The sequence below is a fragment of the Momordica charantia genome (assembly GCF_013281855.1).
Source record: "Momordica charantia cultivar OHB3-1 chromosome 11 unlocalized genomic scaffold, Mcharantia_2.0 BLBB01000011.1, whole genome shotgun sequence".
Taxonomy (NCBI): domain Eukaryota; kingdom Viridiplantae; phylum Streptophyta; class Magnoliopsida; order Cucurbitales; family Cucurbitaceae; genus Momordica; species Momordica charantia.
The window spans coordinates 534,892-604,293 of NW_028275159.1; the positions used below are offsets into that span (position 1 = coordinate 534,892).

A 69,402-nucleotide genomic window follows, 5' to 3' on the forward strand; every position below is an offset into this window, starting at 1 on the left:
TCAAGCGATTGAAACTCATGCTTTTTGAAATCTAATTCTACCAATTCAAACCTTCCGATCACATTGCTATATAAGACTTCATTTATTTTCATCGTAGTTAAATTTCAAGGCCATTGAAAATTTATGATTAATGAAACAATTTAAAAGAGACAATAATCTAAAAGGGTGTCAAAATAAGTTGCGCAAGTTTCTGACTATTGGGGAGAAGAACCAGCGTGACATAGGGCGCACTGCTTTATTGGCGATACCTCCAACCCAATATTCCATTCAAATTGAATCAATAACTTAGTAGAAGAACAAGTTCATGATGATATATCAAATCAAAATCAACATCCTTAGTCAAAATCTATAAGGCTTTTCAACATCAAAAGATTTTAAAAATATTAAACAATAATATGATTAAATTCTTCAAATATGTCTTATTTTATATAGTTTAAATACTATTTTGGCCTACATATTATTTATCTATTATAGTTAATTTTGATCATTTTTATCAATGTATTTTTAAAAAGTGATTATTTTGATTCTTCATCCTCATTTTATCTCATTTCTTTCTATTAAAATTTGAGTACGACACTTAATTCACAAATTTTTAAAAGACATAGTCATAAAATTGTATTATAGGATTTTCATGCATATATAAAATTTATGTTTAAATTTTACACATATGAACAAAAATTGTCACTTTTTAAAAGTGTAAGGACCAAAACATAGATTTTATAATAGTAGAGTAATTTTGATTGTTTTTATCCATGTATTTTTATTTATTTTTTGTTCTTTTCCTCTGAGAATTATGAAATTGTCAATGAGAAATCGATTGTTTAATAGATTAAGCAAAAGGACGAGATTAAAAGGGGAAAAAATAATAAAAATCAGAAAGAAAAGAAAGGGCAATGTGTTTGGTTTTGGTAGATGAAATGGAAATTAGGGAGCCAGCCAGGCAAAGTCGCTGTAGCGTGGGTCCCACTGCTACCTATGACCTACGTGGCATATTAGGTCCGTTTCACAGAGCATTTTCAAACTGCAATTCCCCTTCTGACTTGTTGTGTTTTCACATACAACAAAAGGGGGAATATGAAAGGTAAGTGAGTCAGTACTTGAATTTTTCTGCATTACTTTGGGCTTCGGGTGATCCCGATTCCATTTCACCCATCAACTTAAAAATAAAATTGTCAAATGAAAACTACATTTCTCATCATGTTTGAAACAGTAAAAAGTATTTTTTTTTAATACTTTTATTTTGCCTTTTAAAATACTATTTTTTACTGACTTCTTTGATTGGTTCCTTTTATATCCAAGCTTTAGTTTATTTTAGTAGAAATATTTATTTTAGTTTCTATATTTCTAAAAAGTGACTATTTTTATTTTTATTTGAATAATATTAGTATAATTGTACACTATGGAAGCCCTTTAATACTAATCTATGGCTACATTTCAATAAATTTTGATGCAAAATTATGATGGAAAGAAATGAGATAAAAATAAAAATTAAAGAACTAAAATAGTCACTTCTTTTGATACAAAGACCAAAATAAACATTTTCAAAATATAGCCGTTTTGAAAGTATTGAGATGAAAATAATACTTAAAAACTTTTTTATTTATTTACTATCTATTTTAAGTGACAAAACACCTAGCAACGTGAATGCAATAGAAAAATTGTCTCAATGTAGCAACAGTCAATCAAGGAAACAATTTTACAAGAAAATAAACTCCTAATAAATAATTTTAGTCGATGATGTACTTTTAAATAGTGATCATTTGATCTTTTAATTTTCTTTTTTTTATCCATTTTTTCAATCACAATTTCAACACGACATCACATTTAATAATTTTTTTTGAAATGTAGCTATAATTTTGTATTAAAAATTTTCAAATATAAAGAAAAAATGAACACTTTTTAAAAGTATCAAGACTAATACAGATTTTTGCCAAATATGTAGATTAAAATAGATCAAAGTCAAAAGTAGAGACCAAAATAAATTTATTTTGAGATTATTAGGACAAAAATAAACTAAAAGTAGAAAGAACAAAAATAGTATTTACATAAAAAAAAATGAAACGAAACTTTGAAGTCAAATATACAGAAAGAAAGAAAAAAGGAGGAAATTCACAACGAATTCAATAGGTTGAGTGTTTGTTTCCCGCTACATGAAATTCAAGGTCAACAATTCAAAGTTACAGGGAGAGAGAGAGAGAGAGAGAGAGAGAGAGAGAGAGAGAGAGAGAGAGAGAGAGAGAGAGAGAGAGAGAGAAGGGAGGTGGAAGAGGGAAAATGGTCCATTTTGTCGAGTGAAGGGTCACAGTCATCAGAAGCAATAGTTTAATGAAAAACCTTACAGTTACACCATTGAAAAGGAAGGGAGAAGGCAATTTTGAGAAAAAAAAAACAAAACTCCCACCAATATGTATAAGTGTGTGTCTGTACGCCAGCATTTATGAAAGCAACCAACATCCCCATCCCCATCCTCTTCTCTCTCAGAAATTAATGGCTTCAAATCTACCCCCAACGACTCGCATTGAATTCAGCAGTTTCAAAATCGTGGAAAGCAAAACAGGAATATGAATATGAATGGTTTTTCTTTTTAGACTTTGTTGTTGGAATTCGATTCGGTTTGTCTGATACACAGAACAGAACAGAGCAATTCAGAGAAGAGAGAAATAAGAGATGTGGTGCGTACCTGTGCTGCTGCTGGCTCACTGACAGAGGCCATGATTGAATCACGGGGAATGGGATGCCCCCCAACAAATCCAGTTTTCCATTTCATTTCGATTTGATTTGGGACACAAATTTGAGTCATTAAACTTGGATTCCCTTCGCTTCTTGCCTTCTCACTTCTCACTTTCCCACCGTCGAGGACACTGCCCTATCCCCTCTCCTTCCTACGCCCATCTTGTCTCAAGATTGCTGCCCAGACCAGATTTTATTCTCCCCCCCATCATCACCTTATCAGGATTAAATTAAATTTACACGACTAAAGAACAGTTCAACATAATAATTCAATTACACTTTAATCCACATACTCTACTACCATTATACCTAGTCCAAAAGATCAAAAGTACTTTCCACTCCAAATCACAAGTTCGGGAGTCACTTCAAAAAGTGCTTTCAAAAAAGCCATAATCAGTTTAGAATGTTTCGGGAAAAAAAAAATACTTGGCTAATGCGTTTAGCCCAAGTATTTGAATGCTAAAGTAATGTTACTAAAGTTTAGCCCAAGTATTTGACTGCTAAAGTAATGTTACTAAAGTGCTTGTGATGATGACTAAAGTAGTTTTGCTAAAAACACTCTCGAATGCCAACCTCGTCATAGTTGATATAAACTTCAATAATTGATATATGCTTTGAGTTTGAGGTCATATGTCCAGTCCACATATTCCTAAATTGTACTAAAAAACACCCTCAAACATATATTTTAGGTAAGTTCAAAATGTTTTGATCAATAACATCACATTATTATTTATACTATAAATGAAGTTAATGCAATGATATCTATTGACTAAATTATGACTAAGCTAACTCTTGATATGATAGACAACCTAAGAAATACTGTCACACCAAAATTTCACTAACCAAATAAATAAAATACAATTATAATCTACATTTCACAAATGTAATTGAAAATTTTTAAAGCTCAACAACAAAAGCTACTAACTTTGGAGTGGAGAGGCTAAGTTTACGGTTATAAATAATGGGCTTACAGGTATAGCAAAAAAGCACTTCATGATTTGTAAATACAGCAAAGACTGAAGGACCACTCGAACAAAATAATAGAAAACTCGGGTATACCTTTCACAGTGATATATATTATCAATAATATACTTTGAAGTATATCAATTATATTCGCTATATTAATGATATAGATAAATTAAATTATATCAATGATACACTTGGTATATAAGTAAGAAATCTATAACGTTGTTTAAACCAAAATCTTAACTGAAGAAGATTTATCAATGATATACATAATATGAAGTATAATATATCATTAACATAATCAATATACCTAGTAGCGTCATTAGTTACTTTATATTAGATAAATAAGTTATACCATTGAAATATCTAAGACAATATTAGAATAACCAAACAAACAACAAATGATTTTAAAAAGTTTGCTATATTTACGAAATAAAAAATTGTTGCTAAAATATGTTTTGCTACAAATTAAAAATAACCAAAGATAATTCTATATTATTTCTTCCTACACAAGATGGATGGGGGATATTATTATTAATGTCTATGTCACATGACTCCAATCATGCAGAGTTGTTTTTAATATTTGATTTATATTTATGACAAGTAAAGTTCAATTAGAATGTATATAATCAATTATTTTTTTAAAAAGTAGTCTCTACTTTCCATAATAATAATAATAATAATAATAATAACAACAATGAGTATTTAAATAATCGTTTCAAGTATGTAATAATTTTCAACTATATAAATATATAATCAACAAACTCCATGCTCTTTTCTTGGTCTATTGGTGGCTAGCTAAGGCGATAATATTCTATAAATTATGATCTATTTTCCAACTTTTTTAATACTCAAAGAATGAGTTTTTCCACGCAAGCACTATCCTCAGCTCATCTATACCACAAACCATTGTAGGACTTTGAACGCTTGAGCAAAGTTGCAAATTTTGGAGAAGCACATATAGGTCACTGAAAGAATTTGTGAAGCTAATCAAGCGTTTTTGAGAGTGTTTTTTATTTTTATTTTTTTTTTTGGCAAAAGTACTTTAATTATAAGTCTTTAATCTCTTTCAAAATATTATTTAATCAAACACTTAATTCAAAAGTCATGTATTTTCTCACAAAATACATGAAGACTTTTTTACTTTTTTCAAATACATATTTTTCACTCTAAAAAAATGACAATTCTGAGAGAAATGTTTTTTCGAGGGAAAAAATACACTCTTAGAGATAGTCTTAGCATGAGAGTATTTATTCTGAATTGTGAATTTACTAGCCCTATACAAATTTAGATTTTTATAACATATTTCTATTCCTAACTTAATGACCCTTCTACCCTTCATTTAGTCTAACGTTCAAAGCTCTAACCATCTAGGGAATGACTTTCATGTGATTTACTCATTGGCCTTTGAGCAACTCAAAAAACTTCCATTTTCCTTGGGAAAACGTGTATGCCCCATTGTAGGGACGACCACTAAAGAAAAAAAAAACACCAACGCATGCTTATAAGCAGCTAATTTCTTCTCTTTCTGAATCAAAATTCAGAATGGTTGACCAAAAGAAACAGGCAAACTAGAAACCAAGCAGCAAAACCAACAGCCTTTTGTTATTGTTAAAGTGGGCCTTAGACTTCTGCTTACCGCACAGCTCAGTGAATGGGATCTCACTGTTTTCAATGATTGCGAGCCGTTGTGGTTAAAAAGTGGATATCTGCCGTAATGAAAATGTCTCAAAGCTAATAAAAAACAAACCTTTTTTTTTTCTTTTTTCCTGAGAATCCCCAATTATGATCCCGCGGTGGACGTCAGAGAGACGTGTTCATCGCTGCATTTGGAGGAGTCTTCAGCAAATCTACTTTACAACCCTGTATGTGGAGAATCTGAAAAGGCAGTTAGAGAACAAAAGGATGAGTGCTTGGTATGTATAAAAAAAGGAAGAGACTTAATTTGCTGCAATCAGCCCTGTTACTGGTGGCTAATATTCAGTCACATGAAGAGCAAACTCATCCCTTTTTTTAACCTTTGGCTGACTCCTGCTCCGGACAGTAGTTTGAATAATAAAAAAAAAATCATAATTTTCAAATAGACATATAGAATGTGCTGGTGGTAGATGAATCATGATTATATATGAGTCAAATCTATAAAAGCAAACTAGCTAGCTTTGATTATGTAGTACATCTTGAGAATAAATTAATCAGTGTATCCAAAAAATCAAGTGGCAGGTAAAACAAACAAAGTTGCCCCCAGTTTGATGACTGGGACAAGGCAGTGTCCGCACAGGACAGTTAGCTAACTCTAGGAATTCAGAAAGACAAAAAATTATAAGAATATAGATATTCACTGTTGAGAAACATTGCAGTGCCAGTGGCCCAACTAATACATACACATACACGATGAAGGTTGGGAGGTTAGGGAAGCCGTGGAAGGGTGGTGTTCTGCGTACCTTTTGGAGTTTCAAACCAAAAATGATGAGAGAATTGACCGTGGCATTATGATGGAGATGCTTGGTAGTCTCTTTCCTGCTCTTCTGCCATGTGGCACACACTTTAAGAGTGAAAGCATGTCAATTCGACTCGATGTGTGGCAAAATTAATGTAAAACTAATCTGATATAAAAACTTGGAAAAATTAAATTAATCATACCCATCTACCAAACTGACTAAGATCGAATTGGATGGACCAACATAAAGTTTCGCACAAAGGTTCACAAAGGTTTACTGAAGTCATCCAATCAATCTACATTACTAACAAATTTAGATCCACAAAGGTTCGCACATTCAAATTTAGATCCACTAATTACACACACACAGATAAAATTTCGGGACCAACATAAAGTTCGTGAAATTCCAGAATTGTCGGTGTCTAATACCATTACATCTGAAGGGAGAATCCTACATATGATAGGAAATGCACACTAATAAGGATTAAGGACCAAGGGGGGGTGGATTAATTGGCTTTGATGTATCAATTAAAAGACAAGTGCCCCCATACCCCGGGTATAAAAGATTAAAAAGTTAAAAATAAAAATAAAAGACAAGAAGTTTCTAAATAAATTAGAAATGCAACAGAAAGACTAGGAGCTTTTGTTTAAAGATTCGATTAAACTGTGCACATTGAAGTCATTAATTAGAATTTTATGGTTTGTAATGAAATAATCTAATTTTTTTTAATTATTCAAATATGTCTCCACTAAATTTTGGTTCTAAAAAAATAAAGAACTATTTAGAGAACGCCTCCCAAACAAGGATATGATTAGAAAATTTCATCACCTTGCTTCTAGTGCTAAATAGTTGTGGTTATTTCCTCTGTAACTTCTGAAACTTCTTCATGGTTCCATTCCATGCATCATCAACTTTCATAGATCATCTTTTTCATTTTATTCCAACTATAAGTTTAGAAGTCATCATACCCCTCTTAGTAGGAAACATGTCCATGAACTTAATGTTATAAAACAAGTCCATGACGAGTACTATTTTACCCACGTCATCCCCTCTAGATAAATTTATTGCAGTAAGAAAGGGCTAAAACCATTATTTTAATTCTTCTGCAAAAAAAGAGAATAATTCAATTTTGGATCAACTCTAACTTAACCAATAAAGAAAAGTTAAGCAAGTATCTACATAAATCATATTATTATCAATAAACTATATCATTCAAGTACATTAAACTGTGTTCTATAGGTCGCTCCACAACTAAAACATCTAGAAAAGCTCTTGTGTCAATCACTTACATTCCTCTCCATAGATCATACACAACACTCATAGCTGCTGCTCATATTTCAGACCACTTAGAGCTGGGTAGTTCGCTAGAAGAGAATAATCTTTTCTGTGATCAAACTTGACAAATGGCGTTTGACAAGCTCTGCAAGAACGACATAATCTAAATTATACTTAATATATTTCACTCATTTAATAGGCATGAAAATGCATTTATTTCCTGTGCAATGACTATTCATGATTATATATTATGAGTAGTCAACTTAGTATCTAACTTTACAGTTTACACGTAGTTCCGGGTGGCACAAAAGAAAGTGGGGGAAAGAAGGCAAAACTTTCAAACCTTATTTCTGCCATACTGCATATCTGCGGCCAGAGGTTGCAAGCGTCCATTCCGTACCGGAAGGGCACCAAGAACCATCTCCGATCTTCATGCACAGTTTCCCCCCAATTATTGCAGAATAAAGATCTGATCGTGCCTCAAGGATCTTCACAGATGACCGACTGTGGATGTCTTGACATTTTCGAATGTCAATCTGCAAGAAAAATATAAATAATTAACGTGAATAATTTGGTTGAAGAAAGGATAGCAAACAAAATAAAATAAATAGCATGCAACATACCAAATTTACAATCTGCCTGTGCACCGAGTCACCCCAATCGTAGAAGTGGTCATAAAATACCGTTGGTATCCCTGGGTGCGTGAGAATATATGCATAGCCCTGCATGGAATCATGGATGACTACTAAACCAAAGCTCGAGAAAGCAAAATTAGATGCATGACGATGTTTTATTATTGGAAGATAGGACAAGGCTATAGATCGAGCATAAAAGTAGTTGCAGTAGCAACTGTAAGAAGAGAAGATAAATATAAAGCTTTTCTAACGCAGTTAACCCAGAAAACTTTTGTATACCATCAGAGCTTGATCACTCGGCACACTGAACTGTTTACTCCAAAAATTTGCAGTTAAAAGTTGGAAACCGACTTAAAATGAAGTCAAATATCTGAGAATAACTTACTTAAATTGTCTAATGCGGGAAGATGGGGCTGGATTCAGACATTGGATTAGTTGGACCAAACAATTCAGAGTTTCGAAAATGCACCATGAATGATGATGAACATGTGACTGGGTATTTAGACTGTACTATAAAACCAGGACAGGCATAGCATGAAAGAGAGCTACAGCTAAAAATTAGACTGCAAGCAAGAAAGGAGATTGCATATGCAATGAAGACGCAGTTTGCGTACATCCATGACATGGTTGGCAGGAAAAGGCCAATGGGCCTGCAAGAATAATAGCATGATGAGGTTAGAGGAATTACTGACATTCCAGGGGTAAAAGTCCAGCTTCTAAATATATTTCAAGAAAATACACATGAAGAATTATATAGATTTAGTCGTCAAGCAAGTAAACTTGCATTTATTAATTATTAATCATGATCTGCTTAGCCCATTGCTCTAAGTGAAAGCACTGTTTGATGCTGCTTTCAACCTTAACTCTTCTCATAGCAGGGGGGACGAGAAATAGTTGATGTTTCACTAGTAAGATTCAAAACGTCACAAAAAAATGTAACTAAATATAATACATTATAGAACCACCAAACTAGAACAGGGTCAATTATGAGTTTCCAAATAATAATCCAAAGCTATCTACTCATTAAGGTGCTGAGTTGGATTGCTGGGACTATTTATATATAATTAGTTCAAAACTCAAACAGGCATCTGGAACAAATATAGAAAAACTTAAAATATACTTCGAGTTTGACCTCATACATCTCAGCTATATATTGTTGCAAAAATGAATACACGTCTTATGAAAGATGACACCCTCTCGTAATAATATGAAAGCAACACTAGCAAATGGAACAGAACCCAGCAGCTGTTCTGTTGGACGCATAATAGGCCATATAAAAGCCGTAGGACAACCGGTCATTATAATTTCGGTCATATATGCATCAATAACGCTCTTCTCCATTGCTGTCTAAGACATTTTCATGTATGGTTGTGGTCGCACTCAGCCCGCACTACAGGCATGACTTCCAAACACGTGTCTTAAAATATTAATTTAAATAAAAGGATAATGGCTAGCAAGAAATATGGTCAAATTGAGACCAATTAGCACGCATAATGAGCAATAAAACACAAATGTAGAAGTGTCTATCAATTGCCTGACAGCTACAAGCAATAATTTTATAAATAATTATCAAAGACGGTACCTGTGTTGAACCAGTATCATGGTTATCTAAGAATGTTACGGCCCTTGAAGGCCACCATCCCATCACACCTGGTGGCTTTCCTTGACGGTAACGTAGACGCCATAATTGTCCTTTAACAGCCTCCTACATGCCAAATTAAGTTAGGTTTATTAAGTAGTAAACAAAGAAACAAATGCATGTAAATTATTAACTTGTACTAGCGAGAAGAAATATTAAAAAAACCAAACTTCACTTAATACGAAAGAAGAAGCAAAGAAGTTCGTGGAAGATGAACAAAAAGCCGCAAATTGCAGGGTTACAGGTCTAAAGGGAAATGAAACATCCATGACATTATTGTAGCCTGACCCTTCTATTTTAAATAATTAAGATCTGGTATTCTTGGTATTACTATTTGGAGAAGGGAGGGGGGTGGTTAGAAATGGCCTCACATACAACAGCAATAACTGAAGAATTCCCTTGGTAGTAAAATCAAAAGCAGATGAAAGTTGTCCTGTACTATCAATCCAATTTATTATCCGCTGTCTATGTCCATCTGCATTTGGAGTTTGTGATCATAATTATAGAATACAAAAATTGATTAAAAAAAAAGAAAGAAAGAAACAGAGGACATTATTCACAAACATCGACAATTCGAAATCAAAAAGAAAATCCTTTTCATAGTCCAAGTCAGCAATTGGGTATATTGCATATTACATGATTCCAATTGATCACATAATACATACAAAGAACAAAATGCATCGTTTTACCTTGATTATGGTCCAAGTCATTGCCATTATAATTACAAGAATCCCAATACTCTCCAATAGAAAATATCGGCTTTGCTGCTTCAATATATTCTTTCACAAATTTTGCAGAATAACTGAGCTTGAACATCAAAGATAAAAGCAAAAAACGAATGTATATTAGAACCAACTGAATAACTCCTTAAAAGAAAAGGCAAGATGAAATTAGTGAAGAAGATGATAGAGAGTGAAGATTTGAAACAAAGAAGAGCGATGTTATCATATTCAGAAACTTGAGTTACTCAAAAAAGAAAGCTTCCTTTTAGAGGATGGGGGAAAGAGAGGAAACCACAAACACGTTTCAATGTATCTCACGTTATCATTATTGTGGAAAACAAACAGAAGGTTTTTTTTTTTTTTTAAACCGACACCAAGCGCCAGTTCAGTCCTCAATCTCACAAATCCCGTGATGATGCAAACAATGAGTAAAACTAAAAAAAAAAAAAAATTCTTGCATAGAAGAAAAGTACTACCCTTCGCAAAAAAAGAAACAAACAGAGAAGGAAAAGATTACCCTCTTGCAAAATCAAAACGAAAATCCTGAAATCCAACATTACCGCGTAGCCACTTCAGCCATTCTATGATATCTCTACGGACAAAACGTTGGCTATGATCGATGTTTGGAACCCCATGGAAGTTGTCCCCAGTGCTACGATTGCCCTATAACGTGATACCACAGGCTAAGGATCGTACATTTTCTGATAATTATGGGCTCACTTGGAATTTATAACAAAGAAATACCAGATTACCAGGCCGCCAGTGCATGAGGTAACAGCAAATTCATTCCATGGTAATGGTATTCCATGGTGATTGATGACTATATCAGCAGTTGCTCTAACCTTGCACTGCTTCATTTTCTAAAGTAAAGCTTTAAGCATGTCCTCAGAACCATATGAAGAGTTTAGGGAGTATAAGTTCTGAGGGAGATAACCTGAAATAATAAAGAATACACCAAAAGTTATAATGGCACTCATACATGGAAAATTAAAACCAAGATTCAAGAAAATTAGTTCCTTTAACCTTCAGGAGAGATGGAATGAGTTGGAGGTGGCAACCAGGCAGAGGTAAATCCAGATTCTGCAATATCGCGAACTTTACACTCTAGATTCCTCCACCAATCACATTTTTGAGATTCCCAGTTGAATGCCTATAAATTACAATTGAAACCATGGGTGCTGAATTTCTCTGTAGAGTTTAAAATGACTCAAGGGAGATGTGATCTAAAACATTGACATTGGTGCAGTCCTCCCACATCGACTTTAAATTTATTTGATACACAAAAAGATACAATATCCAGGATGAATTTCAAAAGCCAGACATCTTTTCTTTTCTTTTCTTTTCTTCTTTCTTTTGGGAGGAGGAGGGAGGACTTCGCCCCAATTAAAAGCTACAAAATATCTTCCTGCAGTTCTGCTCTACAGAAAGATCAGAAAGCTAAAATGGTAACCTCTACCTGGAAAAGGATTTCTCTTCCATTGCGTATCGCTGCCCCTATAAGTGACCAAAAAGAAACACTAGAATAATTTAAATTGATAAGATGATATTAATCACAAAAAATAATTTTTCTACATATCAGAAAACCAACTCAAATTTCAAGCACTTGTGTATATATCTGCCACAAACCGCAAGTATTATTATAAAATTGAATATTGCTCAACGCACTCATACTTAAAAAGCATATAATGTCTTCTTTTTAAATAACTTATCGTCCATGAGTCAAATTTTAAGCATCATCAAACTGCTCTTGGTTAGCTAGGCCCATCTACGGGTATGCATATGCACCAGTTCATTCATTAGAATTTGAAGGCACTTGCAACGGAGCTATCATCTTTTGACAAACACTTAACAATAACGGGATCATATAATGATGGGGAATTTAATGTTAAAACAAACAATAGAAAACAACGTACCAATATCAGTCTGCTCATAGCTGTCATCAAAACCCTGAAGTCCAATATAAATTAGTAAATTGTATATTACAGTGTAAGTTCTACTAAATTTATGACTATAATCATATAATAATGATGCAGACAATTCATCATGGAACAAATTGGCCAAATTGAGCTTATTTTTGTTTGTCCACGTGCAAAAATAATCCATTAAAAATCCTATGGTAAATCTGGATTAAATACAAAGCATACATTATCAGAATCGCCCATAATAACTCGGTAGAAACTAGTGAAAACCTTGACGCCTTAGTTGAAGAAAATAGGGATGTCCTGCACCACAATCAAAGATAAAAAGAGCGTCAAACACTGTAATCTCATTCATAGTTTCCAGTCTCAACTTCAGTATGCTCACTCGAACAAGGAAAATGAAAATAAGAGAACAAGCTAGAATTCTATTACGGAAGTAATGCAGTGTGGACCATTCATGTCTCTGGCTTAGTTCTGCAAGCGGTACTAAACATTCAACAACCTCCTTCATCATTAGAAACTAATCCTCAACCTGAAATTGTATTAAACATTAACACTTCTTAAAGCTGTCCAAAATCAATTTCTTCATAAGTATAAACTAATAACAAGAAAAATGCGATCAACCTCGATAATACGAATCAATCAACTAAAAATCACGAGTTTCAAATTGGCGCGAATCCGAAGTCTGCACTTAGGAGGAAATATAATCCAGTGACAAAATCAAGAAAGAGACAATATAACAAGATAAACAAACAACCACCTTCAATACATTTGGCACGGAAGAAAAAAAGCTACGAAGAGAAACGCAAAGGCTACGACAGATGCTTTAAGAGTGATCGATCACGTATTCAATGGACAAACAGCTATATATATCCGCGATTATAAATCCGCATTTCGACGCCATTAGAAGATGAAAGAAATTACTTAATAAACAAGTGAGAAACGCTACCAAGAAGTATTAGATGTTCTCTGGTCCACCATTAGCGCGAGCAAATGATTGGTCTCAAAAGTTTCAAGGTTTTGATCTGCAGACGCGTGGGCTCGAGAACGTACGCAAAAACCGATCCAATGAGAGTGGGATGCGGACCTTGGCCAGTGTGTTCATGTTCCGTCGCTAACCATTTTTCGGCAGTGGCTTAAGCCTTAAGCAACTGTCGGTTTCAGGAAATGCAATGGTAACCATGGGACGTCCGATTGAACGAATGGTAAGGCCCGTTTAATTGGTAACGTTTCTCGCTTTTGTTTCCAAGTTTTTTTTTTTCTCTTTTTTCTTCTTTTAATAGATAAAAATAGAAGTAGAACTCTCTTCCATTTGGTAATTCCTTTTTTTTTTTTAGAATTTAAGAAAAAGGAACAAGTATTCTTATGTTTTCCCGTTCTCAAAAAATTTAAATTGAAATTAATGAAAACTATTTTTTTTCACATTAAATATTCAAAATTTTTATCTTAGATTTATTTTGTATTTTATAAATCAACAATAATAATAAAATAATACTCATGTAAAATAAATAAATAAAATAATACTTTTATTTACGTTTTGGAAAACATTAGGACCGTGAATAATATGTAATAAATTTGATTGTGTTAGTTTCCAAAATTTATACATAATTTTATAAAAGTTAGAAATAATAAACAAAAATAATTACAAGATGTTTATCGGAAGGGACAATTATAAGATTTTTATATTTCACAAAAATTGAAAATGATAAAAATAAGTTACATATTGGCTGCAACCGATAATTCATCTTTTTTTTTTTATATATATGGTCCTGCATGGTTAGAAACAATAAATAAAAACAATTATTAGAATTGAAAACTAAGTCTTAAGTTACATATTGGCCACAACCGATAATTTATCTTTGTTCATTTATATGGTCTTGCATGGATAGAATTTTCAAAATTAATAAGATTAATTGATTTTTTTTTGTCAAAAAAAATGATATTTTTTAGGCATTTATATCCAAATCAAAATTAATGTTATAAGTAAAGTAAAACATTCAGGCTTCATTGAAATTTTCATTCTGTTTACTAAACGGGCCTTACAAAGGGTAAAGTTAAAAGGGATATTATCTGTAATATAGCCTTAACCGGCACATTTTATTTTTTCAATTTTGTGGAATAAAAAAAAATCCAAATCAAGTGCAACTACTAAAATCTGTGGAATGGACTCTAAAACCCTAATGGAGACACCACAGGGTCAGTTCACTCCCTTTGCCTGAGTAAAATGGAAGAAGAAAAACCGCCAACGGAAACCAAAAGATCACCGCCACAACCGTCGATTGAAGAACCAGATCCGAAGAAGCTCAAAATGTCGTCCACAACCACCACCTCTGACGACGAAGATGTCAATCCCAATTCCGCGGCACCGAAGAAACAGAGGTACAAGCGCCGCAAGATCGCTATTTTCTTCGCCTACTGTGGCGTCGGTTACCAAGGGATGCAGAAGAATCCGGGCGCCAAAACCATCGAAGCCGACCTCGAAGAAGCCTTATATCTTGCCGGAGCAGTCCCGGAGCACGACCGCGGGCTCTCAAAGCGCTACGACTGGGCCCGCTCGGCTCGCACTGATAAGGGCGTAAGTGCCGTGGGTCAGGTTGTTTCCGGCCGCTTCTACATCGATCCGCCTGGTTTTGTTGATCGTCTCAATTCGAATCTCTCGCCTCAAATACGGATTTTTGGGTACAAGCGCGTCACAGCGTCATTCAATGCAAAAAAGTTCTGCGATCGGAGAAGGTATGTATACCTAATTCCCGTCTTTGCTCTCAACCCTAATTCCCATCGTGATAGAGAAAGTGTGAAGGCTAGTTTAGGGTCTGATAACGAGCTTGTAAAGTGCTTAGAATGCTCTGAACGAGGGCGCAAGGTCGAAGGCTTGATGGGCAAGCGCAATTTTGAAGCAAAAACTGTGATAACCGAGTCAGAAGTTTCGTCGAACACTGGAATCGCCGTTGAAGTTTCTGAAGGGGCCTTGGGGGACAATACCCCAGCCTCTGATTCTAACAAACAAACTAGCGTTTTAGTTGAAAATGGCGACACTGAACTTAATCTAGGAAGCGAAGGTACTGTAAAATGTGAATGCAATGAAACGTCTGGATTAGGGAATGACTCAAAGACTGTGGTAAGCAAAGAGAGCGTCGATGGGAATGAGAAACCTTCAGGGAGCTTCAAGTATGGCGAGGAGGAGAAGGCTAGGTTCAATAGGATTCTGAAGCATTATGTAGGAACTCATAACTTCCATAACTTCACTACCAGAACGAAAGCAGAGGACCCTGCTGCTCGACGCTTTATTGTTTCATTTGATGCGGCTACCACCGTTGTGGTTGAAGGTATTGAATTTGTAAAATGTGAAGTTGTGGGGCAGAGCTTCATGCTTCATCAGATCCGGAAGATGATGGGTCTTGCTGTGGCAATTATGAGGAACTGTGCTCCAGAGTCATTGATCGAAAAAGCTTTGCAAAAGTAAGTAAATCACCACTAAATTTTGACTTGATTCTGCCTTTGTTAATAGAATTGGATTTAATCAACTCTTAGTAATCAAACTTCAAACACAGGGATGTTAACATAAATGTACCCACTGCACCTGAGGTTGGGCTGTACTTGGAGGAGTGCCTATTCACATCATATAACCAGAAGTGGAAGGAGAGTCATGAAGAGGTATCTATGAAAGCCTATGAAGAGGTAGCAGAAGACTTCAAAATGAAGCAAATATATTCTCATATTGCTTCCACAGAGCACAAAGAGGGAGCTGTTGCTTTATGGCTGCATTCTCTAAACCATCGCAATTATCCAGATTTACGTGTTGCTGATGAGGTTGCAGATAAAGCTAATGACACTTGCGTTGGCATGGAGACACCAGCTGAAATTTAAAGGTCTTTCCCCCTCCTTTGCTTTAACATGCCATTTCAGGGATAAACGTTTACTTTTGACTGATTTAGAGCTTGTTCTATTTATGCTGTGTAACCAGATCATGCATAAATTATGGTTAAGAAAATGAGGCAAATCCATTGATTATGTTAAGTTTTGATTATTATCTTCTTTCTCTTCTCTGTTGACTGCGAGTCTGTGCTAGTAGCGTAGTATATCCACATCATGTACTGCTATCCGTACTGCTGCTTTGTTTCCTTTAAAACGGCTGACGTAATGTAGTGACTTTTACAATATTAGTTGTATGAGAGGGATTTTAAAATGTTTTCTGACCATGCATCTAATGGTTTATCACGGTTCACATTGAATATTGCATTTAGCTTCAATTCACCGAAGAATAGCTCTCGTATTTTCTGTGCTATTGAGATTATTGTTGTCGAATAACTGAAGAAATAGTCGACCCTGTGAATGCTGGGAGGGAGAAATCAAGTACTACTGTGATCCAAAGAGATGATCACTAGAATTTGCATAGTTAATCAATTTTTACCAAATTTATGGATTAAACATTACAATTTTTATCCTATAATTTTAGCGAAAAACAACAATCTCTACAGCTCACAAAATTCAACAAAAATTTAGTTATGGGAAAAGACAGTTCTAGTATTGTGTTTCTTTGAAAAATCTACCAAGGGTGAAAGTTGCAACATTTATTCAACCTGTAAAACTTGTAATGGTAGTTATGAGTCATAAGATCTAATGAAGAAGGTTTAATGTAAAACTCGTCTCATGTTTTATATACATAAATGCAAAGTCATTCTGTTTTCTCGTTCACCAAGTAATGCACCCTTATTCACCAAGCTCATGCTACCTATACAAAGTCCAAGTACTCTTGTAAATTGGTGGAAATATATAAGCATAAGAAGTGTGAAGAAAAGGAAAAATAATTGAATTGTTACAATTCTTTTTGTTTTTGATATTTTATTGTTTGCTTTAATCGACTTTATTTCGTTCCTTCATAACGCCTTTTCTCCATTTCTTCGAGAAGATAAAAGATTCCTCATCTACAGTTCTCGGGCGTAGAAAATGGCCGACTCCGACTGGACCAAGCTCCCGTCGGATCTCCTGCAAACCATCTTCGAAAAGCTCAGTGTCTACGCCGACCATCTCCGATTCCGAGCCGTGTGTCGGAGCTGGCGATCATCGGTCCCCAAAATCCCTCGCCATCTTCCTCCCCAACTCCCATGGCTCTTCATTCCTCTCTACCACCACTCCCGCTGTGCCCTCTTCAACTTTTCCGACAACAAAATCCATTTCCTCCACCTTCCCGAGGCTTCTCTCGGCAAGCGACGCTGCGGTTCCTCTCACGGCTGGCTCGCCGTCCTCGACGAAACTCCGACCATCCTCCTCCTCAACCCCATAACCAGGGCCAGCCTCCCATTACCTCCGCTCTCCACGTTTCCCAACGTCGTTTCCTTCGATTACTCCAGAGTAGGTCGAGAATATGTGATCCGTACACCCACCGGCCACATCTACGCCCGAAATTTGCGCCAAATGCGCGATTCTTTCGTCAAGAAAATCGTTCTGTCCTCGAGCCCTAATCAAAGTGATTTCTCCGCTGTAGCGATTCTCAATCGCAGCGGTGACTTGGCGGTTTGCCGTAGCGGCGCTGGATCCTGGACTTTCGTAGACGACGCACCGTCCGATTGCGAAGATATTATATTTCACGATGGGCTGTTTTATGCGGTGGATAAGTACGGCCTCGTTTCCGTCATCGATCTACGCGATCTGCGCCCTCGCGTCTCTCCCGTTACGACGGCGAGGCAATTGAGGGGCGATATACAGTATCTGGTGAAATCGGGGAATGAAGTGCTGCTGGTGACGCGGTATTTGGATATAGTCAACGACGCCATGGACGACGATCGGAGATCTGTAATTTATCGGACGGTGCGATTTGAGGTGTTCCGGATGGAGTGGGACGGGCCGCGATGGGAGAAGGTTGAAAGCTTGGATGAAATGGCGGTGTTCGTGGGAGAAAATTCTTCGATTGCTTTCTCGGCTGCTGATTTTTCGGGAATTTCAGGTAATTGTATATATTATACAGATGATTACTCGGAAAACGATTACGATGGAGATGGTGAAGAACCGGATATGGGGATTTTCCGATTGGGCCTCGAAAGCGTCGAGGAGCTGCCGTATTACTCCGGCAGCTCTCATTCCCGGCGGCGTTTACTTCCTCCCATTTGGCTCTCTCCAAATCCTTGCTAGTGCGTTTGTCGATTGTTTCTCTGTAAATAATTGCATACGTTTTCTTCTTTTTCTGCTAATTGAATCAGTGATGTCGGAGTCCGGCATCGGGAAAATTGTGGCAACAATTACCAAATAAAATCAGGATAAAATACAGATTATGAAGAAAGTTCGGTTAAATAAAATATGCCATGTTCTTTGCAGTTTCGTTAAATTAACCTAAAATTGTGAGTTCGTTTTTTTTTACTACAACATGCCAGGTGGAGATTTAAATTCAATTTTTTTTTAGCTCTGTTTATATATAATGAAGGTTAAAATACTATTTGATTTAAATTCAATTTTTTTTTAGCTCGGTTTATATATAATGAAGGTTAAAATACTATTTGATCCTGTACTTCGGTTGGGTTCATTTTGGTTCATCTTATTTTAAAGGTGTTGTCCCTTGATCGTTAATAAGTTAAACTACCGTTAATAAGTCATAGATTGATTATATGACATCCTTATTAAGTAAGAGTACGTGTTAATTTTCATTTAGTGGAATTTTTTCATTTCTCTTGACGAGGGTTTATAGAGCATGAAATGAGAGTTGCAAAAAGCTTCAAAATTAAAGGTTTTTAGGCACATCATCACTATGATTGGAACATTATTTTGTCTAAAAAATTATATCGATTGATTTCCAATATCTGAAGGCAACAACAAAGGCGGAGAGAGAAGAAACATAAATGGAAATAGAGTTAGGAATGCAATCAATGGAGCAAGGATTGCCAAATTGAGTATAACTACTTTAAAATCTTGAAGAGTAAGTCCTCTAACTAGAAGCTAGGGATGTCAATAGGCAAGATAGGATCGAGAGCTTTCACCATTATGTTTAATTAGTACCCCTGGTTTAGAATTCTAATTTGAAAGGATTTCAAATCTGAATCGTATTTCTTGTGTTTATAGGAGCGATTTAAAATCAGGTTTTGGGTTAAACAAAATTACATTTTAAATAACTCGGATTTGACAGGCTTTTAAATTAAAATTACTTTTACCAATTTAAGAACGAGAGATTCTAACCTCGATCTGTAGAAAAAATCAGTTTGCTAACTTATGTTTTATTTGAATGTATGTTAAAATATGGAGTAAATGTAGATCAATTATTAAGCCTTTTTAATTGACATATAAAGTATAGTAATTGGCATATCCCCACCCCACACATTTGTGCACACACAAAAAATGTGATCATTTGGAAAAAAAAACAAAATCTATATAAATAATATCTTAACAAATCAAAACCAAAACTTAACAACACAAACAAAAAATCCATATATTAAATCGCAAACTATAAATACTAAATCCTAAAGATTTCAAATTCCCATAGGAAATTTGAATTTTCATCCCTGTTCAACTATTAAAAACTTTAAATCAAATAACGTGAAGAAAAAAAAAAAAGAAAAAAGAAAAACTAACAACATAACAAAATAGATAATCATTGTAAATATTTGAAAATGAGTAATACATTCTCCTAAACAAATATTTATTTATAAAGAAAAAGGAAAAGTTTTGCCAATAAATATATGCCATTCCTCCGCTTCTGCAGAACAGAGTATCTGTTGGGAGAAGGAAAGCAGTCTAAAATGGCGGACTGGACGGAACTCTCGCCTGACCTCCTGCAACTCATCTCCCAAAACATCACCGTCTATCAAGATTATATCCGATTCCGAGCCGTCTGTCACAATTGGCGATCACCGGTCCCCGAAAACCCTAGCCATCTTCCTCCCCAGCTTCCATGTCTCCTGATTCCTCGGTACCACTGCTCCAGCTGTGGCCTGTTCATCTTCTCCGACAACAGAATCCACTTCCTCCACCTCCCGGAGGCTTCTCACGGCAAGCGCCGCTGCGGCTCTTCTCACGGCTGGCTCGCGATCCTCGACGAAACTCCGACCATCCTCCTCCTCAACCCGATGACTAAGGCGACGCTCCGATTACCTCCGCTCTCAACGTTTCCCAACGTCGTCTCTTTCGACAGTTCCAGATCTGGCCGAGAATACGAGGTCCGTGAATTCGCAGGGCAAATCCGCCGCTACAGTTTGCGGAAAATGCGCGATTATTTCGTCAACAAAATCGTTCTATCATCAAATCCATCTAACCAAAACGGTTTCACGGCGATCGCGATTCTCAGGCGCTGCGGCAATTTGGCATTCTATCGGAGCGGCGGCGACGGATCGTGGAGTTTCGTAGACGATGGACCGTCCAGTTGCGAAGACGCTATATACTCCGATTGCGATGGGGTGTTCTACGCGGTGGATTGCTACGGCGTCGTATCCGTGATCGATCTACGCGATTCGCGCCCTAAAGTGTCGAGGATTGCAACGGGAAGGCGATATATCTGTAATACAAAACGGTATGTGGTGAGATCAGGAGACGAATTGCTGCTGGTGATTCGGTATTTGGATGATATGTTCAGCCGCGTGATGAACGAAGGGCTGAATTGTCCATTTATGAGGTCTCGGACGTTGCGATTCGAGGTGTTTCGGATGGAGTGGGAAGGGCCAGAATGGGAGAAGATGGAGAGTTTGAACGGGATGGCTTTGTTTTTGGGGAAAAATTCTTCGATTGCTTTCTCTGCTGCCGATTTTCCGGAAATTTCAGAGAACTGTATATATTATACGGATGATTATTGCTCGGAAACTTACATTGGAGAGTGTCAACGGCTGGATGTGGGGATTTTCCGATTGAGCGACGAAAACTTCGAGTCGGTGGCGACGGCGTGGAACTCACATAGTTCCTCCTCCAGCATCATGCGTCCTTCGCTATCACTTCCACCCATTTGGATTTCTCCCAATCCTTGCTAGTTAGTTCTGGATCGTTTCAATGTCAATAATTGCAAACCTTTTTCCTTTTTTTTTTTTTTTTTTGGTTAATTTTGTTTTAACTAGTTAAAGTATTATGCCTCCCTTTTTTTTTTCGAGTAAAGGTTAAACGTTGAATCTAACAACGGTTGCTGCCACGTCAATTAAGTTCAAACTGCAGAAAACTGTTTATATTTTTTTGCAGGTGCGACTTTTGAAACTCCCAGATCAAATCACAACCAAACACAATTGTTTAGGATTAAAAAGTGTAATAAGGGACTTCTTTAGTTATTTGTATGGTAACCTAAAATGTTAGACTCGGGTGGTCCTGGTCCTGAATAGAATTCTTGACTCAACTTGTGACCTTCGAGAGGAATCCTAAAATCATTGATGTATGTTAAGGAACCCACGTTGAAAATAAAATGAATATTAATATGGTATCTTAAAGAACGCACGTTGAAAATAAAATGAATATTAATATGGTATCAGAGTCCAGAATGCTCAACGAACATTTGGTCAAAAAATGGAATACGGTCAAAATCGATGAACATGTTAAGGATCCCACATCTTCATGAATATTAATACAACAGTGGTGTGTTGGTGTGGAAGACATTGGCCGCAACTGTAATTTTTGTAAAACTTTAAATTAATATTAAAAAATATATTATTGAGAATAAATGTGATTTTTTTAAAGAAAATTGAAAATATCCTCTTAGTTTTGAAATTTGAAGGGTACATGTTCCGCTCGATTTTATCTCTCCCGCTCTCGTGACTGATTTTGGGAGTTGAGGATTTGATGAAAATTTTCTACTACTCTTTCTCTTTTTTGTCCAGTTAATTATTAAATAAAAATAAAATAATTGTTTTAATTTATGACTTAGAGAAATTTAGTTTGCTAACTTATTTCTTATGACTTGGAGTAATTCAATAAATCTAATATAAAAAATAATTTAATAAATAAATAAAAACTTTTAAAAAAATTAATAAAAAACAATTAAAAATTTTGTGATAAGATGTAAATCATTTTTTGAATTCACAGGAGTAATATTTTATTAAAACATATTTTTTAAAAAAATTATTAAAATAAAATCTAGACTTATCTTATGCACAAACAGATAATCTATGTGTGAAGTACGGAGGAGAGTGCTTGACTTGGAGCAATCTTCGATTTGGGAGTAAATTGTGGTCGTTACAATATGCAGCATGAATTTAGCTTAGCCATAATTGACATTTATTTTTTATCAAAAAGTCATGAGTTCAAATCCCCTTGTACTTTACAAAAATTTTATATCTTAAATCTCATTTAAAGAGGAAGGAAGGAAGAAAAAAGAAAAAAAAAAAAGTTTTTGACACGAAGAAAAAGTTGCTGAGCTCAATTTACCCCTAAAAAGGAAGATATTGACAGAAACGAAACAAGCATCCATCCATAAAAAACTTTATAAACAATTCTAATTACAGTTATATCTATTTATGTTTTGATTTATTATATATTTAAAAATTCAATTGAGATTATATTTTTTAAAATACAACTGTATGATTGATATATTTATTAGGCATGCCACGATAAATCGTTTTCTAAAATAGTTTTTTTTTTTTCAAATGAAAATAGTATTAATACTATATAAAAATGTTATTGCATATTAAGGTAAGTAAGGTAATTAATCTGTTTTGTTTTTTCTTTTAAGTAACTAATATGTTTGATGCATCACACGTTTTAAAATTGATTTCACATTATTAAATAAAAAAATATAACAATAAATATATAGATTATAAATGAAATAAATTTCGAACTAAATATAAAATTAGTATACATGTATTATATGTCTCAACTAATTACCTTAAATAAAATTAGTCTAAAAAAGAAAATAACAGCAGCATATAAAAGGGAAGGATAATTTGGAAGAAAAAAAAAATTCTGAAAGAACTATGATTGCTATATACAAAATTTGTTATAAATTTGGTCATTTGTGAAGTATTTACGTGAACTGAAAACAGCCTGTGAACTATAATTTAGGTAAAAATTAATATTAAAAAAATAATAAAAACAAGGTGTGAGATTTAAATCTAAAATTCAAGGGTTTATAATCGTACATCAACTACAAATATTGATATTTTGAGTTTATTAAGTGAAATAGTGAGAAAATAAATGCGATTTTTTAAAGAAAATTGAAAATATCCTTCTCGAGTTTTTTGTTTTTTGTTTTTTTTATTATTATTATTATTTTTTTATATCTATCCTTCTTGAGTTTTGAATTTTGAAGAGAAAATCATCTGCCTGGTATACGATTTTAATTCTCCCGCCAAATACGTTTCTTTTACAATTAATTTTTTTAGTACCTTTCCTTTACAATTAATTACTAAATAAAAATAAAATCATCATTTTAACTTAAAATTTAGAGAAAATTAGTTTGCTAACTTATTTCTTATTCCTATGAATGTTATACCAATATGCGATAAATATTAGGGGCAACTTGAGATATGACAAAAAAAAGTTAGGAAAATAAGCAAAATAGCAACAAGGTTTGGGTTTTTCAAATATAACATTTTTTTGGCAAAAAACGGAGGCCCACATTATAAATTACAAATATACCTTGCAGGTCTGAACCAACAATAAATTACTTCTAATTGACTTCTGATATACTAATGATTGACAGATATACTCCTGATATATATGTGATATATGTTTGATATACATATGGTATGAAATTGATTTACTTCTGACATAACTATGATATCTACTACTATAAGTGACATAGAATTGATTGACTTCTGATATACTATTGATTTACTTATGATATAACTATGATCGACAGATATACTCCTGATATAACTATGATTGACAGATATACTCTTGATATAAATGTGATATATATTTCATATATATTTGATATGAAATCGATTTACTTCTGATATAACTATGATATATACTACTATAGGTGATATAGAACTGATTGACTTTTGATATACTATTGATTTACTTATGATATAACTATGGTTGACAGATATACTCCTCATATATATGTGATATATGTTTGATATACATATGATATGAAATTGATTTACTTCTGATATAACTATGATATCTACTACTATAGGTGATATAGAACTGATTGACATCTTATATACCATTGATTTACTTATGATATAACTATGATTAACATATATACTCTTGATATATATTTGATATATGTTTGATATACATATGATATGAAATTGATTTACGTCTTATATAATTATGATATCTACCAATTATTTCGAACATATTACCTCTAATATATGTTTTATGATATACTAATATATGAAATAATTTTTTCAGATAAAAGTAATGGTACAAACACAAAAAATGAAATAAAAAAACATCGTCGAAAATGTTGATGTCGTTCGTCCCAAAAGACAACATAAACCAACGGCAAAAGTGTTGTCTTTGGAAAAACGAAAAGCTTCAAAGTTAGTATCTCCGAAAACACGACAATCACCAAGAAGGAAGATTGATGTCTCAAGCTTTTACCTAAAGATTATACAAGAATGAAACTTACGCTTTTTTAGACTGTTGGAACTTATGCATATGGAACTTATGCTTCTTCTTTTATAGAATTTTAAGAATGACATTGTTAGTCTACTTTTGGTTTATGCTACTGGTTCGTTTTGATGTTTAAACCTTTAAGTTTTTGGTTGAAGGACTTTGCTGCTGATTTGATGTTGATGTTGATGTTGATACTTAAGAATGATATTTAAACCTTTTAAGAATGACATTGTTGCTGCTTTTATTTTGATCTTTAAAACTTTAAATAAGACTTAATTGTACTATTGATATATGTAGAATGTATACCTGATATATCACTGATATATTATTGATATACAGAAAAACCCTAAGTTTCTATTTACCTCTAATTTCTAATTGATTTCTCATTCACAGTAATTTCGAAAGTCACCATTGATATTGACATTCACGTTCCTTTTCAAGTTTTCTTTCTCATTTTCAGTAAGTATCAAATTTTTTTCTCATTTTCCATGCATGCCAATACCTACTAATTTCTAATTGATCAAAAAAATACAAGACAAAAGATTAAAGCAGGTAAAATAGTGATTTACTATTATACAACTGATATAGAACTGATTGACTTTTGATATACTATTGATTTACTTCTGATATACTAATGTTGTCAGATATACTCTTGATATATATGTGATATATGTTTGATATATAATAACGAAGCGATAACTGAAAAGGGTAATTTGAGAATACTGAAAATTTTAAAATCGAGATTTTCAAAAAAATGCTATATCTGAAAATATCAAAAATGCATGCTATTTTGTTAAATATAGAAAACTTATATGCTACCCATTACAAATCCCCTAAATATTAATAATTTATGAACATTACTTTAAAAAAAAAAGTAATAAATCTGATATTAAAAAATGATTCAAAAAATTTTGTGATGAGAAGTAAATCAAATTTTTAAAGAAAATCAAAATCTACCTAAATAATATTTTATTAAAACAAAATCTAAACTTAGCCTATACAGAAACAAAAAATTCATATCTAAATGTCAAGGGAGTCTAAGCTTATCTTATATTACTACGCCATAGATGCTAAATCTTAAGTAGATAAGGAAAAAGATCAGATATATATATTAATACATTTTAAATACAAAATTAAAGAAGATTGTGTTGTATTTAAATACAATTGTAAGTAAAAAACTTTAAAAATAAAATCATATAGCGATTTAGAAACAAAAAAATATGATATCATTTTAAATTTGAAAAGGATTAATAAAATCTCCTCCTCCTAATTCCTAAACAGATATGGTCAAAATTTCCTAATCGTAAAAGACAGTAAGAAATTACTCTACACACAACTAAAATTTTGACTGATATATATAGAAAGGAAAAGGAAAAAGCTTTGTCCAACGAAATTTTACCATCTTTGCTAAAAAGAAAAAGAGAGATTATTTACCATCCACAATCCATCCGCTGGCGTAGAACAGAACAGTATTTGGAGGAAGAATAAAACAGTAGAAATGGTGGACTGGACTGAACTCCTACCTGAGCTTCTGCAATTGATCTCCGAAAATATCACCGTCCCCCGAAATCCCTCGCCATCTTCCTCCACAGCTCCCATGGCTGCTGATTCATCCGTACCACCGCTCCAGCTGTGACCTCTTCAACTTCTCCGACGACAATACCCACTTCCTCTACCTCCCGGAGGACTCTCACGGCCAGCGCCGGTGCGGTTCATCTCACGGCTGGGTCGCAATCCTCGACGAAACTCCGGCCATCCCCCTCCTGAACCCGATCACCGGAGCGACGATCCAATTACCGCCGCTCTCAACGTTTCCAAACGTCGTCTCTTTCGACGGTTCCAGAACCGGCCGAGAATACGAGGTCCGTGAATCCACAGGGCAAATCCACCACTACAATTCGTGTAAAATGCGCGATTGTTTCATCAACAAAATCGTTATATCTTCAGATCCATCAAATCAAAACGGTTTCACAGCGGTAGCGATTATCAGACTCTGCGGCAATTTGGTGTTCTGCCGAAACGGCGACGAATCATGGATTTTCGTAGACGACGGACCGCCCTGTTTCGAAGACGTCATATACTCCGAACCGACGGGGTATTCTACGCGGTGGATAAATTCGACGTGGTGTCGGCGATCGATTTAAGCAAATCGTACCCTAGCATCTCAACGGTTGCGACAGAATCGCGATTTATGATGAACACAACACGGTATGTGGTGAAATCAAGGGAGGAATTGCTGATGGTGATTCTGTTTTGGATGATATCTCGAAGCGGATTGAGAACGAAGGGTGGAATTGGATATTCATGAGCTCTCGGACGCTGCGATTTGAGGTGTTTCGGATGGAGTGGAGAGGGCAGGAATCACGATGGGAGAAGGTTGAGAGCTTGGAGGAGACGGCTCTGTTTTTGGGGAAAAATTCTTCCATCGCTTTCTCGGCAGCTGATTTTCCGGGAATTTCAGGGAACTGCATATATTATAGTGATGATTATGGGTGGGAAGATTATATGGAAGAGTGTCAACAGCCGGATGTGGGGATTTTCCGATTGGGCGACGAAAATTTCGAGCCGCTGCCGTATTACTCCTGGAGTTCCCGCGTCCTCCGTCCTTCATTTCCGCCCATCTGGGTTTCTCCCAATCCTTGCTAGTTAGTTTAGTTAGTTAATTGAACACTTCTTTTTTTTTTTCCCCTTCTTTTCCTCTGGTGGATAAAATTAAGTATAGTGGAAAGAAATTGACAATAAATATAAATGAATATATTAGGAGAGAAAATATAATAAATATTTGTCAATTTTTTTTAGCACGATTAAGTGTAAAATAACCCCTTTTTCTTACTTACACTCATTTTTCATTTAATAAATGGATAACTTTATTTCACATACATAAAATACGGTTGAGAGGGAGAGTCAAACATCTGAACTTGGTGAAGATTATTCATTCCTTAACTAATTGAGTTGTGTGCAAATTGAATTTCAACTTTTGTTTTACTTTTGAAACGTTCATTTTGATATATGTACTTTAAAAAAATAACAATACTTAAGTTCTCTTTTTAGGGTGGAAATCATGGGAGGGAAATGAGAATGCACATAGAAATTTTGTTTTATTTTTTCTAACAACCAAACATCTGTCATAAAATCTAGTGGTCAAAGACAGTAAATTTTAGTACCATGTTCTAAAAGATACCATCTCGAAGGATGGATTAATTTGATGGCTCAATTTAAAGTATTCAATCAACAACAATGGCAAGAACGTCAATTTTTTATTTTAATTTTTAGTACAACTATTAGAACTTGGGTCAATTTTTTTATTTTTAATATAGCTATTGGAATTTGGTCAATTAAGTTGGGACTTGAGAAATTTATTTATAACCTTTTTAAGAGTGTTACTTTTGAACTCATATAGGATCACAACTAAACTCAAACATTTAGGATTAAAATGTATAATTTGCTTTAAACATTAATAAGCGTACATGTTTCAATTATATATTGATAAATTCAATTGTCTAAGCTGTTCTTATTGGCCATATAATTAGTATTATTTATTAGATCTAATGCAATCTCATTTATATAATCCATTAGTAATATGTTTAAACATAATTTAGAGATGTGATTTTTTTTCTTTTTTAAATTTGTTTGTTAAAGTACAGGTTTTATTAATTTATGGAATTGTGCTGGTTTAGAGTAGGTCTTTGAATTTTTTAAGTTATTCTTATTTTGTTTAGTGGAAAAGTTTTTAACGGTATTGTGGTACATATTTTGAGTAGATTCAATTGTTTGTTGGTTAACATCAGATTAAATTGAAATTTTAGGATAAGCCATTAAGTATGAATTTTTAAAGTAGAATGACTAGTAGGCACAAGGAATAACATCATTTTAAAAGTACCTATACATAATTAATAACAAATACTTATTAGACAAAAGAATAAAATTTAAAATAATTAATGCATTTAAAAAATAAGAATTAACTAAACAAAAATTCAAAAATTAAACTATTCAATTAGTTTATTGGGTAATACATGGGAGTGAGAATTCGAATTCATGGTTGGATATAATTGTCTTAACCAATTAAATTAAGCTCCGATTGACATATCTTATATATATTATTAGGTATGTATATTGTATACTGATTTATTATGCCAAATTGTTAAAAAAAATTGGTTTAGATATTATTATTATTTTTTGAAAAAAGGTATTTATATTTGTTCTTAGTCATGTGTTTGAATCTCCCCCGCCATTATTAAAAAAAACTTTTAATTAAATTATATAGTTTTACTATATTTATTGGCAATGAAATGTTACAAATTCAGGTTTTTAAGCTTATTAGTTGTACTATTAAGAAAATAAATAAGGCTGGTTAGCTTTGGAAAAGAAAGTTGAAAATACTTAATTTTTCTAACTGGAAGCCTGGAGAGAGGGTCAGTCCTTTACGTTCATTCAATATGATTTTAGATAAGGGTACTAAATTTAATTAGATATGTCAGAAAGTGTATTTACGAAAGAACCCCCGAAAGAAAAGGAAGGATCAGCAGCACCTCTACAAAAATGGATCGAAAAAACAAAAGCAAGGAGGCATTCCGAGAGTCGAACTCGAGACCTCTCGCACCCAAAGCTAGAATCATACCACTAGACCAAATGCGCTGTGTTAAACAAATTCATATTACAGTATAATCTAAAATATTTGTATAGAAAATATGCCACGTGGTATTCAGCTGTTTTTTTAATGACATGGAATTTAATTGTTTGAAGCAGACTGCAGAAGAGAACGGTCGAATGAAGTATTTGAACTTTGGAATTTGGAGAATGGGTTTGTATTAACGGTTACTTTAAATTTGAAATTTGAACTAATATAGGTTATTGGGTGGTTGCCAAAATGATGAGAGTTGCCTTAGTTATCAGCAGTTACTGCTATAAATTTTATTTTTATTTATAGTTTCAGAATGAAAAAAAATTTATACAATTTATAAATAATACAGTTTATGGCTCTTCTATGCGTTACTCTTGGTTTTCTTATCAATAAAATTAATCAGATCATTAATTTTTATTTTTTTATTTTTTGAAAGTAATTAATCAGATCATTATTGAATAATAACATACATTCAATTTCATAGAATTTAAAATGGAAGAATTTTCAGTCAACTTTATTGTTTTCAGTTGATTCGATTGGATTGGTTACAAGATTGGACTTAGCTTACCTCTTAACATATATTTGCTTTTTTTTAAGATATATTTGCATATTGAGTGATTTAAAATTATTTAGCATCAACAATATATTAAAATTTTAGATCTATGAATATAATAAAATATTAATCTATATTTTTAAATATAAATTTATGTATTTCTCATAAAATAAAAAGAATTTATGTTTTGTTTGTGAATTTGTAATTTGTAAAAAAAGAAAAAAAAGTTTTCAAAAGTCTAAGACTATCTTTGTATAGGATAAAAAGCTATATATTTGAACAAAAGACACATACTTTGTTTACAGTTTTGTTTTTAGTTTCCCATTCTTAAAAATTATGGTTGTACCCTAACAATTTCATTGTATGATTTTTACTTTTCTTAAAAACTCATTTGATTTTTTTACCACATTAAAAGGAAAGAAATTTTACTGTATGGTTTAAAAAATTTCGACTTAGATTTTGATTTATTTTTAATACGCAACAAAACACATATGTGAAAGTAATATTTCTAGCTTTAATTGAAAAATAAAAATAAAAAAACGAAATCGTTGTGAAATGGACTTGAAAGAGTGTCCCTCCACAATTCTGAATATCAAAACCGTCAAAGTGAACATACATCTCCAATCAAGAGGTTGTGAGTTCGATCTCCCACCTCTACATGTTGTATTAAAAAAAAGGTCAAAACTGATCATCTGTTAAAATGGCTAGCAAGCAATAAAATGAGATATATTATTGAAAGTCTGACTAATGCGGCAGCCATCTAAAAAGGGAAGAACTTAGCAAGGAATTCAAAGTTCTTAATAATAAAGTTATTCAATAAAAAATTTCCTTACTCTTTCAGCCAAGGCAGTCAACTCAGTAGTACGCAAGAATGCCTTTATCACACTGACTACTTAGCTTGTAGAACAAACAAATCAAGTACCGAAAATAAATTCAACTCTACATATTCAACCTATAAGTCAAATGTTCATTTAAGTTGTAGTGTAAGTAGGAGACTAATGCACCATCATGATAATAATGTGGAAGAAGTCAAGACATTCCCTCTTTTTTCACGAGGTCGGATGTTCAAATGTCCACTCTAGACTAAAAAAGACTGATCCAAAGAATGCTCCTACATTGGCTAAAGAAAACATCTCTATTGATATAAGACTTTTTGGATGAAACAAAAAATATAGCTACGACAATCTTAGGCCTAAAATGGAGAATCTCATGCCAGGATAGAAAAAAGGAGATTCCATGACATTCTATTGATTGGTTTTTTCACACGGTTTACTTCCACCCATTAAAACATTTTAGTGAGAACCATTCGTGTGATAAATACTATAGAAGTATAGACAAAAAATACGGCACATCAAAAAGTTTAGTAACTAGTACGAAATCTTATCAACCCTACTTACCTTGAAGGACAAACAAACTCAAGTATCGAAAATAAATTCAACTCTACAAATTCAACCTATAAGTCAAATGTTCATTTAAGTTGTATAGTAAGTATGAGACTAATCCACCATCATGATAATAATTTGGAAGAAGTTGAGACATTTACTCTTTTTTTCCACAAGTCAGATGTTGAGATCTCCACCCTAGACTTGTACTAAAAAAAAGACCGATCCAAAAAATGCTCCTATATTGACTAAAGAAAACACGTCTATTAACTTCCTATACTAACCAGCTTTTCGACACAATGTACTACCACTGACAAAAAATTTTTAGTGAGAACTACTAATATGATAAATACTACAAACGTATAGATAAAAATACGACACATCAGAAAGTTAAAAGCACACTACTTAGCTAGTAATTACTAGCTAGTAATTACTAGCTAGCAAGTAGGGAAGTATTATTCTAGTAATTCCAACAATTTAAAACCCCTTGAAGGTTGGAATCCCAACAAGGGACAATGGGGAGAAAAAGAGCCGAAAATGAAATTGGGATAACGAAGCAAAAATGGGAAAGAAGAGGGGGAGAAGGCGAAGGAATATCGACCAGTGAGTGGAGGTTATGCATGGAGGGAGGAGACACGTTTAAAAGTCACAGCAGTGAGTGGATAGGGATAGGGAAAGGGAAGAAGGAAGAAGTGTGGAGGAAAAAGAAAAGGGAAAGGGAAAGGGACCCATTATAGATATAGAAATAGGACGCTTTTTTGGCATTAAAATCATACGATTCTGATTCTGAATCGTACTTTTACTCGAACTCGGCTCAGTAAAAAAGTGCACTGAGTCATATCATATCATAGTAACTCGCAACCCCCCGAAACGAAAAGCGTGTTTCTTTGGTTTGCTTTCAAATATCTTTGGCCCAGAGATATGCTTCCCAGCCACAGCCACAGCCACAGCCACAGCCACAGGTGCATCTCAACCTTTGGTTGCAGACCCATTTGTAAATCTGCTGCCACAGGGCACAGCGTCAGATTCAGGCTCAGCACCAAAAAAACAGAGACACCCTAAAGCTAAACTCCCCCCCCCCCCTCTCTTCTGTTCAAAATATAGGATATTAATTTCTCTCATTTGTCATTAGGAGTTTCTCTTTTTTGTTCACTGGTCTTTGCCCTTCTTCTTTTCAAATCTTGCAGAAAAAGCCAATTCTGCATAACAGTTGCCTTTCACGCTTCCAACCATCTTCTTTAATTCCAGCCTTTCCCTCTCTCTCTCCTTTAATTTAATTACTTTATCTTGGAAATCATATGTTCTTTAATACCATCATTACTCTACACTTCTCCCTCTCCTTCTCTCTCTCTCTCTCTTCTCTGAGCTTTCTTTTCTTTACTTTTCCGTCTTTTCTGATTTCTCCGGCCGCTCTCATGTCACCGCCGGCGAGGAGCAAGAGCTGGAACGCCGGCCAAGACAAGCATTATCCGCGGGCGCTGGCCACTCACGACGAAGTTATCTCCGACCCCATTGTTTTTTGGGACACTTTGAGACGCTTCCATTTTATGATGAACACAAAGTTCATGTGAGGGATTTTTCTTCTTCTTCTTCTTCTTCTCTTTTTGACTTGGTAACTTAAAGCTTTGTAATATTAATGGCGGCCCGGCTCCACCAACGAAAAGACCCCACACTTTTTCTTTCTCTGATTTCTCATTCTTTTTCCAGTAAAATAAGAAATACAAGTCGGTTTCCTAATGGGAGTTTTCAACTTTTTTCTTTCTCCTCTCTTTTCCTAATATTCTAAAGGATTCCTGTGATTGGAGGGAAGGAGCTAGATTTGCATGTTCTATATTCAGAGGTTACCAGAAGAGGCGGCCATGAAAAGGTAAAAACTTGGCCCTTCGTCTTCCATTTTCAGAAAGCTTTTATTTTGAGAAGTGGACTGATCTTGAACTCCTTTCATGGCGGCTTAGGTTGTCGCAGAGAAGAAATGGAGGGAAGTGGGAAGTGTTTTCAAGTTCTCTCCGACGACGACGAGTGCCTCATTTGTGTTGAGAAAGCATTATCTAAGTCTTCTTTACCATTACGAGCAAGTTTACTTGTTTAGCCGGCAAGGCCCCATCTGTGTTCCTCAAGGTATCTTTTTTTATTTCTCTCCCTTCATTTCTTTTCTCTCTTTATCCATTTTTTTTTGTCCCACATCGGATTTTGCTGTAAATCTGATGTCTGTTTTGTCTTCTTCTTCTGCTGCAGCGCCATTTTCTTTTGGTAGCCCTTCCAGTGAAAACGAATTGGCTCTGGTGGAATATACCCCCAAAACCACGTCGTTTTCCCCTGGTCCGCCTGCTGAAGGTGACTCTTACCTTTTTACATTCACTTCTTTTAAATTCCTTCTTTTTTCTTCGTGGGGTCTAGCAATAAAAGTCAAACAGTTGCTCCCATTCGGTTTGAGAAATTATTAGAAGTGACCACCACAGTGTAACCCGACGAGAGGCTAGCTACTACTACACCAAATAAGGTCTACCTACAGTGTTTTTTTGTGGGTCATTGTTGGGTTTCAACTTTTCATGTACTTTTGTCTCATTCTCTATTTTCATGTCTTGAGAATGTGTTCTTTTTTGACGTTATGCTTTGTTTTGGGCTAAGGCTGTTCTTTTTCTTTGGTGTGGAAATCACTTGATGTTTTTTTCAGTTACTGGAACAATTGATGGGAAATTCGACTGTGGTTACCTGGTGACTGTGAAATTGGGATCTGAAGTTCTGAGAGGAGTACTTTACCATCCGGAGCAGCCCTCCCCATCCAATCTACGACCCCAATCAATCAATGCCATTGTACCATACACCGGTGGCAGGCTTCGACACTCCGGTCGACGGCATCGGAGGAGCCGGAGAAAGGGAGACCCGAACCACCCGAAACCGAACCGAAGTGGGTACAATTTCTTCTTTGCAGAGAAGCATTACAAGCTGAAATCTCTGTACCCAAATAGAGAGAGGGAGTTCACCAAGATGATTGGAGAGTCTTGGAATAACCTCAGCCCTGAAGAGAGGACGGTCTGTCTTTTTTCTCTCAAGCTTTTTCCCAAAGGCCCAACAGTTAGTAAACTTTTCTGTGTTTGATCAAATGAGTATTTTTCTTTCGGCTTGTGTAGGTTTATCAGAACATTGGGCTGAAAGACAAGGAAAGATACAAGAGAGAGTTGAAAGAGTACAAGGAGAAAATGAGGCAGGCAACTGATATTCATGAACCTAACTATTCAAAACATGGAGAGTGAGTAGCAGAGGAGGAAGAAGAGAATTCAGCAGTTGATTCCTTTTTGGGCTCTACTAAAGTTATATGATATATAGACTTTGTATCATAATCTCCTAACTTTACATGGTAAACCATAGGTTCTCCTCATATCCAAAGTGGTTTGGTCACAAGTTTTACAACCACTGCTGCTACAATCTATAAAGTTCACTCTTGGAACTGGCATTTTATATTGACAGCCGTCAAGAATGTTGAGATTTTCAGCCTTAAAATGCCAGAGGAATGTACCTATTTCAGGGCGCTTTTACTAATAGGATGTGATAATTTTGTTTTTTTCTTTCCAATAGAACGCCCATTAGAACTCGTGGATGCAAGAAAAGCATCGGTTTGATGTTCTACGAAGACCTTCCATCCAAGGAGGATGAGGAAGCCAACAGTATGAGCTTGCGAGAGAGGCTTCTTCTATCCCATGCGCAGCAATGTTATAATATCTACAGACATGGTTAGAAAGGAAAAATTAATGGCACAGTGGCAAAGGAGAGAATATTAGAAACAATTGATCACAGTTCACACATGAATAAGAACGTAAGATCGGGGTTGAAGTACTTCATCAGAATAAGAACATACGAGCCATTTGCCCAAATCCTACCATCTTTAGAGGAGTGACAATTTATCCATTTTAATCCAATTGATTTTATTTTGAGCTTCGATCAACATGATGATTACAGAGAGTTATGAGAGATTAACCAAATTCCTTCATTTGAATGTCGGTTTCTAAATCGAAAAACAAAAATGAATCTGCTCATCGCATAGCCAAATCTTGCACGATTCAAATCAAATTTCCATAACTCGGTTCATTCACTTATATAGTTCAATTCCAGTTACAAAAATTGTTGTGCGAACTCAAGCTTACAAAATTTGTGCTCGAGAAGCACCCTCGGAAGCATATGTTCATGCGCGCTTGTTGAGACCGTGAAAGAAACGGTGTTTTCTCCTTCGAGAATGCCTTCGGCAATTCTTTGACGCCACGTATGGAACAAAATGCACCTGCAACAGGAGTTTGTTTTCAGTCTGTTTTTCACTGAATTTTCTGCTTCGATAAAACTTCTAAACTCGAATTTCTGCTGGTGAAAGTACAATCAAATCACATAAGGTTTAGAAAATAACCTGTGAGTTATTGCGGATTCCGAAATCCTGAAGCGCGGAACCCTCATCCAGAAGCTTCTCGTTGTGGTGTGCTAGGCAAAAATTTTCCCACACATGCTTCCTGCAGATCCAAAAGAGAAAGACTTCTAATCAGTGCACGGTGAACATCAAACAACTAGCTCAGGAAGATTTCAACGAATCGTTTCTTTTTTATGGTTGAATTTACGAAGGATCGAGAAAGAGCACCATGAAATGTGGCGATGCCCCATCTTGGACTGCTCCATGTCGTTTACTTTCTTCTTGATGGTAAGCTTCAAGTCCTTCAGTGTCGCGGAGTTCATGATCGCCACATCTTCAGCACGAACAAGATCGCGATCGAGTTTCAAAAGTTCATACACCAAAGTGTTTGTAAAAATGCCAGACAGAGAAAGAGGGAGGGGAGAAGAGATGTGCGCGTACCAATGGCGGCGCCGTCGAGCTTGAGGACGGAGATGCGCATGGCGCTGCCCAATTCGAGGCTGATGAGCGTATCGACGTCGGACAAGGTCGGATTCTTGGGGACATCGGCGAGAATAGGATCGTCGAGCAGCGCGGCAAGAGTTGAATTTAACCTAACTTTCTTCACGTTGTTGCTGTGGTAATCTACGACTTTCTCTTCGTCATTCCTGCTGGATTTCAATTTATCATCGCTCTGCTCCTTCATCCTTACTCTATCTTCAACTAGACGGAAATTTGCAGACAACTTTGCTTGAATCGCTCTCTCTCATTACTTGAAATTTAACGGGCTCCAAAGAAACATGTTCTGTTCTGTTCTGTGTTGTCTCTCTCGTCAGTCGTCACTCGTCACTCGTCACACAGCAGCCAGAATTTTGGGGTTGTTTTTTGGTCATTATAAATTTACTCTATTTTTCAAACATTATTCATCTCTATTTAATTTTCAAACTTGAAATTTTCTTAATCACATAATTAGATAATTAAAAAAATATATTTTCCACCGTTATTAATATACTGACAAAGTCAAATTTCATCTGTTGGTCAATAGTTGAATCATATACATCTCCTGGTCAAATAGAAGTTGAAGGTTCGATCAACTTCAAATAAAAAGAAATACCATAGACCTTATCTTAGATAAATATGAGTTGATTTAGCTAAATTTAAAACAAAAATATAAATCCATAGTAGAGGGCTCTTTCTTAGATATAAAATTTCCACTGTTGGATGCTGCATAAAGGCTCAATCAAAACTTCAACTTGTTCACAAATCTAGTAAATTTAGGAGTTCTATTCATGACTCAAATATTCTATTATAATACATTTTTTCATTCTAGTCTAAGAAAACAAAACAACACCACAGTTATAGGTTCTAAGTTATGTACAAAACAACTAAAATGACGCATATAAACACAATTTACACATCCAGAGCTGATGGGCCCTCAGGTGGCTCCAGAAGCCAAGTTTTGAACATTCTCCTGATGTTCATCGTCGAGTTGTCTGAAAATTTTGACAATCTCTTCGACCAACGCAGCTCTTCTGTTCCATCTCTCTCCCATGTCTTGGTGGTTCATTTTGTGTGTAACACAAACCGACATCTTCACCTTCTCCAGATCTTCAACATCTTTCATCGTAACCACCGGAGCTGGGTGCCATTCCTCGCTCTTGCTCTCTATGTACCTGCAAATTCATCAAATCAATGACAGTTCGATTGAACACATTTTTAAATGTGAAAGAAGAGGCTCAATTTTCTCTTTTGCCACGAACTCAACCAAAGACATTGGTTGCAGAATCTAATAAACCTTCGGAATCACTATCATTTCAATACCACAATCGAGGGAGAATCAGAACGAATCCTGGATGCTTGAGCACAATCAATTTCTAGTTAGTGATTAACTAGAAACAGAATCATGTCTTCGAACTACCATTGAACCCAAAAACTTGAAAAGATTAGGAGGGTAAATTATAGTTTACTGAATCTTTTACATACATTCTCAATGCTCCTCGCACTTGCGGTTCTGGATATTAGCACAAATCCTCACAAGTAACTATCATTATTACTAATAATTTATCAGTTAGGGAAGAAACGAATTACAACAGTTTGAATCTAAGGTCGCTTGCTCGAAAATCACGTTAAACTATAACTGAACTTCAAAGTTCAAACTGATAGTTGTTGCATATTTGATCTTTTATATATATTCTCGACTTGAAATCTTCAGAAGTTCAAAATATACCTTGTAATCTGTTCTTTAATAAGGGAGACTTTCTTCGATGGAGTTGAAATATGGACATAGAAATCAACTCCCTCTCCCATGTCTGGACTGCGGTAGTAATTGCCAATGGCCTTGGTAGCCAGCACACTGTTGGGGTAAGTAATCTTCTGGTTATCATATCTCAGGAAAACTGTAGTTAATATCCTCATCTCTTCAACAACCATCTGGAAAACCAAAGAAGTTAAGAATACGTCGGTAAGATACGTTCTTGAACAACATGAAATCTATCTGGCAGAAAAAAATCGTTGGCTAGAGAGTTCTTTACCTGGACACCGTCCACTTCGCAGCGGTCGCCGACATCGAATGGGTGCATCACAAACAAGAAAATGATAGCTTCAAAGACCGTCTTACATGTGTTGCCAAAAATAAAAACCAGCAGAAGAAGCTGTGAGCTTATGAAGATGAGGAAGTGCAGGATGGGAGTTCCTAATATGATAAGCCAGATTACCAAAATTGTTACAGCTACAAAGATGTTTAGCAAGTTGTGAAGACCATCAACGGCCGTATTTGCATCATTGAGAGATAGTACAAGAACTTTTCTCTGGTTAAATGCATTTACCTGCAACCCATAAAAGAAAAAAAAGATAAGTTTCTTTACATTACCGTTAAGGTAAAAATACTAATTATGTATAAACGTTTTGCTTCTCTAGAATTTAAGAGTTGAAGTTGAAGCATGTCCGATGAAAGGGCAAAAGCATTAGTATTCTAGCTTAAAATCCTATGGTTCAAGAAATATTTGGTAGACATAAATTTATTTATATACTCATTTGTAATCCTCATGGTTTAATCTTGTGACGTTCCGATTTCAATCCCTCTAAAAGTTTTATTATCAACCCTATGTTTTGTTGAAAAAGCTTACCTGGTGTACCCACTTATTCTCTATTATTAGTGAGTACGAAATCTTAACATGATAATTTGCATTTAGATAGTCTTGACGTGGCAAATTACACGTGTATATGATAGATAAGTTTCTATGAGCTGGCATGTGAATTTAATGGCATTAGAGGGAGAGAAGGATTATGCATTATTCGGTTGAAAGCTAATGAATTTGGTTGGGTTTTAAGGTTGACTTTTAAAGACTTCATTTCCCATGAAAAAACAGAAAGGGGTAGGAGGAGTAGGGAACCATTGATTTTGAGGAGGGACATTTGTCACATCCACGAACAACTTACCATGTCGGAGTTTCATAACTTTGACATAGATAGAAACGTTTATAAGCTTTAATTTAAACATAAAACGATAATAAAACTTTTAGAAACAAGGAAACCAGAAGGGTAATTCAATTTCCAAAGATATCATCTTCATTACACAGCAAAACAGGACAAATTAAGCAACGTCAAAGTCAGGGCCTTACCATCCACTCTCTAAAAGAGAATTCGTCAATGCACTGAGTTTCAGCATCTGGTCCAAATAAACTCATGGTCATTAGAGCTTCCTCTTTATTCATAAACCGCATCACATCATCCAGATTAATAAATCTACAACAAAAACAGCTACTGCATCATGCAATGAAGTTGAACATTCATAAGAAAGAGGCAAAAAATTGAGTCAAAATAAGGAACTCACTCTGACCCACGTCTGGATACTCGCCGGAAAATATTCCCAGCTGCCTCTTTCGCCTGCCGCTCACTCCTAATCTGCAACAAATACTCTTCTTTCGTTTCTGATAGTATCTTCTCATCAAGAGTTAACAAAGCTCCATTTCTTACAATATTCATCATTCTCCTCATATTCCAAGCTGATATGTTATGCTGGTTCAGTTTGTTCAACTGATCAACTGGGATTTCCTCATCTTGTCTGCTTGATTCCGGCTTCAATTGTCTCGAGCCATCGCAATTTACAAGTCTCCCACTGCATATAATTCTCCCACTTTTGGGACTTTCTTCCCTTCCATCGGCATTCTGATTATCCTTCACCATATCTTCAGTGTTGGACCTCTCGAACAATGGCGAGCCGGAGAGAGTCACAATCACATACTGGCTGAACAAAGCCTCCTTAAGCCTTTCGAAGTAGTTATTAACGTGGAAAAAGGAGGCCAGAATCTTAACGGCTAGCGTTTTCAGAAGCCAAATCGAAGCACCCACGAGAAAACAGATCAAAATCTTGGTAATATATGGTAAAATCTTACTCCGCGTCGTTCTCTGGACCTTTTCGTTGAATATGAAATGCCAAACAAGCAAAAGCAGAGAGAGCCAGAGGCAATTTCGTACAGCCCTCCTTAACCCATAAACGAAATACAGAACCCGTTTCCTCAATAGAAAATTCCTCTCGATGATTTTCACTATCAATCCGACGGCCCAAGTCGAAATCAACCGTCCGCATATGAGGGCTAGAACAGTCAACTCCCATTTCCATAACGGAAGATCCCAAATCGACTTCCTCTTCAAGATTGGAACCCAGCGATTACAAATCAAACCCACAATAACGATAACAAAAATCACCCACTGAAGAACGGAGAAGGGGCTTAGCTTCAGCTGATTGTATTCTTCAGGCATGTCCTCGGTTTCGTCCTGATTTTTACCTTCTTCGCTCACGGCGGTTTCCAATTTTTGAGAAGAATCCTCCTCAGGCGGGTCCATCAGCCGAGACTTCTTGCTGATTGGAGAGCTCCACGAACATCCGCGAAATGAAGCGTTGGAACTGCAACGAAGCACCTCTCCGCCGCCGGAGGCCGACGAGGGGCGGCGATTTTCCGAGTCGGAAGACTCTTTACCTCTTCGTCTCATGGTTTGTGCGGATCTCTCTGGTAAACACTGGAAATTCTTCTCCTCTGATTCCTTGTCAGCTCCATTTCCGAAACTGTCGATCTTGAGGAGCACATCTTCCCTTGGGGCCATTAGAAGAAAAATGGGTTAATACAAAATCGTAAGCGCGCATGAATAATCGTTTGAGTACTTGATCAGAGGTTCCATTCCATTGTTGGAGAAAGACGAAATAGTGGAGCGTATAAAGCTCGTGTGGGGCAGTAATCGCGCAAAGCACAAGATAAAAGCCATTTTGAGTGGAAAAGGCGCGCGTCAGAGAACTAGAGAGTAGAGAATCTGGATTGTTGAAAGAGGGATTGGCGGCAAAATGTTTTTTCCTTTTTATTTTTTTTTAAGTACAAATTTAGTCTTAACTTTTATGTCTAATCAATTATTGAGAAATTTCCATCCAACGTAAATTTAATTTGTATTTTTAAAATTTCACAAATTTTCATTTTTTTTTCCGAATATAACGTAGTGTTTTATATTAACTTTGATTTCAATTACACTATTTTGTAAAAGTTTTAAACTTTTTTCTTTGTTAAAAAATATATTTATTTTATTTTATTCCTAAATTCTTTTAAACTCTTAATTGTATATTTAATAAAATTTTGAATCATACCGGGTTTAATAACTACTTTCAATTTTACATTTTATAAGTAGTTAAAATTTAAAATTGTTTATTTGAGACTTATCTGACATGTTCACTTTGTCCAGATCAAGGTTTAAACTCAAAGCAAAATAAAAAACAAACCAACATCTTCACCCGATCCAGCTTAAGATTTTAAATGTTGAAATCAATGTACATGTCGATGTTGATATATATTTCTGGAAAAAATTATAGAAATAAAAAACTAAAAAATATTTAAATTAACAAATATTCGTTTAACCCTTTCTAAACAAGGTGATCAACATTAATATTATGTCTATATCAGTTAAAATTTTGTTGATATTTTTTTATTTTGTACCCATAGAAATATGAATATATTGATGGACATATCAACATGTCGACAGATATTTAAAACCACGGTCCAGATCTTAACATCTTTCGTCGTAATCACTGGAATTGTGGGTTTCCTTGCGCTTGCACTCTATGTATATGCAAATTCATCAAATAAATTACAGTCAAATTGAACACATGTTTTCATGTGAAAGAAGAGGCTGAATTTTCTCTTTTTCCAGGAACTTAACCAAAAACATTGGTTGCAGAATCTGGTAAACAATTTCTAGCTAACGAGACTATAAACAGTCAAATCATGTGTTAAACTACCATTCAACACAAAAATTAACTTCAAAAGATTAAGATAGTAAAGTTATAGTTTTACTTGATCTTTTATGTACACTCTCAATACACCTCGCACTTGTGGATACTAGCACAAAATTTCTAATGTAACTATCATTATTAATTAGAAAAGAAATGACATTATAATGGTTTGAGTCTAAGATATTTTGCCTGGAAATCCTATTAAACTATAACTGAATTAAAATAGTTAAAATTCAAATATTTCTAGGTACTAATATAGTAGTCTAAGGTAACCATATATGGTGGTCATCTATTGCTCTTTATAATGGTATTAATTCAAATAACATGATGTAATAATTGTTAACTTTGGGAAGGAGAGAAAATAGGTAGTCTAACAAATAGATTTTATTGAATTAATGGCTGGATACAAAATATCGATTTATAATACTATAATTCCTAATCACAATAGAAATATAAAATCTAATTCAAATAATATAATCTAAATTAGATCTAATTCAAATCTCGTTATAATTCAATAATATCATCTAATAATATAATCTAAAATATAATCTAATAAAAGTTGTACTAAAAAATTACATATATGTATATATACCCATAATGTAATACAGACGAGATAGCTATAGCTAGGCCCTTTTCAATCATGTCTCGAACCCAAGTTTTGGGCTGAGGTAGTGTTTGGTCCGTTTATTTTGGGCTCAATTGCTGACTTAGCACTTATTATGGGCTTCTTTGGAAGTTTTCAACCACAATTTTGATAATTATTACATTAGAGTTTTTCAAGATAAAATTTTGTTCAACATCTTTAAAAGTAAAAATTATTCCAACCTAATTAGTTATATACTTGTTTTCACAAATTCTTTAAGGAAATTAACGCACTCATAAACAATTTTTTTTTAAGGAAATTAACACGCTCATAAACAAGTTTGTTTATGGTCTATTCATGTTTGTTTTAATTCTGAGAATTTTGGTTCCTACAAATCTCATATTCATGTAGTATATATGTCGGTATTTGTCAGTATGACACTTTATATTAATTTCAATATAAAGGAAGATATTCGATATATATTTATCTTATTTTATGTTACAGATGTAGTTGCTCATCTTTATTGGGATCGCATAATTGAGATAAATGATCAAGATCCGGATCAAAATGTTGTTTGAATTTTGTTACTCCATCATTTATAAGATTTTATCATTCAGTGAGAAGCATTTTAAGTTCAACCATGCCAGATAACGGAGCTTCACAGTTTTTTTTTAATAATGTAATTTTGTTTTTAGTTATATGTGTACTTTGTAATAAAAAAATTGAGTGAGTTATGCAAACACTTTTTCGTTTGGGCATGCAAGAGGCTAAACTAAAACGAAATTATTTATTATCAGTTATTAAATGAACTTATAGAATATATAACTGTAGCTTTTCTTATGGAATAATAAGGTCGTTGGAATGAAGAACGTGTGCGTAGTCACTTTGGAGAGGAGGAAGCTAATAGGATTATTCTTTCCTCGAACCCGAGGAGAGGATGAAATCATTTGGAGTTGGGACAAAAGAGACTTATTTTCAAACAATGCTAAAGGTTGTTACTCCTCTTCGGAAGATTCACAAGGGCATTGGTGGAAGTTATTTTGGACCCCAAAATGAAAAATTGTTGCTGGAAGATTCTGATAACAAAACAAAATCTTCAGAATAAGGGTATTACTATTCATTTGGTTTACTCTCATGGAAACCACGATTAAATTCTAATGCAAAATTTTTTCTATCGTGGGACTGTATATAATTACCCCCACTTGATTAATGGACTGTAATTTTTTTTTTAAATTACAAATTTAGGTTCAATTCCTACTGGATGCACGTCAATGGGCGTAGTAAATTATTGAGAAATCTCCATCCAACATAAATTTAATTTGTATTTTTAAAATTTTGACAAAATACCAGTTTTTTTTTTCAAATATAACCTAGTGTTTTATATTAACTTTGATTTGAATTACACTATTTTGTAAAAATTAAAACTTTTTCCTTTATTAAAATACATATTTATTTTATTATGTCATTCATATAAATATAAATTCTTTAAACTCTTAATTTGATGTCTAATATATTTTTAAATTTTAGTTTAACTATAACTTTCAATTTTATATTTTATAGGTAATTAAAAATAAAATTCTTTATTTAATGAGAATCAGACTTATTTGACATTTTTGTAAAATTCACCAAAAGGATGACGTAAAATGTTTTATTTTTTTAAAATATACTCCTTTGTTTCACTTTATGATCTTTATTTAATGAGAATCAGACTTATTTGACATTTTTGTAAAATTCACCAAAAAGGATGACGTAAAATGTTTTATTTTTTTAAAATATACTCCTTTGTTTCACTTTATGATCCAGGGGAAAAAGCAGTCTTATCTTTTTGTACTAAAGAAAAAGAATTCATAAATAATTAAATTTCAATTTTAATTATATAGTTTGTAGTTAGTTTCAAATTTGGGATTTTTTTTTAATAATTACTTTTTAAATGAAACCACGGTCGTCGCCTGCGATTTAGTAACTGCGATTTCATTGAAGACGGCAACTTCTCTTTGACGTGGCTCCACGTGTAGCCACGTCTCAGAAGAATGGCTGCAACTTCCCTTTGAAGTGCTAGGGTTTTGGTGGGGACAAACTCCCCACTTCCATCTTTTCTTTCTTTCTTCCCATGATCCCCCTCCTCCATCGCCACCGACTGAACTCAGCCGTTGAACTCCTCACCCGCCGCCTCCTCCATTGCAACTGCCTCTTCCGAGCCGTTGCTCCAGTTCCGGGACTTAATTAAAAGTAATTTTGCAATATTAATAAAAGTAATTTTGTCTTAATTAAAAATAAAAAAATTAATTTGATCTTAATTAAAAATTTCGCAATATTAATAAAGTATTTTGCAATATTAATAAAAGTAACCATATAACAATAAAAAAATATATGAAAACCCAGTTGTACAATACTTCCTAAAAAAAACCTGGAAAATATGTGGGAGTCGCATGCAATGCACGCGACAAAGTGAGCAGCTCTAACATGGAAATGCTTATGCGGGTGGAGCTCAGCTTATCGATGATGTAGTCTCTTTTCGTAGGAACTCTCTAGGCACTTCTCAAGTTATTTGCAGCATTTTCTATTGGTTGAGGTGAGGGTAGTTGGCTTGGATTGCTATCTACCCCTTAAAAGTTCACAGCCTAGCTAGCATTAGTTTGAGCAGCTTGGGTGGAATATAGAAGTTTGTATTTATTTATTTAGTTATTATTTTTAAATTAACGTTATTTTTGTAATTTCTTTTTAAAATGTGATTATTTTAAAACTTAACCCTTCAAAGTCCTTGCTATAAATTTTAATGTTTCATATTTAATTTTTATAATTTAAAAATAATAATTTAATTTTTGATTTTGTCAAACCTGATGGATTGTTGAGGTCTCATATTAAATTTAAACTTTTCTATTTATGTGATAAAAAGTTAATGTTTTTTACTCTAGCAGGTTGTGTAGATTAATTGTATTACAAGTTTGAAGCTAAATAAAAAATAAAGTATGTGGTGGTTAAGAAATTAACTTGTTTGATAATAATTTATTTATTTTATTCATAGTTTAAAAATTGGGAAAAAAAAAAGAAATTTGAAAATGTAAATTTTTAAAAATAAGATCATATTTTTAATATTTTTTATAAATAATTAAAATTTAAATATTTCTAGCTAGTGTAAATGAATAAACTTTTATAGTCATATTTGAAATTCATTAAACTAGAAAAAAAAAATAGGGACATTTTTTTAGTTATCCAATAGTGATATTTCACAGGCGTGTACTACATATTCTAGATGAAAATCTGAGGAAGAAAAAGGGAGTAGCTTAGTTTTATTTTTAAAACAAATGGACAGTTTAGGTAAATTTTAATATTTAGTAAATGAGACATAGTTTTTTTATACTACAAACATGGGACGACATATGAATCTTGTACTTGTACTTTGGCCCAAAATACTATGATATCTAAGAAGGTGAATCAAATAAGTAAACAACAGTAATAATTATTATATTAAAACTTTTCAAGAGAAATTTCATTCTCATTTAAAAGTAAAAATTATTTCAACTCAAATTAGTTAATATCTATAATTGTTTATACAAAATTTTAAAGAAAATTAACCCATTCATAAACAAGTATTTTTTTTATATAAAACAAGATAAATATATATATCAAAGTTCTTGCTTTTGTTCTGTAAAAAAACATTTTGTCGTTAATCATTTTAGACTCCAAGGCTTTGATCCACAACCGTAATAATCATTCATTCTCCATGTTTTAAAGTAAAAATATTTCAATGAAATTAATTACTATCTAAATTTCTTTTTACAAAATTTTTAAGAAAATTCAAGACAATGACAAACAAGTTTTTTTTTTCTTTGACGGTTTTAAAGGAAAAAGGAAATTCGGTAGGAAAGAGAGGGTAATTAAACGATAAAATGAGAGAAAACAGGGGAAAATGAGAAAAGAAAAAGGGAAATGGGTGGGAAGGGCAGTCAAAGATCATATAACAGAGAGAATCGTAGAATATTTCAAATATTTAGTGTATCCAAACCGTCTACATCCTATTTTAAAGTTTAAAATAATTTTTAATTAAGTATTTAAACATAATTAGGGCTCACTTGGTTGTGTTTCTTATTCTTTTGATATAAGTTTATCCTCAAGAGACTCGTTAACTCATCATGGTCGAGATTGATCAAATGAGAGACCTTATTTTTCAAGCTATTGCAAGTGTGTTTACTTTTACCTTAGCAACATTTCTTCTACTCGATACTGTGAGTGTAAGTTTGCAAACATTCGCCCAACGAGACAATTTGATAGCAACCTTTATTTATGAGGTTCCAATGAGATCTCTAATTTATCCTTGGCTTCGAACAGATCCAACAGGTTTAGTGGCAGTGATGGTATTTTCCTTGACACCGGTAATCATACTTCATTTTGTTTTCGTATTTGTGCCTATCAATGATATGGATGTAGCAGATAATGTACACCTACTCCAATATACTACAAAATACTCACTAGTGTTGGGGTTTTCATGTCTTTTAATCATAATGATTTTGTGGTCTGTTCACGTTTTTTTAAATTCTGATTTTTTTGGTTCTTATAAATCTTATGTTCATGTAGTATATATGTCGGTAGTATAAAGGAAGAACTTCGATATATATTTATCTTATTTTGTATCTCCGACTCGGTTGCTCATCTTTATTGAGACCGCATAATTGAGATAGATGACCAACTGGATCAAAATGTTGTTTGAATTTTATTACGTTTCACAATTGAATATGAGGAGATCGACCATCTCAACCATGCCCAACAAGACTTTATCATTTGCGGAAGAAGTACTTCAAGTTCAGCCATGCAGTTTCATAGATTTTATTTTTATTTTGAGCTCGGTTCATTCCTTGTCCAAAATGGTGGACTCTCACCAAACTAGATAAGGAGTTTTGGATCGCATTTTAAAGATTGCTATTAAATTAGGGGAATTCCCCCACCTCTGCCTCCATTTTGAGTTAAATAAGGGATTGGATGTTTTGGAGTCTAAATTGAATATTTATTTGGCTGTTAATAGCCACTTCTTTATTATTATTATTTTTGTAATAATAGTATGTAGCTCAAAATTCATGTAGGGAATACTAAGAAGAAGAGAATCTAATCATCCTAGATCAACAACATATAAGATCTTTTCGAATATAAAAATAAACATAAATAAGTTTTATTAATGTTTCATAAATAAAGATTGTCATCCAATTATCTCGAACACTTAAAAGGTCCATAAGAAAATTTTACTAACACGAAAATAAACACGATTGCAATAATAAGAAAAATTAATTTAATGTGCCATCAAATATTGTCTTCACTCTCAAGTGTAAAAAATCTTTGGTGGAGTTGAGAAGATAATTTTTGAAGACTTTGGATGAATCGCAGTCATAACTATGTCGAAAATATATCAAATCTCAATAAAGAAAGATGCACATTCAAAAGAATCTTAGGTTTAAATAATTAATTAGAATTTATATAAAATTTATTTTAAATTTGAAAATAGAATGTAGCAGTTTAGGAGATACACTTAAGTCCGAACCTGTCCAAATTCTCGATTTTACCCTCTCCAAAAATAATCCCTCCAATTTTAGAGAAGGAACAAAAGGATTTTGAGTTAAATAAGGGTTTAAAAAAGCAATTAAGAAGGAACAAATTACTGGGAGGGGCACTATGTTATGTAATGTAGTCTTTTTTTTCATTTTTTATGGGAGAAACTGACACCTGCCCTGGCCGTCGCCCGACCACTGTCACCTGCCCGGGCCGTCGCCCTCCCACAAACCCTGTGCTGCCCCCGACCACTGCGCGGTTAATTCCGTTCCTCTCGCTGTCAAGTGTCATGATTTTTCTCTCTTCACGTACGTACGCTCCGCTCGCGCCGCTACTCCTACCCTCACCCTCTCTTCCCAACACCTGTCCCGACAGTGGCCTTTAAATACCATGAAATACAATTTGGTCTTTAAAAATAAAATCATGTTAAATTTGATCGTAAATATATTAATTTCTCCTCAAAGCAAAGTTTAACGTCAAGGTCTCACCATGGACACTTGATGTCAATAAATATTTTTGAAAGAGTTATAAAATAAAAAAAAAAACTCAGAAAAAATATCTAAGTTGATATTGAACTTATGAATGCATAGACCTATCGATAGACATGTCGACCAATATTTAATATCGTCCCTAACGGAAATGTTTTAATTTTACCCAGAAGTTTGTTCCAATTATTTACTTCAATTATTCTTCTAACTGTTTAAAGAATGCTTCGAAGTCTCAATTTTATGAAAATATCGATAAAATGTTGATGTTGATATATATTTTTTGAAGAGGTATAAAAAAAATTCATAAAAATTATTTTAGTTAATAAATAAACATTTCATCATTTCTAAATGAGTTAAAAATAATTAATAGTAATATTATGTTTATATCAGTGACATTTTGTTGATATTTTCATATTTTGTCATTTTTCTTAGTAATATTATTGAAAGATCAATTTACTTTACTCGTGTCGATGTTGAATCCATGAATATATGGACTAAAAGTATCGACGAATATTTAACATCATGAGATGAACTAAACCTATATTATTATTTATAGTTTACCATTATTTATTTATTATATATTAGTCTTTTTAATTAAGTAATTATTATGTATCTACTACTAATTTTATGTCATTTGAGTGAAAAAAAAAATTGAATACTAGCAGTGAGTAATGATAATTAAAAACTAAAAAAAAAAAAAGCTAGCGGCATTTCTAAAAATACAATCAAATAATTTTATTTTATTTTTGCTTAGTTTTAAATATTTAGAATTTTGGCAATTCGATCCTCCAAATCTCTATTTATTTTTATTTGTTTAAACTACAGTGAAGAGGAGAAAGTTTCATTATATTATTGTTATATTGTATAACTTATACCCTCCAATCGATATCGTATATTTTTGTTTTATTTCCTTTAATGTGTTCCACCCCTATCCCCTTAATTTGTATATATGCGTTGTCCTCCTTTCCTCCCTCCAATGCCTCCATTATCAATTCCCTCAAAGCACTATAGAAAGCAATATGCTCCCTCCAGAAATTTAGATATTATGGACTTCTTCAAAAGTTTTCAACCCACAACTTTGATAATTTATTACATTAGAGTCCTTCAAGATAGAATTTTGTTCAACATTAAAAGTAAAAATTATTCCAACCTAATTAGTTACCCTATATACTTATTTTTACAAATTCTTTTAAGGAAATTAACACACTCATAAACAAAATTTTTTAAGGAAATTAACACGCTCATAAACAATTTTTTTTTGGTTTTAAACCAAAAAAATATAGCTTTTCGGTGGGAAAGAGAGATAAATTGCCGGATGAGAGAATGAGAGAGAAGAGGAGAGATGAGAAAAATGAGAAAAAAAAGAGAGGGTGTATATCCAAACCGACTACATCCTCTTTTAAAATTTAAAATAATTTTTAATTAAGTATTTAAACATAATTAGGAGTTAGGACTCATTTAATTGTGTTTCTTATTCTTGATCAAATTGATCTTTGAGAGTTGTTAATTCATCATGGCAGACATTTATCTAATTCTGTGAAACCTTATTTTTCGAGCTATTGCAAGTGTGTTTACTTTTGTCTTGGCAAAATTTTTTCTACTCCATGCTAATTTTTTGAGCATTAGTTTGCAAACATTTGTCCAAAGAGACAATATTATTGTCATTTTTTATACGAGGTTCTAGTGAGATCTCTAATTTATCTTCTCTTCGAACAAGTCCACCATCTTTTTTTATTCTCCATAACTCATTAATTTTTTTAATATTCAATTGTTATTATTTTGTATAAATTTTAATTTTATATTTAGACAACCCACGATTTTAGTAGTTTAGTGATGTCTCATCTTAGAAATTTTTTTTTTTTTTTTTGAATTTTGTAGTCTAAATAAGTGAAATATTAATTACCTTATACTTAAATCAATAAAAATATTTTTTAAATTTTAATTATTTTTTAATTAATTGAAAAAAAACACTATAATTCTTATAAATAAAAATTATACTTATTGTTAGTTAACTTGTAAATTATTTTTAATAAATTGTGTGAGCCCCCTGAACCAAAATGCTGGATCCGCCACTGTTGTCATAAGCCAATGATTGATTTTTTCTCGGTTTCACATTCTTTTTTTTTTTAATCGCACTATTTTTGCTCTATATTTATTTTTATTATTTGATTTGAATTTAATTGGGGAAGGGGAGCGCAATTGGTACTGGCAGTTAATTTTTACCATATTCTAAGATAATAGCCAATTTTTTTTTTAATTTTATTTTAATGAGAATGGTCATCGAATCCTTAAAATCTCACTCTATTTTATTGTTGGAAGACAAAAGCAAACCATGATACATCTTTTTTATGATTTCTCAACCTATGAATGCAAAATAAAACTTTCCATGTTTCTAACATGTTAATCATAATCACATATTTTAAAAATAAATACATATTTGAATAAAATGATTGTTTTTAGATTAATACATGTTTATAATGTACATATCTAATATATGTAAATAAAAGAAAACAAACTCAATTAAAAATAAGATTAGAATATCCGGAAAAGCAATAAAAAGATGCAAGGACACACCATTGTCCATTTTTCCAAAATTAAGGAATGAAAGGTTTTGTGCGGTAAAGAATTCCGAAGAGATGAGAGAATAATGGTGGCAATCCCTGCAGTTGCAGTTTCTACCCCGACCATCGTTGTTTATGCCACTTACCTTTTTCACTCCTACTCTCTTTTTCAACCTCCCATTTTATTTTGGTTTCCTTTAATTTCTTTCTTTTAGTCCGCTTTAACCATGAAATTAATTAATTTACAACTGTGAGTAACTTTTTTTTTTATTATCTATCTATATACAGTAAACTACTCAATTAAAGGAGAATAAACTTTGTATTGTGATTACAGAGAGATTAAATATAGAACAGGAATCTAATCTAACCAACCAACCCTACTTATTAACAAACAGATTAATTATTAATTAAAGTCTGATTGATATATTTACATAATACACCCAACCACGCGATTAAAAACAATATAATTGATTCGTTGAGACTAATGTTAGCAGTTGTAGATGAGCATGAGCTCGGAAAATGAAACTCTTCACAAGTCTCTGCTAAATTAACCTCATTTCGTTCATATTAATTCAACAAAGTACTAAACTAAAAATAAACTAGTGCTGAAAAAGACAAACTAAAAATTAACTTCAAATAAAACAACTCAAACTAAACAGTAATAACTTCAAGTGGACTTTGATTTCCACAAATATTTAAAAGGAGAAGATGATCTTAATCTGGATGTCGATGCAGAAGATGCTCTCTCCATCTCTCATTTTTCTATTGTAATCTCGTAAAGTTGATCGATCCCCGTAGCATCCCGTGAAGACTCGCCAGCATGAGGAGTTTCTTGTGCAAGATTGGGTTGAGATGGATCAACTTCTTGAATCTTCTGAAGTACGAGTAGGAGGAGTTTCACTCGGAATTGGAGGAAGAGGATGACATGGAGGTAGATCATCTTCCTCGAACTCTGAATTACTAGGAGGAGGAGGACATGGAGGTTGATCAAATCCCTCCATCTGAGTAGGAGTTTCACTCGGAGTACGTGGACATAGTAGAGGCGGAGGGGGAGGTGGAGATTGAGATCGAGGTGGATCAACTTCCTCAACCGGAGGAGGAAGTGGTGCAGGGGGAGGTGGAGATTGAGATCGAGGTGGATCGACTTCCTCAACCGGAGTTTCACTCGGAGGAGGAAGAGGAAGTGGTGTAGGATGATGCCGACGTTGTGGAGGTGGAGGTGCAAGTGGAGTGGCAGATGGAGGTGTACGTTGAGCTGGAGGTGTACGTGGGCGTGGACGTGGATTAGATTGCTCAAAAAGAAGTCGCATATGTCTGTAATTATGTTTGAAATATAGGAGAAAAATACCAGAAAATACAACTACAAATCCCATAAGTAACCTATGTTTTTCTAACATAAAGTTGAGGGTGAAAGCAACCTCGACCAATGCTATGCTAGAACTAAAACTGCAGTATTTTGGATTGGCAAGAATATTTGAAAAAGTGACAAAAGAAAGCACTGGAAACGTTAAATAAAATTATGTAAAAATCTAAATGCTGGGCACTAGTTTGTGAGACTATAAACATTATAAGACCAACAAAAAATATGATGAAGGCATCCATTAGAGTGAGCAGGAATGTCTGCCAGGGAGTCTCATCACTGAGTTCAAATGGCCCAAAAACATAACACGCAAATAACAAAATAAATTTGATCAGCATAGGGAGAGCTGCATAAAGATGAGCTTGATAATGATCCGGATATCTACCAACAAGATGTCCTAAAATGAGCCCATAAGAAGAAGCAGCAAAAAGCGAGGATATAGAAATTAGAATTATGGGTTTGAGCATCTTGGAACCCGCCCAAATAAAATACTCCGACAAACCAGGGACGAAAGTGGCTAACGATTGAAGACAACCGATAAGGTGTTGAGGAGTGAGAATGGGGACAAAAAATGTGGTTACTGAAGAAGAAGCTTGGTTGCGGGAAGACATGGCAACAACTATAAGAAATTCAAGGATTGGCAAAAAGGAGAGGAGAGCATGGAGAGGTGGAGGTTTAATTGCATGCTATATATAGGCACCTGGATAACAATAATAATAAAAACAAAAACAACAAATAGCTAGTAGCTAGTAGCTAGCAACAATTAATTAAACTGTGCTGATCATTTAATTTAATTTGTTGTTAAGATTAAAGTACCTACTCTTAATTAACTTCATACTTGGTTAAAACTAAAAGGAATATATCTATTTTGAAATTCACAAATATGTTAAAAATCACATTTATCACCGCAACACGATTTAGTCGATTTATCTCTGTAATAGTAGGAGTAGGGGTTAAATAATTGTTACTCATTTATTTTAAAGTACTAAATCCTTAGTTGAAGACAACAATAAAAGTTGAGTAACCAAATAGATTTCTTATCTTTAAAATTAGCTATTTAAACTATAATTATAACTCTTTTGATTGTGTTTCTTCTTCCATTTGACATATTTCCGAGATAGCAACCAAAATAATTAGGTTATATTTTGGTGGGAGATTAGGATTAGGATAGAATTGGAAAAAGGGAGCTGGGGAGGCACAAGCATAGGCAAGTGACGACCTGCAACTGGCGGCAACAGTGAAGGAGGTGAGTGCCACACTGCCAGCACAGCTACAGTGGTCGGGGGCAGCACAGAGTTTGTGCCCATTGGAGACTGCCAGTGACAGTGGTCGGGGACGATTATATATCGCCGTTTCGAGAGATACAATTACAATTTACTCAATACTCATGCTCCGCTATGCCCCTCACACGGACACCTTTTGAATCCCTCGCAAAATGGAGGGATTATTTTTGGAGAGGGTGAAATCGAGAATTGGAAAAATAAGAGATGAGAAATTTGAGAAAAAGAGAAGGAGAGATTCAAAAATCTGATACGAGGATGAAATCATAGAATATTTCTTAGCTTAAGTGTATCTCCCGACTGCCAACATTCTTCTTTGAAATTTAAAATGAATTTTATATAACTTCTAAACCTAACACTCTTTTGGATGTGTGAGTGAGATTTTTTTTTTCTTCGCAGTGGACTATGAGCCTTCGCCCAGAGCCCAAGGCCCAGGGCGGGCCGGTGATTCACTCCAAATGTCCTACCCAATGGACCGAGCCAACCTCCAACCACTTTGATGCCCCCATTTGGGTTGCATCGAGTTTAGAAAATTTTCTTTTCCAATTCCACCAAAAATTTTTTATACTTGAAAGTGAAAGACAACATTTGATGGGACACTTAATTTATTTTTCTTACTATTGCAAGTGTCTTTATCTTTTGTGTTAGCAAAAATTTTTCTACGTGATATTAACTTTTTGAATGTTAGTTTCTACTCATTTGTCCAATGTAACAATCTCATTGCAATATCTATTTATGAGGCTTATATATTGTTTACCCGTGATGATTTGATTTTCCTTGACATCAAATATATTCGCTATTCTTGACACCAATATTCACTATAAAAATTCTGAGATGTTATCAAATGTTGAATGTATCTTACGTTTAAACGTCTACCTCTCATTTTAAAATTTAAAATAAATTTTATATCTTAAAACTTCTAATTAGTTCTTTAAACCACACTTATAACTCTTTTGATTGGTTTTGCTTATTCCATTAAAAAAACCATTGTCAATTCATTTTTATTGAAACTAAGTCATAGAAGTATTTTAAATACTTTTGGAAAAAATACTTGATGAGTGTTTTTTTTTTAATTAATTCTTTCTTTTTTGCCTTTTTTAAAAAATGTAACTTCTTTGTTAATAATTTTTATTTTATTTTCTAACTCGAAAACTAAAAAATAGTTATATATATACAATAGTATTTTCTAAGTTGTTTCAAATATATTTATTATTATTATTACTACTACTATAATAAGTGGGGTGAGAATTCGAACTCAAACTTTTTGTTCGCTTAATCAAAATCCATTGATATAAAGAAAAATTTATCAAAATATATTTAAAAAAGGAAAATAAAAAAATATATTTAGAAAATAAAAATAAAAATAACTAAATAACAAATAAAAAGCAAACTAAAGAAAAATAATTAATATGCTCAAGATGGGATTTGATGTCTGGAGGTTGAAGTCGGGGAAAAGGATAAGGTGGAGGAAAAAATGAATGGGCCAAAATATTTTTTGTTTGTCAAATAATCTGCTCTGTTATATTTTAAATTTCTAACATAAATCTGGGTACGTGGACACATAAAAATCGCGTGCGATTGTAAGCGACTTTCATGTAAGCTCATTTCGCATGCTGACTCACTTCACAAATCCACCTCATATATGAAGTGTTGACAGATCCATTGTACACGATTTTGACTTTGACCAAGACTCGACCTATTTTTGTCGATGCCTAACTTATTTTTTGTAATCTTTTATTTAAATTATATTTATTTTGTTATTACTTTTGAATCTACGTTATTTTTGTAATTTGTTTTTAAAACTACATTATTCTTAAGATTGACCCGTCTTTTCCCCAATTTGTATCTTTATTTAAAATACAGATATATTATTTTACTCGTTTGATAATAATTTGTTTATTTTATTTTAAATTCTGAAAACTAAACAAATAGTTTGAAAAATATAACTCTCTCTCTTCTAAAGGAGGATCTTGTTTCAAAATTTTGACTGTAGTAGTTAAAATTCAAGGGCTCGTTTAGTAACGTTACTGTTTCTTGTTTCTGTTTCTTTATTTTTAATGAAGAAAAATATATTGTATGGTTCTACCTTCTAAGAATTCAAGTATGATAAAACAATCTTTTTATTTATGTTTTAAAACAAATTGGAAATGAGAACAAGAAATGGGAAACTAGTTTTGGTTGTGTTGAACGAGAAATTTCAGCTAATTATTAAATGTCATGTCAGAAATTTAAAATTAAATTTAAGACCAATCACAGATTTACACGTGTCCTAAATTACTTTTAAAAAGTCGACGAATCAGATTATGTCACGTGTCTCTTTTTATGGCCATTCGATGAAATCAATCATTGGACCAAATTCATAAGGAGATTAGGTCCAGGACCATGACCCATTAAAGCTCATGGCCCATACAAGACCCATCAAAGCTCTATAAATAGGGGATCACCTCTCATTTGGAGACATTCGGAAAGATCCAAAAGCATTGGAGATTCAGAGCATTCGGAGCATTCAGAGTGCGAAGCATCCAGCATCCAGAACCAAGAAGACTCGAAGAACTGAAGCGGAAGACTTGAAGACTACGAGACTTCAAGAATTCTGAGTCTTCTCTTCGTCAAGCAATGGACCGAATAACTTTAACAAGCTACAAGCCGAAGAACTTCAACAAGCTGCAAAGCCGAAAAACTTCAACAAGTTGCAAAGCCGAAAAACTTCAACAAACTGCAAAGCCGAAGAACTTCAACAAGCTGCAAAGCCGAAGAACTTCAACAAGCTGCAAAGCCGAAGAACTTCAACAAGCTGCAAAGCCGAAGAACTTTAAACAAGCTGCAAAGTCGAAGAACTTCACCAGCGCAAAACAGAAGAACTTCACCAGTGTAAAGTCGAAGAACTTCACAAGCTACAAGCCGAAGAACTTCAACAAGCTGCAAAACTGAAGAACTTCATAAGCTGCAAAGCCGGAGAACTTCACAAGCTGCAAAGCCGAAAAACTTCACCAACGCAAAACCAAAGAACTTCATGAGAGCAAAGCCGAAGATTTCAAAGATACTTTGTCAAGCAGGAAGCTGAAGGCATCAACTATTGATTCAAGAACAAGCTCACGATCCCTTGAATTAAAGTTTACATTTGAGACAATTAATTGGAGGATTATACATTAGAGATTGTAACACCCTCATATATAAATACAAATACAAGTTCATTAATTAGAGTTTTCTCTTATTGAATTTCTCGTCGAACAGGTTGTTTCCAAAATTTCTATACAATTGTGAGAATGTTCCCAAAAAATGAGAAATAAAAAATAAAATTAGTTGAAAAATACTTAGATTTCTTAAAAAAAATTAGAAACGAGAATATTATCAAACGAGTCCCAAATGTCTTGGAGGTATGTGTATTTAGAATTGACACCAGTTTTTTTTTTCTTTCACGAGAATTTTATTTCAAAGATTTGATTGCAATCATTAAAATTTAAATATTTCTAGTATGAATAGATGAAATGCATATATAAATTGTACGTGTTTTCATGCCTAGCATATATTCACAATATCTCAACTATAATAATTTAAAAATTAAGTTATGTTTTTCAAACTTTGCAAATTTTTAAAATTAATTAATAATACAGTATTTATTTTTTAAAAATAAAAAGTTAGTAAAAGACAAATAGACGATTTAACTAAAAATATGTATTAAAGTTCTCGCACCAGTTTATCGGATTTGTCCTAAAAAATAAAAAGGTAGTAAAAGACAAATAGACGATTTATGCTTCTTTACAATAGAAAACAAAAAAAAAATACCTATTTTGTTTTTAGTTTTCTCTTTCTACAAATTTAGCTTACTTTCTCCTAATTTATTTGGTATCTTTTTCACCTTTTTTTTAATTATTAACTCAATTTTAAAAATAAAAACAAGTTTTAAAAACTACTTTTTTTAAGGGTCTTTGGATAACTAAATCGTTTCTTTTTCACTTTAAAATTTATTCAGCCTAAATTTCTCTCTAAAATCTTTCTCTCTCTTTAACTTTTTTTTTTCTTTTGGAATATTTACTATTATTTCTATCTCTCCAAATTTCTATGTTTATATAGTTTCTTTCTTTAAAAATTTAATATTTTCTCAAGCATTTCTTACTCAAATTAGTGATATTTTAGTATTACCATTCTTGTTTTAAAAAATATTTTTAAACTCAAACTTATTAATTCCAAAAATATTGAGCAGTCTGACATATACCCATATTAATTAAACACAATTTCCAGTTTTATGGAGTGACTATATTGAAGAGAAATTTTAATAACTAACATTTATTTAAAAGAAAAGAAAAAACATGAGAGTTGGATGTTTAACCAAAAATCTCCAGGTTGGAAAGGTAGACGTATACCGCCCCACCAAATTGAAAAATGCGTTTAATTTGGGGTAAGTTTGGGTGGATTTGAAGATATTTTAAAAATGAGTTTAGAAAATAGTAATCTATAATAATCTATATAAACTATAAAATTTATAACTTTTTCATGAAAATTTTATAAAAAATAAAATAATTTTAACCTTAAATTATAATTATGAGTTTTTAATAACAAAATAAGATATATATGTTAATCTAAAAGACTAACAATTTTATGAATGAAAATAATATGGATTAATTTTAATTATAAATAGTATATATTAAATTTAATTAGTACATATTTATATTTTACGGTAAATTTTATTTATTTATTTATTTTAGTACAATATGTGGGATCGGAGATTGAACTCACAACTTTTGTTAGTTTGAGATATACTCGCTTTCACCGGTAAATTTTTTTATTAATTATATATATTTATTTATGTATCCAGGAAGTCCTCTCAAATCAGGAGAAGAAACACAATAAAAAGAGGGTGATTGTGAAATAAATAGCTAATTTAAATTTATTTTAGATTTGAAAATAGGGTGCAGAGAGATAGGATACACTTATCCTTTGAAATCTTTGTGATTCTCTCCTTATCCGATTTTTCCCAACGATACTCACCCTACTCGATTAATGTCACAGGTAGTCATCAAATCATAGCAACCAGACCATGATTGTTTCGATTTGCATTCGAATTGATTTCGTTAAATAATGCATTGATGCCCCAATTTACTTCCACTCAAATCCTAATCAAACTCACATTTTGGTTGTTTACAGGGATTGAACTTCCATGAGAAGGAATACATGTCGATTACCACTTAACTATGTTTAAATTGATGGTTTCTTAGTTTTAAAGTTTCAATAAATGAGTGTTTTTTTTTTCGTGTTAAATAATTAGTTCATTTAGAAATTGATTAACCTGAAAATAGGATCTACCTGTTTGAAGCATCTCATTCCCTTCCAAATTTTAAAACAACCTTTGAAATTTGAAATTAATAATAATTGAAATGTTTGAAAAAGATGTAACTAAAAACCCTAACCGACTTTACGATTCAAAATATGACTAAATGTTACAATTGATAGATGAGTTGGGAAAGAAAAATTATTTGGAAAACTTCATTGTCATTGGATACTCAACATGATCTCCCACCCAAACATGTAAGACTAAATAAAGGAAAAAAAAATTACATTCACTGCACATTGCAACAAACTAAAATAAATAACTAGTACTAAAAATAAAACATTCTCTATCTTGCAACAAAATTAAATTAAAATAAACTAAAACTTAACTTTAATTAGAGTTGTTGTTTCATATGTTGGAGAGAGGATCTTAATCTATTTCCAAAAATACCCTTGATCCACTGGGTTGAGCAAAGTCAGTTGCTCTTGCTCTCTGTCCTTGTTCCTCTTCTGTATTGAGTGTAATAGTTGTGCGAGTGGATCTCGTATCAAATTTCCCGTGCGAGTGGAGCCGGAGCTGAACTCGGTTGGAGTAAAAGTGAAGGTAATAGAAGTTGAGGAGGATTACATTGAGGTGCAGGAAGATTAGACTGAATTGAAGGTAGAGGCGGAGGATCATGAGAAAAAATCATTTGCTTATAATTATATTTTTAAAATATTAATGCAAACCAAAACCTATAATGGTAGACCCCATAATCAAAATATACTTTTTTATCATAAAATTCAAAGTGTACAACAAATGCAACACTACTGGTAAATTTGCAACAATCATGTTCAGAAAATAACAAAATTAGGCATACAAAAGATTGAACAAAATAATGTAGACGTCCAGTTTCCAACACCTGTCTCAGACACAATAAATATGGCAATGGCAATGACAACAGAAAAATATATTAGTTGAATGCCTACGAAAAGGAAGCAAAACTACAGGATTAATTAAAGTGTGAGAGGTGGTAGGAGGAAATGGTGGACATGGCATATATATATATATATATATATATAAAGGCCATCCACAGGCCGTAGAGATTTTAGAAATTGAATTCATTAATAATTTTTGAAAAATGTGATAGTTAATTAATTAAAGTGTTTTTTTTTTTTAGAAAATTTAATTAAAGTGTGTCCACGACCACCAAAACTAGGGTATTAGGCCATCTCTTTACAATTATTTTCTTTAATTGTACCACCATTTTATTTATAAATTTTTTTTTCCAATTATACATTTAAACTGGTTTGGAAGTGTTCACACATGTATGAAAATTTCTTTTGGTTTTATAACTAAACTTTTTGTATTAAATTTAGATAAATCAAATCTATTAAAGAAAATAAGACAATTTTTAGATTAATATCCCATCTCTCCCATTAACTTTTGATGCAAATTGAAAAAATGGACTACATTACATAACATAACATAGTGCCCTTCCAGTAATTTGTTCCTTTTTATTGCCGTTTTCTCCCCGGTTGCGCTTCCCTTGAAATGGAGAAAAAAACGGAGGGATTATTTTTGGAGAGGGTAAATTCGAGAATTGGAAAAATAAGAGATGAGAAAAAGATGGCGTGGGAAGGACAGATCTTCGAATCATAGAATATTTCATAGGTCCAAAATTAAGTGCATCTCCTATTCTATTCTATTTTGAAATTTAAAATAATTTTTATAAAACTTGTAATTAGTTGTTGAAACTTAAGATTCTTTTGAAATTTTATAATTCTCTTTTCTAATGAATATTTATTTTATTATATTTTTTTAAAATACAGATAAAAGACAAACTAAATAAAGTCTTCGAGTCCATTAATCGAGTGGCTACGTACACACGCTCTTCCATTCGGAACACAATTTCCTTCCCCTGAAACCCGCCATCTCCATAATGCTTCAGTTATATATTCTATAAACTCGTTTAATAATGATTTTGTTTCCACATATAAAATCGTTAAATAATTTCCTTTTAATTTTGCCTCTTGAAGGTTTACACCATATAATTTTTAGTTTACAAATTTAGATATAATTTTTTATTTTATTTCACTGATAAGTACCAACTACACATATAACTAAAAACTAAAAAGAAAATTACATTATTAAAATAATAAAAATAATTTTTAAAAATTGTGAAACTCCTTTGTCTGGCATGGTTGAACTTGAAAGGCTTTTTCCCCCGATGATAAAATCTTGTTGTTTGGCATGGTTGAGATGTTGTCTCCCCACATTCAATCATGAAACTTCGTTGATCATATTCTTATAAATGGAGCAACAAAATTCAAACAACATTTTGATCCGGATCTTGATCATTTATCTCAATTATGCGATCCCAATAAAGATGAGCAACTACATCTGTAACATAAAATAAGATAAATATATATCGAATATCTTCCTTTATATTGAAATTAATATAAAGTGTCATACTGACAAATACCGACATATATACTACATGAATATGAGATTTGTAGGAACCAAAATTCTCAGAATTAAAACAAACATGAATAGACCATAAAATCATTATAACTAAAAGAAACGAAAACCCCAACACTAGTGAGTATTTTGTAGTATATTGGATTAGTGGTACATTGTGTACTATATGCATATCATTGATAGGCACAAAAGATAGAAAAAAATAAATTGTGAATATTGGTGTCAAGGAAAATCCAATCACCATCAGTAGACCGAGTGGACTTGTTCGAAGACAAGGATAAATTAGAGATCTCATTAGAACCTCGTATATAAAGATGGCAATAATATTGTCTCTTTGGGCAAATGTTTGCAAACTAACGCTCAAAAAATCAGTATGGATTAGAAGAAATTTTGCTAGGACAAAAGAAAACACACTTGCAATGGCTCGAAAAATAAGGTTTCCCAAGTGTCGATTAGAATGTGTAGAAAAATGGGAGGAGTTTTCGAGAATTGGATAAATGTCTGCCATGGATGAGTTTTAACAACTCTCTCGAGGATAGATTTAATGGAACAATAAGAGACACAATTAAATTAGTCCTAATTATGTTTAAATACTTAATTAAAAATTATATTAAAATTTAAAATAGGATGTAGACGGTTTGGATACACTCAACATTTGAAATTTTCTATGATTCTGTTTGTTATATGATCTCTGACTTTCAACCCTCTCCTATTTTTTCTCATTTTTCTCGTCTCTCCTGTTTTCTCTCACTCTCTCATTCCGGCAATTTCTCTCTTTCCCACCAAAAAAATATATTTTTTAGTTTAAAACCATTTAAAAAAAAAAAAAAACTTGTTCATGAGCGTGTTAACTTCCCTAAATAATTTTGTTTATGAGTGTGTTAATTTCCTTAAATGAGATCAGTTGAGTAAATCACACTAATATACTAAATATTAATAGGAAGTATATCAGTTGAGTAAATCACACTAATATACTAAATATTAAATATATTTTAGGTACATCGTGTTATATCTGACATATATCATGACCATATCCGTGATAAATCAATAAATGGTAAATCATATAATTATATAAGAAGTTATATAAATGGTATATCAGTTGTATATACCAACAATTCCACATGCAATCACATGTATATACCAACAACATATAATAACATCAGTTGTTCATTCTGAACCAAAATTTCGATCTCAAAAACAATTTTTTGTCGTGGAACATCATATAATCATATCAAAAGTATATATATCAATACACATATATCATGTTTTTTCAGAAGTATATCACTGGTAAATTGGAAGTATATCAAGTACATATCAAACAATTATAAATCATGTATTAGTACTATATCAATGGTAAATCTCATATCAGAAGTTATATTAGTAGATCAAGCAATGATAAATCATATAATCACATCAGAGGTTATATTAGTAGATATCATAGTTATATCAAAAGTAAATCAATTGTATATTAGATGTATTTCAAATATATATTAGACATATATCAGAGTTATATCAGTGGTAAATCAATCAATAGTAAATCATATAAGAAGTTATATCTGTATATATCATGATTATATTAGAGGTATACTAGTGGTAAATCAAATACATATCAAGTACATATCACAAATATATCAGTGGTAAATCAGTACATGGTAAATCATATAATCATATAATAAATTATATCAATAGATATCATGGTTATATCAGTAGTATATTGATGGTAAATTAAAAGCATATCAAGTATATATCAGACATATATATTAGTGAAAATCAAAATGTATGATTTTCTAGACTTATTTTTTGATTTCTTGTGTTTGGGTTTGTGTCTCGCAAAATTATCATTTAATATGTGGGCCTTCGTTACTTTTTTTTAAGTGCTAGATTTAAAAAACAAAAAAATGGTTTGCTTATTTTGCTTTTTTTTTTTTTTGCTTTTTTTTGTTATATCTCAAATTGTCCCAATTTTATATTGCAAATTAATTTCATTCATAAGTATTATAATTACTACATTAATATAATTCATTTATGTAAAATAAAATTTATCTTTTCTTCTAAAATATTATTTATTGAAAACTCATTCATTAAAAGCAGAAAAAAAAAATATGATTATTTTGGTGGGAGAAGAGGAGAGAGAAAGCTCGGGAGCGCAACGCGATAATAAAAGAATACAGAGAGAGCGTAGCCATGGTGAGTGCCAATGCTAGCGAAGTGGTCATGGTCGGGGCAGCAAGGATTGGGGGAGGGACAAATTCAGTCTTAATTTACTTTTGAGAAATTTCACCAAATATAAAGTGTTACGAACTTTTTTTTTTAATATAATATTACGAGTTTAATTTTCATTTAAATTATGATATTTTTGTAAAATTTTAAACCTTATGCTATACTTTAAAATACACATTTATTTTAAAGTAAATTAAAAAATAACACAAAAATATGTATTTATAAAAACTTTAAAAAAAAAAAAGATTGCGAAGTTATGCCACCAAAATCCACTTTTGTGATATCTTGAAAAAGAAATGATAATTTTATAAGTATATTTTTATTTCATGCTATTTAGTATAACTTCCATTAATTTTATCATATTTATGTAATAGTTTCACAATGTCTCCCTTAAATTTTACACATCACTGTAGAATTCAATTTCAAAAAATTGCACCAGATCAATAAAAAATTAGCACCCTGAATTAAAATGAAATTTTAAAGTTAAAATATTATTTCTCAATATTTTCCAACTCTGATTCATTTTGATATTTTTATTTAAATACAATAATCAAAATAAACATTTCAAAAATATAAATACTAAAATAAGCTACAAGTTAAAAACATAGAGACAAAAATAAAAATTTTGAAAGTAAAATAACCAAAATTAACAAAAATCAAGAGTCCGGACCAAAATAATATTTCTACTAAATTTAAAGAAAAAAAACTATGGTGCAAATTTTAAAGACTACAATAAATAACTTTTCACCGTGAATTGTTGAATTAGAGATAACCTACTTTTCACTTTTCTATCAGAGAAAAGTTCATAGTAAAAAATTACGGAGTTCATAGTAAAGTACATAACTTTTTCCTCGTCCTGAGCATAGAGTTGGTTGTCCCTTCCCTTCATTAACAATTACAAGTCGGGTAAAAAAACGCAACGATATACACAAGAAAAAAGAGAGAGGAAGAAAACCTCTAGATTTAGAAAATAGACCTTAGTTCTGATGTAGACTAACTAATTTCATAGTAAACTAATTATGATTTTGACCGTGTGTGACTCTTGTGCCCCAGATTATCTTAATAACGTCCGGAAGATGTGAAATAATTACAAATCAATCTAAGCATAGTTCAATCCAATTGTTAAACTAACAAAAAAACGAAACAAAAATACTATAAATCCACTCTATCGGATCAATTGAGCAATATATAATATAACAACAACGCATGGCAAGGAATAAGGATACCTCATCAACTTCGTGCGTGCGTCGGGCAGCATTTAGAAAACGATGGCCAGGCAGAATCTGTTTAAATATCACATCTAAATCCACTACCTTGTCAAGCCATTCGTTACTTTTATCTAAAAGATTTCATATATATTCTACAGCGATGTGAAAATGAATTCACAGCATATGGATAGAAGATAATTACATGTAGTTAGGAATCGTATCCTTGTTCCTCCATAGGACGCCCTGCTCCTGCCCAAAAATTTGATCATCTTCCACATAGCTCCTGCCACACTCCACAGTTTTCTTATTATGTAATCTGTTCCAGGAACGTGAGGTGCCTGAAAAGCACCCCTTGTAAGCAATAAATTTGAACAGTTTCACCAGAACTTTCCCCTACCTCCTTGAGCGTCTGCTGTAAAAGTTTCGTAATTTCAGAGAATTCGGGTCTCAAAGATGGATCCTGCTGCCAGCATTTCTTAAGCAAGTCCACGATCATTGGATGAGCATGCCTCGGAGTCTTAGGTCTCAGACCCTGAGAGTTAAATACATGCACTTTAATATTTCTTACAATATTAATATACCAATATTCCTGAAAGCTTCGGATGGATTTAAATTTAGACCATTCCTGTCATGTTTTCAGTTCTGTTGCATTAGAGTTTACATATCCTTTACGTGTAAATTATAATCAATTATAATCTGCAATATCAACTGCAATCTAGCCTACGTGGAAACTAACGGAATTTCCTTAATGATATGCCTCCGAGGAATAGTCCAGTTGATTTCTCTCGCGGATCGTAAAAGATCCTGATCCACACACAATATGTAGTTCAAACTGAATGTTATGCTTATTAGTTATTAAGGCAGTAAAACGACGAGATGCGATTGAATAGCAGGGGAAGAATCGAAACAAAATGGCACAATTTTCATTTTCGAATATTGTATGAAATTGTGGTAAGAAAATACCTTCTGGACCACGCCAATTGCTGCTTGTAATGGAGTCAGGTTATCATAAGGCAGCTGGCGTTCCAGAAAGATATAGAGAGAGGGAGAGAAAAAAAAAAAGGAAGATCTAGGTGAAAACATGATTTGAGAGGAAGTAAGAAACATGTCATATTGTTAAACAGAGAAGAAATTACCCGTCCTGTTAGCAGCTCCCACAACACTATCCCAAAGCTATAAACATCAGCTTTATGATCATATGGTTTGTGCTCAATAACCTTGCATTCACCGACAAGAAACCACCAAACGTCGAAGAGCAAGGAAAACCCACCACGTTGATAACGAATTGCAACACATTAATAAACTATAAGAGTAACGCATAAAAAACCCAGAGGAAAAAAATTGCATTATTCCATCATTGCTGAATAACATGCCAATTTCATTTCCTCTTGCTATAGCGATGAATCGAGAGTGGAAACATGGTTTCGGAGAGTTCTATGACCCCAAGTTCAAAATTAATTAAAATAATAACTGTAAAATATATTGACGACTATAAATCATTAATGACTCCACAAGGAGAACAAGTTCCTCGCTTTCTCATTTCCTTTTGAGAGTTCTTAAACAACTATTGCACATCCTAAAACTTCCTAGGAACAATTGCCGTTCTAGGTTAATTGAAAAGTAGTACTTAACATGTACCAGTTAGGAGAAAACGAAAAGACAAGGTACACAGAACTCTGTTCAGTTGGACATTGCTTGTGCACCACTTGAAGTCAATAATAGGCTGAATAATATATATGTGCAGAATACAAACCTCTGGAGCCATCCAACGATATGTTCCAGTTTCTGCAGTCATCACACCAGATTGAGCTTGCACTCTGGCAACACCAAAATCAGCTACCTTGACAACCTGTTAAACAATCTGGTTTTAAGGTGGTATAATAAGGAGAACAATCTGATAGAGTAGAAAAAATTCAGAGGCACACTTAAGGAAGGGTACCCCGGGAAATGACTTAGCACGCTAAGATTGATATAAGCTACTCTTCAAAATCAAATAATGATTATACCTATAAATGTTAATCATAGGGAAGAAAAATCACTGGAATTACAAAGAAGACCAAAGCATGCAGGACAGAGTAATGACAGTCAATGTGCCGATTGAAACATGTCAAGGTTCAACCTTTCAACCGCCATACTTTCTCCCAAAACAACTTCCAAGAAAATAACGAGTTTTACAATGATGATATATTTCCTTTCATCCATACAAAGTAACCCTACACTGTTAATGTGGAAAGGAATCGGGTTAATCAAGAGAAAGAACAATACTCGTACTCCTATTTCACGTCACACATAATTGAAGGGTGAAAAGTCAACTACATAAAGATGCATAATATTGCAACCAAATTGAATAGCAGTAAGCATGATTTTGGAAACTAATAATAAACAAATAATCTTGTAAAGATCACTTAGGAAGTAATTAAGCACGTCCTATTGATGAACTTATTAAAAGATCGCCTAACTAATTCAAGCATTTAAAGGCTCTTACCCCATCTTCGTCCATCAAAAGATTTGCAGCTTTCAGATCTCTATGGATGATATTCTTCTGATGCAAATAGTCCATTCCCTTGGACACATCAACTGCCACTCTTAGTAAGGATGGAAAACTAAGAACGCCCTTTTGTTGATGGCAAAAGTCGTGCATGCTTCCACCAGACATGTATTCTACGGAACATAGGTCCTTAATTAATAAAATTATCATACATGCAAATCAGACTTTATCAGCATTATAGCAAAAAAATGTGTACTAGATTACCTGTAACAATGCACAAGCTTGGAGGTCTGGTACATGCACCAATAAATTGGACAACATTCTTATGCCGAATTTTTCTACAGATTTAGAAAATAGAGGGGGTGAGATGAACTACTTAAGAATTGGCAATAGCCTTTTACGTCATAATCGAGGATGATAATACTTCTCTTTGAAGAGAATGATGCAATTTAATTTAATTCAGCCCTTCTTCCACTATAAACTAATTTCATTCTACATGAATATTGAATAATGTGAACTCCCACATACAATTACAGCAGCTTAGAAGGGAAAAACGCTACATGACTATCATCAACATGTACTTTTCTTTCGAGCTAAATTAAACTCTTAACATTAATCTAGATTTTAAAGAGAAGATATACTAATTATATTAGTGACATATATCAATGTATTTAGCGACACTAAAACTAAAGGATGGAGAAAATGACCAACCGAGCGAAGATCTTTATAGGAATAACATAAATTTTACTGGAAAAGATCACCTAATTAGCAAAACTATCAAATCACGATAATAATTTGTAAATGAAGAGAACAAACTAGATACATAAATATAAAAACGAGAAAGCAGATAGCAGAATTGTGGGAAATTAAGTTCGGACATAAAAACCTCATGATATGAATTTCTTGAGCAAATTCCCGCCGCACAGTCTCATTCAAGTTTTCATCTTTGAGAAGCTTAATAGCCACATCTTGACCATAGAAAGTTCCTCTATACCTACATCATTAGCATCACACCTTTCAACAAGAATCCAAGCAAAAATGGTGCATTTCCTAAATTATCCGTAAACTTACAAGTCACTAAAAGATCCAGACACAATTTTCTTTTCATAGATTAACAGGCTCGCATCAATTTCCCAAACATCAACTTCGTCCTTTGGAATGTTGACACAATTTGTAATGAACTTAACTCCAGTTTGATCTTGCTTCCCAGTATGGGAAACGCTCCAAGGTGCAACTGAAGGATGCCTTTTCTGTAAAACCCAAATTATGAAATGCATAGCAAGCATTAAAAAACGAGAAATTACATAGGCAATACTATTCTACAATTATTTACTAATTATAATTCCAACATGATCTTTCTCCTACCGATTCTAATAGCAACTAGGAGACAAAGTATAGCCGTCCATAGAAATGTAACCTTCAACGAGAATGTCTACATGCTACCTGAATATTTGATATTTCCTCAGCCAGTACATCTTTTAGCTTCTTGGTGTCCTAGATTTCAAAATCCATGTAAAAATCAATTCGTATTTAATTGAACAGCAACAATGTTTTAAAACATATAAAAAATTTTGAAATCAAAACATCTCTCCACAATCTAGTCGAGGTTATGTGAAAACGAGAAAAATAAAATATTAGGAAGAGAAGCAAGATTACCTCAATTGCCCAACCATCTACTACAAAAACATCCAAGGAAAAGCCATCTGTTGTTGAAAAAGCATGCGCTTCTTGAATATTCAACTCAATCTCAGAAAGCAAGGACGTCAACTGAAAATGAGATCGTAGAACTTCAGACAACATATGTTACATTATCTCTGCTATGATTGTATGACGTCCAGTTGCATAATTTTAACTACTTTCAATAAATGTATTACCCGCAACTAACTGATTTCAAAATATTATGCCATAAATACAAGCAACGTAACAGAACACAATACACAAACAATCAACCAAGGACAT

At 33.2% G+C, this 69,402-nt stretch overlaps 8 protein-coding genes and 1 pseudogene across 14 annotated transcripts in view; 5 read left to right on the forward strand and 4 right to left on the reverse strand.

Annotated features, from left to right (window-relative positions):
• Nucleotides 1-2,562: 2,562 nt before the first annotated feature.
• AMY2 (alpha-amylase-like 2) lies at nucleotides 2,563-13,243 on the reverse strand. Its single transcript, XM_022277246.2, is given in 16 exon segments — nucleotides 2,563-7,554; nucleotides 7,753-7,945; nucleotides 8,033-8,131; nucleotides 8,659-8,694; nucleotides 9,627-9,749; nucleotides 10,055-10,158; nucleotides 10,373-10,485; nucleotides 10,923-11,068; nucleotides 11,158-11,339; nucleotides 11,429-11,555; nucleotides 11,862-11,899; nucleotides 12,319-12,352; nucleotides 12,550-12,627; nucleotides 12,757-12,856; nucleotides 12,949-13,009; nucleotides 13,085-13,243. Coding segments are annotated over 12 exon segments (1,212 nt in total). The 5' UTR covers nucleotides 12,568-12,627; nucleotides 12,757-12,856; nucleotides 12,949-13,009; nucleotides 13,085-13,243; the 3' UTR covers nucleotides 2,563-7,554; nucleotide 7,753.
• On the forward strand, nucleotides 11,104-18,635 carry LOC111005646 (F-box protein SKIP23). Of its 2 annotated transcripts, XM_088119544.1 has the most exons (2): nucleotides 11,104-11,130; nucleotides 17,281-18,635. In XM_088119544.1, the coding sequence occupies exons 1-2, from the start codon at nucleotides 11,116-11,118 to the stop codon at nucleotides 18,451-18,453; spliced, it is 1,188 nt and encodes a 395-aa protein (XP_087975670.1). In that variant the 5' UTR covers nucleotides 11,104-11,115; the 3' UTR covers nucleotides 18,454-18,635. The 2 variants fall into 2 exon arrangements, with proteins under 2 accessions (XP_087975670.1, XP_022132926.1); XM_022277234.2 differs by lacking the exon at nucleotides 11,104-11,130 and having other exon boundaries at nucleotides 16,494-18,635.
• LOC111005637 (uncharacterized) lies at nucleotides 14,456-16,341 on the forward strand. The gene is made up of 2 exons (XM_022277222.2): nucleotides 14,456-15,783; nucleotides 15,876-16,341. Exons 1-2 carry the CDS (start codon nucleotides 14,549-14,551, stop codon nucleotides 16,189-16,191), a joined length of 1,551 nt encoding a protein of 516 aa, XP_022132914.1. The 5' UTR covers nucleotides 14,456-14,548; the 3' UTR covers nucleotides 16,192-16,341.
• A 1,399-nt stretch (nucleotides 18,636-20,034) lies between the features above and the next one.
• LOC148207974 (F-box protein SKIP23-like) lies at nucleotides 20,035-21,379 on the forward strand. Its single transcript, XM_088119408.1, has one exon. The coding sequence runs from the start codon at nucleotides 20,049-20,051 to the stop codon at nucleotides 21,264-21,266; it is 1,218 nt and encodes a 405-aa protein (XP_087975534.1). The 5' UTR covers nucleotides 20,035-20,048; the 3' UTR covers nucleotides 21,267-21,379.
• A 4,330-nt stretch (nucleotides 21,380-25,709) lies between these two features.
• LOC111010857 (F-box protein SKIP23-like) lies at nucleotides 25,710-27,545 on the forward strand (annotated as a pseudogene).
• A 4,846-nt stretch (nucleotides 27,546-32,391) lies between these two features.
• LOC111011470 (HMG (high mobility group) box protein with ARID/BRIGHT DNA-binding domain-containing protein) lies at nucleotides 32,392-34,613 on the forward strand. Of its 2 annotated transcripts, XM_022285237.2 has the most exons (6): nucleotides 32,394-32,909; nucleotides 33,131-33,209; nucleotides 33,298-33,460; nucleotides 33,578-33,676; nucleotides 34,017-34,375; nucleotides 34,474-34,613. In XM_022285237.2, the coding sequence occupies exons 1-6, from the start codon at nucleotides 32,641-32,643 to the stop codon at nucleotides 34,594-34,596; spliced, it is 1,092 nt and encodes a 363-aa protein (XP_022140929.1). In that variant the 5' UTR covers nucleotides 32,394-32,640; the 3' UTR covers nucleotides 34,597-34,613. The 2 variants fall into 2 exon arrangements, with proteins under 2 accessions (XP_087975521.1, XP_022140929.1); XM_088119395.1 differs by having other exon boundaries at nucleotides 32,392-32,909; nucleotides 33,298-33,676.
• Nucleotides 34,536-36,589, reverse strand: LOC111011478 (Ubiquitin-like superfamily protein). Of its 2 annotated transcripts, XM_022285257.2 has the most exons (5): nucleotides 36,177-36,589; nucleotides 35,964-36,069; nucleotides 35,739-35,838; nucleotides 35,485-35,618; nucleotides 34,536-35,062 (listed from the first exon to the last, which is right to left on the reverse strand). In XM_022285257.2, exons 1-4 carry the CDS (start codon nucleotides 36,418-36,420, stop codon nucleotides 35,523-35,525), a joined length of 546 nt encoding a protein of 181 aa, XP_022140949.1. In that variant the 5' UTR covers nucleotides 36,421-36,589; the 3' UTR covers nucleotides 34,536-35,062; nucleotides 35,485-35,522. The 2 variants fall into 2 exon arrangements, with proteins under 2 accessions (XP_022140949.1, XP_022140942.1); XM_022285250.2 differs by lacking the exon at nucleotides 34,536-35,062 and having other exon boundaries at nucleotides 35,382-35,618.
• Nucleotides 36,590-36,945: 356 nt separating this feature from the next.
• Nucleotides 36,946-40,960, reverse strand: LOC111011429 (mechanosensitive ion channel protein 8). 2 transcript variants are annotated; one of them, XM_022285187.2, is made up of 6 exons: nucleotides 39,547-40,960; nucleotides 39,335-39,458; nucleotides 38,429-38,539; nucleotides 38,246-38,326; nucleotides 37,942-38,144; nucleotides 36,946-37,387 (listed from the first exon to the last, which is right to left on the reverse strand). In XM_022285187.2, exons 1-6 carry the CDS (start codon nucleotides 40,815-40,817, stop codon nucleotides 37,150-37,152), a joined length of 2,028 nt encoding a protein of 675 aa, XP_022140879.1. In that variant the 5' UTR covers nucleotides 40,818-40,960; the 3' UTR covers nucleotides 36,946-37,149. The 2 variants fall into 2 exon arrangements, with proteins under 2 accessions (XP_022140879.1, XP_022140870.1); XM_022285178.2 differs by having other exon boundaries at nucleotides 38,246-38,539.
• Nucleotides 40,961-64,672: 23,712 nt separating this feature from the next.
• The window catches only part of LOC111011442 (serine/threonine-protein kinase STY8), a 7,611-nt gene continuing 2,881 nt past the window's right edge, over nucleotides 64,673-69,402 (reverse strand). The window contains exons 7-16 of one of the 3 annotated variants that reach the window (XM_088119393.1): nucleotides 69,100-69,210; nucleotides 68,887-68,937; nucleotides 68,515-68,693; nucleotides 68,330-68,437; nucleotides 67,708-67,781; nucleotides 67,441-67,616; nucleotides 66,709-66,804; nucleotides 66,092-66,172; nucleotides 65,919-65,972; nucleotides 64,673-65,487 (exon numbers count right to left, since the gene is read on the reverse strand). In XM_088119393.1, coding sequence (XP_087975519.1) covers nucleotides 65,263-65,487; nucleotides 65,919-65,972; nucleotides 66,092-66,172; nucleotides 66,709-66,804; nucleotides 67,441-67,616; nucleotides 67,708-67,781; nucleotides 68,330-68,437; nucleotides 68,515-68,693; nucleotides 68,887-68,937; nucleotides 69,100-69,210 — 1,155 coding nt within the window. In that variant the 3' untranslated portion in view covers nucleotides 64,673-65,262. Of the gene's footprint in view, nucleotides 65,488-65,918; nucleotides 65,973-66,091; nucleotides 66,173-66,708; nucleotides 66,805-67,440; nucleotides 67,617-67,707; nucleotides 67,782-68,329; nucleotides 68,438-68,514; nucleotides 68,694-68,883; nucleotides 68,938-69,099; nucleotides 69,211-69,402 lie in introns of all 3 variants that reach the window. The other 2 variants (XM_088119392.1, XM_088119394.1) reach the window with 2 other exon arrangements.

What these genes read in the sequence shown, in the direction of transcription:
- LOC111011478 (XM_022285257.2), bottom strand. Translation starts at nt 36,420, where the DNA reads ATGAAGGAGCAGAGCGATGATAAATTGAAATCCAGCAGGAATGACGAA. An exon ending in GCTCGACGGCGCCGCCATTG is followed by an intron (nt 36,070 to 36,176) that starts GTACGCGCACAT and finishes TTCGTGCTGAAG; the next exon opens with ATGTGGCGATCATGAACTCC. An exon ending in GGGCATCGCCACATTTCATG is followed by an intron (nt 35,839 to 35,963) that starts GTGCTCTTTCTC and finishes TTGGATCTGCAG; the next exon opens with GAAGCATGTGTGGGAAAATT.
- LOC111011429 (XM_022285178.2), bottom strand. Translation starts at nt 40,817, where the DNA reads ATGGCCCCAAGGGAAGATGTGCTCCTCAAGATCGACAGTTTCGGAAAT. An exon ending in TCTCTTTTAGAGAGTGGATG is followed by an intron (nt 38,540 to 39,334) that starts GTAAGGCCCTGA and finishes TATGGGTTGCAG; the next exon opens with GTAAATGCATTTAACCAGAG. An exon ending in ATTAAAGAACAGATTACAAG is followed by an intron (nt 37,388 to 37,941) that starts GTATATTTTGAA and finishes ATGAATTTGCAG; the next exon opens with GTACATAGAGAGCAAGAGCG.
- LOC111005637 (XM_022277222.2), top strand. Translation starts at nt 14,549, where the DNA reads ATGGAAGAAGAAAAACCGCCAACGGAAACCAAAAGATCACCGCCACAA. An exon ending in ATCGAAAAAGCTTTGCAAAA is followed by an intron (nt 15,784 to 15,875) that starts GTAAGTAAATCA and finishes CTTCAAACACAG; the next exon opens with GGATGTTAACATAAATGTAC.
- LOC111011470 (XM_088119395.1), top strand. Translation starts at nt 32,641, where the DNA reads ATGTTCTTTAATACCATCATTACTCTACACTTCTCCCTCTCCTTCTCT. An exon ending in ATGATGAACACAAAGTTCAT is followed by an intron (nt 32,910 to 33,130) that starts GTGAGGGATTTT and finishes AATATTCTAAAG; the next exon opens with GATTCCTGTGATTGGAGGGA. An exon ending in TCAGCCCTGAAGAGAGGACG is followed by an intron (nt 34,376 to 34,473) that starts GTCTGTCTTTTT and finishes CGGCTTGTGTAG; the next exon opens with GTTTATCAGAACATTGGGCT.
- LOC148207974 (XM_088119408.1), top strand. Translation starts at nt 20,049, where the DNA reads ATGGCGGACTGGACGGAACTCTCGCCTGACCTCCTGCAACTCATCTCC.